Source organism: Oreochromis niloticus, unplaced genomic scaffold (assembly GCF_001858045.2).
Source record: "Oreochromis niloticus isolate F11D_XX unplaced genomic scaffold, O_niloticus_UMD_NMBU tig00000735_pilon, whole genome shotgun sequence".
Classification (NCBI taxonomy): domain Eukaryota; kingdom Metazoa; phylum Chordata; class Actinopteri; order Cichliformes; family Cichlidae; genus Oreochromis; species Oreochromis niloticus.
In genome coordinates, this window is record NW_020327229.1 from 43,530 (window position 1) to 115,618 (window position 72,089).

The 72,089-nt window shown below is 41.5% G+C and overlaps 2 protein-coding genes and 1 long non-coding RNA gene across 7 annotated transcripts in view; all 3 read left to right on the plus strand.

The window, feature by feature from the left end:
* The first annotated feature begins 10,021 nt into the window (after positions 1 to 10,021).
* On the plus strand, positions 10,022 to 10,563 carry LOC112844673 (uncharacterized). The gene is made up of 3 exons (XR_003217406.1): positions 10,022 to 10,036; positions 10,122 to 10,397; positions 10,472 to 10,563. It is a non-coding gene; the product is annotated as an uncharacterized LOC112844673 (long non-coding RNA).
* Positions 10,564 to 25,286: 14,723 nt separating this feature from the next.
* Positions 25,287 to 57,718, plus strand: LOC109194565 (uncharacterized). Of its 3 annotated transcripts, XM_025904311.1 has the most exons (11): positions 25,287 to 25,419; positions 45,875 to 46,237; positions 46,318 to 46,434; positions 49,480 to 49,812; positions 50,381 to 50,716; positions 50,964 to 51,338; positions 52,626 to 52,907; positions 53,152 to 53,496; positions 55,008 to 55,089; positions 57,133 to 57,225; positions 57,417 to 57,718. In XM_025904311.1, the coding sequence occupies exons 1-10, from the start codon at positions 25,392 to 25,394 to the stop codon at positions 57,179 to 57,181; spliced, it is 2,310 nt and encodes a 769-aa protein (XP_025760096.1). In that variant the 5' UTR covers positions 25,287 to 25,391; the 3' UTR covers positions 57,182 to 57,225; positions 57,417 to 57,718. The 3 variants fall into 3 exon arrangements, with proteins under 3 accessions (XP_025760096.1, XP_025760095.1, XP_019211585.1); XM_025904310.1 differs by having other exon boundaries at positions 25,288 to 25,419; positions 57,133 to 57,718; XM_019356040.1 differs by having other exon boundaries at positions 25,288 to 25,419; positions 50,381 to 50,502; positions 51,125 to 51,338; positions 57,133 to 57,718.
* A 10,121-nt stretch (positions 57,719 to 67,839) lies between these two features.
* Positions 67,840 to 72,089, plus strand: part of LOC102078778 (uncharacterized) — a 12,119-nt gene continuing 7,869 nt past the window's right edge. For 2 of the 3 annotated variants that reach the window (XM_013266926.3, XM_025904313.1), the window contains exons 1-4: positions 67,844 to 68,162; positions 70,849 to 70,890; positions 71,671 to 71,946; positions 72,021 to 72,089. The exon at positions 72,021 to 72,089 is cut by the window's right edge and continues 168 nt beyond it. In XM_013266926.3, coding sequence (XP_013122380.1) covers positions 68,126 to 68,162; positions 70,849 to 70,890; positions 71,671 to 71,946; positions 72,021 to 72,089 — 424 coding nt within the window. In that variant the 5' untranslated portion in view covers positions 67,844 to 68,125. Of the gene's footprint in view, positions 68,163 to 70,848; positions 70,891 to 71,670; positions 71,947 to 72,020 lie in introns of all 3 variants that reach the window. The other variant, XM_025904312.1, reaches the window with a different exon arrangement.

Consider the following 72,089-nt stretch of genomic DNA (forward strand, 5'->3'; position numbering starts at 1 on the left):
TCCCCACAACACTAAAGGTCACGGCACAAAACACTCACCTCATGAGGATCTCATTAGCATCCATCAACACTGACATATGCACACACAGTACACATTATGCCAACTTAAAAACAACCTACCTGCCAAGTTTGGTGCCACTAATTAACTGTGAGCAACTCCCATCCTAAAACCCAAAACTTTACCTATCTAGTCTTCAGTGGTGTACCGGGCTCGAGGCACCTTTAAACGCAAACTCAAGGGTAGGCAGCAGACCAGGGGTACAGTCTCCCACCAAACCCTGAAGCGTACCCCCACCCAGGATAACCACCAAACACAAAAAACTAAAACAACAAAGCAAAACAACAAACAAGTGCTTCGATAGAAGGGCAGCACAGCCACCCAGCTGAAACAATGGCATAGGAGGTTGGCTAAAATGGCTGGTAACACCAAGGCAAAAGCAAGTGAGCTCTCTGGGAAGCTTGCCTCAGGTAAGCTTTTATGCACACCTGACTAGGTGTGGCCAATTAGCACCAGCTGAACACACTGAGCAGATTAGAGGCTGCAGAGGGACGTAACACAAGGTGATAATATACACAAAGTGTTTGAGAGAGGGGTCTGGGTCGGAGGGGAAGGAGAAGAGTCCGAAAACACACTCCACTCTCTCAGCAATGATCTCCTTTTCCTCCAACGCTCAATCGCTCTCTCACTCACTCAAAGATACAGGGACAGGTCCAGGGAAGATCTACACACACAGAAAAATACAATTAGTACAAGGTTCACTCGAAGACTAACAAACTCAGACTTGGTGATCACAGAATAACTGATGCTGGTGGCTAAAAGTTCCAGCAACGGTTAGCGTAGGTCTGCCATCTTAAGAAGTTCTTCTGATTACTACAATCAGCGACAGGTGCAATGATGAGAGCAGGTGCGTGGGCCGGGAGGGAGCCAACAATGAGCTCTGCCACAGCAGGAGGAAGAGAGAGAGGGAGAACAAAAACAAAAACATGTTCCCTAACACGGAGTCAGCCGGTGAGGTACGGGGATGGTGACATCTCCAATGCTGCAATGTTATCTGCCCCAGAAACACCTTCAACAGTTGATGGTAGAGATGGTTTACACTTATTTAGAGCTTTCACCTCTTTCCAAAAGTCTGTCACATTGTTACACAGCGTTTTCCTAGCCAAAGAATCTGCTCTCAGCATTTGCTCATTTTGAGTTATGAAGCGAACAGCATATTTATATCTGGCATTCGCACATTTTTTCTGTTCAAATTCTGGGCCTTGTTTAGGTCTTCCAGCCATGGCCCAACATTTATAAGCTACACAAGCTTCATCAAAGTACATGGTTACATGTTCTTTCCAGGTCTGATGTTAGGTTTCTTAGGGTTATATTGTTTATCAAACAGTGTACCCCATTCATACAGAGCAGTCACTATATCATCATACATGGAGCAGAGTTCATGTTTATGCACAGCATTCTTACATTTGACATCCTTGCACAAAACAGCTTCTTTGGGCAAAGAAATGTTGTTCAGATGTATATCAGTATTACTATGATCAGCTAAGACGTCCCCTTCACTAAATGCTGACCAGTCTAATTATACACTGGTTGCAATATTAGCATAATTATTTCCAGTTGTTGCTGGCATTTATTCCACATCCACAGTAAAAAAGTCTTGAATAAATGCATTAATAAAAGTGAGCCTACTGAGGTATTCCTCCTCATTTTGACAAGATTCATAGGGAGTATAAATATTAAGAATAATAAAACTACTATTATTCTGTGTATATTGTATACCAATACATCCTGTCTAATTGGCTTTATCACAGGATCTATTTTTTTGTCCTAAAGAAACTGTTGGGAATTAGAACCAACAGACCCATACACCATCAAACTGTTTAACTCCTCTCTGGAGGGGAGAGGGAGGGGAAACAGGAGGACAAAGGAGGGCAGGGACAACTTATCTGTAGTGCATTTTTCACTGTCCATTTTTTTTCTATATCCAATAGAATAGGTGCAATAGACTCAAAATAGTTGAAATGTGCAATTCAATGGTTATTCCTATTTATCGCTACTATATACTTTGTATTTATATATGTGTATATATGGTATATTTCTATGTCTGCTTACATTCTTTTGCAATTTATGTCAGTGCTGTGCTACTGGAAACAGAAACTCCCAGAAGAACCTACCTGAGGGATTAATAAAGTTTTATACAATCTAATCTAATCTTGGAGAGCAGGGGCGTGCAGAGACGTTTAAAGGGGTGGGTGCTCAAAGTTAAAAAGGGGCACATTGAACCAGGCTGAATAACAACAACGCACATTCATCAAGAATCTAATATGGGCAACAAGGCAAAGCAAACGTAGCCGATGTTTTACCTGATGGGTACAATGTTGCTGTTGAGGGGTTTCTGCTGCTCCTGCTGCTGACAGTGCTGGAGGGCAGGGCTGTGTTGATCTGAGACTGTAGACATTAAAAAGTCCACAGGAGAGATGGTAGCTGATTAAACAAGTGTCATGAGATAATAACAAAATGCAAAGATTGTGCTTGGAACCATAAGGCAACAAAAAACTGTGAGAAATAATTTAGGCTCTGCCTGTGAATCACTCTTTGCTTCTCTTCTTCCTTCCATCCCATCATTTCATATATCATTCTCCACTTACTGTCTATCTGAGAACAAGGCACAACTTGCTATTGCAATAAACTATCATTTAATTATCCACACCTAACAACTCTTACACTTAATCTACAATACAATGATTACAGAAAAATGTTATAGCACTGCCTTTAGTAGCCTCACACAGCTCCTACTGTTTCCTCCTCATGTCCTTACCAGGCATGTCTGGACAATGTTATATCATGAGTAATATTTTTTTTAATCCATCTAAATAAAACACACACATGCACGCACACACAGTGACATTTTAGACCTTCTTCAGAATACTGTATATACTGTGGGCATCATGGTGCTGATCCAGAATCCTTACATTATTATTTATTACTAGAGCTACAATAATAAAGCAATGAGGAGGGGGAAGTAATAAATATGAAATAATGTGTTTATGATGATTCATTTGTTTCACTATCCACTCTGTGCAGGGAGAAAGCTTATTACATTTTAAACTGTAGAGATTCAATAATTTTACTGCTGTAAAATCCAAATTTTGTCTTTTTTAAAATATAAACCTAATGTAATCTGCTTTTTAATGTATGTTCTTTAAAATACAGCGTGTTTTTTTAATATATTTTTTAATATAATATAATGTTTGCTTCGGTGAACCAAAAATTACTATTCATCTGTGGTGATTTTAATATTGACTTGCTAAACCCAACAAGGTTAAAAGCCATTGATGACTTCACTGACACGATGTACAGCTTATCACTATATCCAACAATAACAAAGCCAAGCAGAATAACATCACATAGCGCCACTATTATTGACAACATTTTTACTAACGTCATGGATTTCCAAATTAATAGTGGCCTGCTTGTCTGTGATATAACTGACCACTTACCAGTTTTTACTTTGTGTGACTGTGATTTAAAAAAAATAGATACTAAGATTACAATAGCAAAGCGAACAATAAATGAAGAAGCAATTCATGCCTTCAATTTCGATTTAGCACAACAAGATTGGAGTTCGGTGTATGAAGAGTCAGATGTGGACAAGGCTCATGACAATTTCCTAAATGTTTTTACTATGTTGTACAATAAACATTGTCCTGTAAACGAACACAGGACAAAGAAAAAAAAGATAAAAAGTCCTTGGCTCACAAAAGGAATTATCAATGCTTGCAAAAAGAAAAACAATCTGTATAAACAGTTCATCAAAGTAAAAACAAAAGAAGTGGAACAAAGATATAAAGCATATAGAAATAAATTGACTGATATTATAAGAACGAGTAAACAACTTTATTATAGAAGAAGATTATATGAAAATAAAAACAATATTAAAGGAACTTGGGATGTGTTAAATAACTTAATCAAACAAGGATCTTCTGGAAAGTCATATCCTGAATATTTCATTGATGCAAATGGTGAAAATCACAACATGAATAACATTGTTGATGAGTTCAACAAATTTTTTATAAATGTTGGCCCTGAACTAGCAGCGGACATCCCGTGTCAAAAAAATGAAAATATCAGTAATATAAAATCAAATCCCTTTTCACTGTTTCTCTCTGCTACAAATGAGCAAGAAGTAATAAATATCACATTAAAATGTAAAAGTAAGTCTTCAATGGATTATCATGACATAAATATGTCTGTAGTTAAACAGGTTATTCTGAATATTGCTAGTCCCTTAACATATGTCTGTAATTTATCATTTCAGTCCGGTTGTTTTCCAAAAAAAATGAAAATTGCGAAAGTAATACCACTATACAAAAGTAATGACAAACACAGTTTTACCAATTATAGGCCTATTTCTCTACTGCCTCAATTCTCAAAAATTTTAGAAAAACTTTTCAATTCAAGATTAGAAAAATTCCTTGAAAAACATCAAATAATAAATGTTGGTCAGTATGGTTTCAGAACGCAAAGAACCACTTCAATGGCGATAATTGAGGCAGTAGAAGAAATTACTAATGCACTGGATAAAAACAAATATGCAGTTGGTATTTTTGTTGATCTCAAAAAGGCCTTTGACACAATCAATCACTCAATTTTATTGGATAAATTGGAAAGATATGGTATTCGAGGGAAAGCTGGTAACTGGTTAAAAAGTTACCTAACGGGTCGGGAACAATATGTTAGCATAGGGCATTACCATTCAGAGAAACTTGGTATTACATGTGGTGTTCCCCAAGGGTCAGTGTTGGGACCAAAACTTTTCAATGTGTACATAAATGATATTTTTGATGTTTCTCAAGTACTTAAACTCATACTGTTCGCAGATGACACCAACATATTTTTCAGCAGCGATGGTTATACTGATCTTGTAATGACCGTAAACAGGGAGCTAAAATTAATAAAAAAATGGATGGATATAAATAAATTATCATTAAATATAAGTAAAACTAAAGCAATGTTTTTTGGTAATTTAAAATATAATATAGAATTACCAATCATCATTGAAGGTGTACCAATTGATAATGTGAGTGAAAACAAATTTTTGGGAGTCATAATTGATAACAAAATTTCATGGAAACCCCACGTCAGACATATAAAAACCAAAATTTCCAGAAGCCTCGCAGTTTTGAACAAAGTGAAACCATACCTTGATAAAGATGCACTTCGTACTCTGTACTGTACTCTGGTTCTTCCATATTTCACATATTGTGTGGAAGTGTGGGGAAACACATATAAAAATACAACTAATCCATTAGTTACAGTACAGAAACGAGCACTGCGTATTATTCACAAGGCTGGTTATCTAGATCATACTCACAAACTCTTTCTTCAGGCAAAGTTACTTAAATTCCAGGATCTGGTTAATTACAATACAACCATAATCTTATACAAAGCTTTTAATAAACTTCTACCTGCAAATTTACAAACTATATTTGAAATTCGAGAAAGAGGTTATAATGTGAGAGGCTTCGGAAAATTCAAATTACCCAGAATTCGAACAACCCGTAAAGGCTTTTGTGTGTCTGTATGTGGTGTGAAAATCTGGAACAGTCTGAGTTTACAACTGAAACAATGCAAAAATATTCATAGATTTAAATTCCTCTACAAACAGTTGGTCTGGTCACAGTATACTCAATAATGGTGTTAGTGTGCTCTGTAATGTCTTTTCTCTTACCATTGCTGGTATATATTCAAAAAAAAAAAAAAAAAAAGTGTGCGTGTATGTATGTACATATATGTCCATGTGTGTGTAGATATATATGTACGTATGTATATGTATGATGCTTTGCAACGATGGGCGTAGCTGTGGGAAGCTTATTGTTTTTGTTGATGAGTGAGTATAGGGGTGGGATTTAATAAGTTTTCTTCATCCCACTCCTTTTCAGGTAATTTTTGTTTGTTTTTTTTTTTGTTTTGTGCACTTTATGTTCAACATATGTATTTTGTTGTGCCTGAAATGAACAAATAAATGAAATGAAATGAAATGAAATGAAATTATAATAATGCATAATTATGTGGACATGCATATTAGATCGTTTTTTAGTGAAATATAATCCCTCCAGAAAGGCAGGAAAAGCCCTGTAACTTACTTTAAAATTAAATATGTTCCCTAAAACGGTGACAGAGCTACAGACCCATGACAGCCTTACACAGGTAGCCAGCAGCTATGACCAGCACTACTTGTGCAGTTAATAAAAGGACAGGTAATGTTTGTCGCGCTGTTGCACACACAGCACGCTCGTGTGTTTCAGTTCGTCAGTTGCAACAAGACAACTTACCAGACAAAGGTGTACGTAATAAGCTAATACTCCTGTGTGCTGTAGACTACAGTGTACGCTGTACACCTACTTACTGGTTTTGTTGCTTCAGTCTGTCTCTGAGTTAATTTGTATTTCTCCTACAGCTCCGGACCGCAAAAAAATGCGCGTGCTCTTTGTGAGCTCGTTCCCAGCTCGTTCCCAGCTCATAACCAGCGCGTTCTGCCGTTAAGGGCGATCATTGCTTAAATGTGATCATGTGACTGATGCAAGCCAGATCCTTTTATTCAGCAAAACTGTGATTAATAGTTAAATATTATTGTTGAGGGGCACAGACAGGACTCTGCACACCCACACACATAAAAAAATAAAATTAAATAAATAAAAAAATGTAAAAGTTGCCTCAACAAAAGGGCACTTTGGGCACTCATCAGGAAAGGGGCGGGTGCTCAAGCCCCTCTAGCCCCCCCCTCTGCACGTGCCTGTTGGAGAGCATCTAAATTCTCCCTGCTGTCCTCCAGGGTGTTGGGAATGATTATGCAGATGTGTTTAGGTGCCTGTCAGTTTTTTGGTCTAATCTAAGTGTTAAAACATGTTCAATTCTGAGCTATCACTTTTTCCTCCAAGTCTCTGGTGTCTAACATCACCTCCAGCATTTCCGTTCTGTCTCTGCTCACACTCACCTCCCTCATAAGTAGTGGTGCAACGGATCACGGTTGATCCGAAATCCGAACCGATCCCTATGGGCTTAAAATGTGGTCATAAATATTTTGTACTTGTAAATCAGTTTTGTACTTGTAAGTCAGGATTTGTATGTGTAAAAAGAATTTGTGTGTGTGTAAAAAAGATTTGTATGTGTAAAAAGAATTTGTGCGTGCGTAAAAAAGATTTGTATGTGTAAAAAGAATTTGTGCGTGCGTAAAAAAGATTTGTATGTGTAAAAAGAATTTGTGCGTGTGTAAAAAAGATTTGTATGTGTAAAAAGAATTTGTGCGTGCGTAAAAAAGATTTGTATGTGTAAAAAAGATTTGTGTGTGGACTTAGCCAAAACCCCCTCTGCAAGTCACAAGTACGAATTTTGACCCTATTTTTCTTCCTGTCATCTGATTGGTCAATGTCATGTCAATCACAAATGTAACAATCCAATCAGAGAACAGATGGGTTTGGCTGTCGGAGGGGCACTTTTTTGAACTGCAGGTCCTTGAAGGGTAATACAGTTTGAAGCTGGAGGATCTCTATATAAATATCCGATAGCAGCTAGGTCCGCAGCTGTTGAAAAGATAAAGTTGTGGTATGTCAGTGGTTAGAAATACCATTATTACTTTAGGATTAGTTTAACACAAAGTCAGGGCTGACCCGGGACCATTGCTGTGAGTCACAGTGCGCAGCATAAAGGTCCTTTCACATCGGAAGCAGGATGTGCTGCTAATGCTAATTGCTAACTAAAAGCAAAGGATCCAGAATTTGTTGCTGCTGAGCTCTGTGGGTTTTTGCAGCAGCTCTACCTGTACTAGATGCACCTGCTCCTTGTCGTTTCTATCTCTGACTTTATGTCCTCTACAACAGTTTCTGGTTTTTTTGCTAGTTCTTCAAATGTTCAATAAAAACATGTATGCTAATTCATAACGAAGCAAGCTTTGTAATGAAGACTGTCATTTCCAAAACACTGCCCCCCCCCCCCCCCCCGCGGTCCGCAGCGCTGTATTAAACAGTAGACCTGTGACACAAAAATCACCAAACTCGGACGACCACAGACTGTTTTCCTTCGTGGTGATGAAGGAAAACGCTGGGTTGGCATGTAAAAGGGCATTTATTCCCTTCAAAGACCTGCAGTTCAAAAAAAGTGCCCCTCCGACAGCCAAACCCATCTGTTCTCTGATTGGATTGTTACATTTGTGATTGACATGACATTAACCAATCAGATGACAGGAAGAAAAACAGGGTCAAAATTCGTACTTGTGACTTGCAGAGGGGTTTTTGGCTAAGTCCACACACAAATCTTTTTTACACATACAAATCTTTTTTACGCACGCACAAATTCTTTTTACACATGCAAATCTTTTTTACGCACGCACAAATTCTTTTTACACATACAAATCTTTTTTACACATACAAATCTTTTTTACTCACGCACAAATTCTTTTTACACATACAAATCTTTTTTACGCACGCACAAATTCTTTTTACACATACAAATCTTTTTTACACATACAAATCTTTTTTACTCACGCACAAATCTTTTTTACACATACAAATCTTTTTTACACACACACAAATTCTTTTTACACATACAAATCCTGATTTACAAGTACAAAATATTTATGACCACATTTTGAGCCCATAGATCCCTCTCCACGGTTCGGTACGCACGTGATCCGAAGATTCGGAAAAGAAAAAAAAAGTATGCCTATGGTGCGCGTGGTGGGTCTGTCAAGCGGTAGTTATGGTCAGCGCTAGCGGTCCAAGTAGCGGAGCAGAGGAGTTTGCGGCACTTAAGCAGCCCTTTGCTGCCCAGTCCGACCGGGCTAAAGCTATTACTAAAGCTAATGGGGTGTTTAGCTGCAGACGGGAGGCCGTACTCCGTTGTGCAAAACAAGGGGTTTAAACTGTGATGAACGTGCTTGAGCCACGCTATGATATCTCGTTGCGCGTCCACTTCAGTGACAAGATCGTTCCAAGCATGTATGAGCAGGAGAAGTTTAAAGTTATGGCTGAACTGTCCCAGGCATCTTCTGTTGCTCTAACTACAAATGGGTGGAGCTCCAGGGCAACGGAAAGCCACGTGACCGTGACCCCTCGTTATATCACAGCGGAGTGGTGGATACAAAGCCCTGCACTGCCCTATAGATTACATTAGATTAGATGAAACTTTATTTATCCCTCGGATGGGTTCAAACTGAAATTCAGTTTCCAGTAGCACAGCACCGACAGAAGTTGCAGAATGTGAGCAGAAATATACCACATATACACATTTATAAATAGAGAGAATACAAAAGGGATAAATAGAATAAATAGGAATAAGAATACAAGGGAACGCCACATTTTAAGTATTGTAAGTCTATTACACCGTTGGATATTAACAAAAACTATTGCACAGTGAAAAGGCACTACAGCTACTTGTTCCCCCCTCCTCTGTCCCCGTTTCCCCTCCAGCGAGGAGTTAAACAGTTTGTTGGCGTGTGGGACAAAGGACTTTTTAAGTCTGCTGGTCCTTGACTTTGGGAGAAGCAACCTGTCACTGAACAGACTCCTCTGGTTGTTTATGCAGAGGATGCAGAGGCTGCCCAGCATGGTCCATAATGTCCATATTGCACCTTAATTTGTTTTTATATAAGTGCGTGGAATGAGTCTTCATTTGAATGTTTTTTAATAGGCAAAAAATACTTAAATAAATAAATGGCGAGTAGAATTTTTGTCTTTTTTTTTCTATTTTTGCTGATCCGAAAATTTATCCGATCCGTGACTTAAAAACCGTGATCCGATCCGAACCGTGAAATTTTTGATCCGTTGCACCCCTACTCATAAGTCTCCTCAGTGTGTGTTTGTGTGACTGTCACAAACGTCTACTTATCTGTTTGGTCATATTTACACAGAGAAAGAAGCTCCTCACCTGTGCAGGTATGCAAGGTGGTGGAGGGGCCACTAACCTTTGACCTTTAGTGACCTCTGTCCTCCTGTTGCAGGTGTGTGTGTGCTGCTGCTGTCTGCACCAACTGTTTCTGCAGGTGAGCTGATGATGTGAAAACAATCAGTGAGACTCCAACAAGAACACAAATACACTTACTCTGTGTGTGTGTGTGTGTCCTCCAGTGTCTCTTTCTGTCGGTCCAAACCTTCAGCAGGTCTTCAGAGGATCTTTAGTGGATCTGAGTTGTGTTGATGATGGACAGACAGCTGATGGATGGACAGTGAAGAGGACCAGAGGAGGACTCACTGAGGACTGTGGAGCAGCTCCAGGCTTTGGGGGGCTTCTTGGTTCCTACTGTGTTGTGGATCTTTCTGCTCCCAGTGAAACCTTCTGGTGTGAGGACTCCTCTAGACAGCAGAGTGACAACGTCTCCTTCAGTGTCCAATCAGACACTACAGGTGAGATGTTCCAGCTGTGTCTCTGTCTCTGTGTGACTCTGCTCTCATTAACTCTGTTTGTCTCTGATGGTCAGATAAAGGTGTCATCCTGGAGATCCCTGCACTTCCTGTGAGGACAGGAAGTGATGTCATTCTGCGCTGCAGACAGAGGAATGGTGCCACAGTCGAAGCTTATTTCTTCATCAAGGGAAGTTCTGTTGGTCATAAACCAGAGTACATCATCACTAACATCACGCAGGCTGATGAAGGTCTCTACTCATGTTCTACTAATCAGGGTGGAACGTCTCCTCAGAGCTCTCTGAGGGTCAGAGGTCAGAACACTGACATCACTTCCTGTTTAAAAGCTGATGTAACATTGTAACCTGATAATTAACTGACTAAACCATCTTCATCATCTCTCCTCCAGATCCTCTCAAAATCATCCATCCTCCCCCTCCTCACTGTCCTCCTCCAAGCACCTCCACAAACTTTGCTCCTCCTGTAAAAACTGCTCTTACGTGTTCTCCCTGTTCTCCTCCTCCTCCTCCTTCTCCTCCTCCTCCTTCCTCTCTCCTGGTCCCAGTTGTAGTAGGTCTGGTCTCTGGGCTTCTCCTGGTTCTAGTTCTGGGTTTGATTCTGTTCCTCTGCTGGAAACTTAAAGGTATGAAAGCTCTCACTCACCTGACATGAACAGGTGTAATCTGATTACCGTGCTGACCTTCTGATCCTAAATATAAATGAACTGACTGGGTCACCTCTGTCCAGATCAGTGGGTTTTACTCATCCAGACATGCAGTCATGGTGCGTTTGAATGTATACTCGAGTGATGCTGCTCAGTGATTCTTCAATTTCCTCTGTGACCTTTCAAAATAAAATGTATATTTGGGTCGCCCCTGACACATAAAGCTATATTATATGTCAGTTTATTCTTTTAGTGTGGAAGATTTCACAATGTAGTATAAAAAGAATAAATTGGTGACATTACATTTAATCACCTTTCAGTTCTTTAGGATATATCATGGAGCAAGGCAGAAGTGTTTTTGCTGATTCTTAGAATAAGTATATAATATTAAAAACGTTTCTTCACAGAGTCCATCATATCGAGCACAGAGTACTTTAGTCTGTAATAACATGTTAGTGTCAACAAGCTAAATGATTGTCTTGGAAAAGCAAAAAACTCTAACAAGCTAATCTTCTCATTAAGTAAAACTTATCATAAATGTTTAATAATGTTGTAAAGTAATTAGATTACATAATCATGTTTATGTGTTTCCTCCTCTCTTTTCAGGAAATAAAAACCCGTCTCCTCCTCCTGTGGATGTGACCTATGCTGATGTCACGATCAAACAGAGAGCCAACAGGAGAGGTAGGCTGTCATCATGTGTGCTGTCATCAAAATAAGACAAGTGTTTAAATCTATATTAAAAGGAGTAATACTGAAGGCTGAAAACTACTACCTCTATGAATGTCTGTAAATCTGTGTGTTTTCCAGACAAACATCCTGCTGATCCGCAAGCTGTCTACTCTGATGTGAGGACTCAAACTTCAGGTACAAATGAACATAAAACAGGTGGTGATGGTGATGGTGATTATTTTCTCTTACATGTTTGTTCTGTTGTTTTATTGTGATTATTATTATCATTATTACTTTTCTAATATTCTGTTATTGTGACTCTTAGTTTTCCACTTCGGCGTGTCTGTTACCACAGTTAGCTTTGTGTCATCGGTATGTTCATAAGGGATATATACAAACTGTGAGCATTAAACACAGGAACATGCAGGCAATCTAAGTTACCTTCTCAGATAACTTTATTCAATAGAATTGTACTTATATAAGACTAGCTTCACAGGGTTGTGTTCTGTTAGAAATGTTAGAAAAAGAAATCGATTTTAAGACATCAAGCTGTCTCAGAATCAGATGTTTCTGTAGATGGTTGGCTGTGTGGCAGGCATGGGTAGGACCCAAACACAGGACTCGGAGGCAGCAGAAATAAAGTACCACATTTATTGCTGGTATTGATTTACTAAACTCAAAGTCAGGTACAAAGAAACATTAAAATAAGCAAACAAAAGACAAACTAGAAACTAAGACTGTAACACCCAGAAACTCAAGACAACTAGTGATTGCCCGTTTGAAGCCGAAGTGCATGTGCAGAAAAAAAAATTCAACACACTGCTTCATAAACACTGTGCCGAGGTTTGGTTTGAACAGAGTCACGTGACCAATTACATCCAAATCTTCAGGCAGCATGTCACTGCTTCAGTGCCTGATTCAGTCTAAGGAGCTTGGAAAGAAAAGCATCTGAACTTTATGTTTCTTGAAGATGTTTCATCCAAAAAGCTTCTTCTGTTCTAAGAGTAACTAACTTTAGGTCCTTTGGGAGTGTCCCCAAGAAGGTCATGGACCCTCTGTTGATCCTCTACCTAATCACACGAGCCAAGACTGCAATCAGCTGGAGGAGTGAGAACCTTCACAGACATACCTGATTCAGTGGTTTATAAGGCATTGACTTTGTGTAAAAGAGAGCGAATCAGTGTGTAGCATGATCAGATACATGGAGCAGGAAGAGAGGATGCTCTAAAAACCAGTTCATCAAAAATTCTGCTCCCAGGTCTAAAATGTACTTAAGAAATACACAGTACATATAGTTATAATTATAGAATTTATAGTATATTATATATGAACGTACCTGTCCACTGGTTAATTACATAATCATGTGGAGGCAGGGACCTGCTCACAACATGTTATAAGATTATTGTATAATATTTAGGGCTGGGTGTCGTCACTGATTTCTAGAATCAGTTTGATTCTGATTCACAAGGTCCTGAATCGATTCAATCTATTTGATTTGAATCAGGGAAATTTTGCCTCAGTCAGAAATATTAAAATTCTGATCACTAATCAGTAAATATCCATATTTTTGTATCTATAAAAATTAAGCTGACACTGTGAGACTTCATCAGAGGTGTGAGCAACACAGCAGATGCCTTTGTGTCAAAGTAACTGAGGTTAAAACAGAAAAACATGAAGCAGATTTTCCTGGCCTGACTTTTTATAGCAGATAACCTTAAAAATATTCTGCAGTAGAAGAAAAATTGAAGAAAACCATGAATCAATATATAAACATTACCTGATGCTGCTGAAGTGAAGCAGAGCAAAGTTACAGAGGTTTGATTACATACACAGGTAAGCATTTTGCAAATTCGCATAATTTTAAAAAGTTTAAATTTCTTCAATATTAAACAGCAGAAATAAGACTTTCTTGTCAGGAGTCAGTTAAATTTAAAAAAAAACAGTGTCCGACAGTGCTGCCAGGGCTGCTGTGGCAGTTGTGTGGTGTAGTGAAAAAAAGACCCAAATGCTGGCAAAAGCTGTGCTGCAAGTGAGCTTTATTGACTGAGTGGCAAAGTGGCAAACAGGAAATGAGGACTGCATAAACTAAACTGTTAAAGTAAAACAGGAAATTCACAAACACAAACTCAGGGACATGAACAGAGCACTGGGGCAGGACACAGGTAGGTATACAAAACACTAAACACAAAACCCCTAAGAACAAGAAAACAAGAATTAACACAAAACATAAGATGATACCAATATAAAACACAAAACGCTGGGTCTAACGACCCATGACCATGACAGGCGCTGTACATAACAGTAGACTGGTGCGTAATAGGCAAGCGAATAATACAGATAACACAGATTTTTAGATGGGAAACTGTTCTTGAAGTACACTGAGAGAGAGAGAGCTGTGCATGAAGTGTGATTTTCATCGTGGTAGAAGCAAAAGTAAGAAGGAATTCATGACGATGTTTATATGAAGTGTAGTTTGGATATTCTTTGGCTGCTGGTTCAATCTGTTTTGGTTGAAAAGAGATGAAACCTGCAGTTTCACAATCTAGCGCAGAAAGGATGAAAAACAGCATAGACCCGCTGAAGCATCAGGATCTGTGAGCTGTCGGCTTTCAGCCCAGACAGCGTGTCCATGTATGTGCCATTGGGTGAGAAAGCTGACATCTCACTGATTCTGATGCATTGGCGGGTCTTTGCTCTGTGTTTACGTCGTTGTTCAGAGTCCATGTATCTGCTCTCATTTATTGTTTTAGCTGTTTGGTTGTTGTCGACATTTTGTGAGGTTAAACCTGAGATTATGACATTTTTGGTAAAATAAATTTATATTTATAAATCGATTCAGGATTGTAATAGAATAGAATAGAATAGAATTCAACTTTATTGTCATTGCACATGCACAGGGCAACGAAATGCAGTTTGCATCCATCCAGAAGTGCTTTAGTGATATAGATATATTACAATATATAAGCAATAATATAGATATGTAAGTATATTACAGAAATGGGTCTATTATGGTATGTTATAATGTACACGGTATGAAGTATGTTGTGAATATTCTATAACTATGGGTATGTACAGGCTGTAGTGAGTACAAGCTATGTACAGGATATGAACAGGATATAAATATGAAAAACTATACAGAATATGAAATAAATAACTTTACAGAAATCTGAGTTATACAGCTATACAGAAATGGGAACTATGCAAGTTGTAAACAGTTGTAGGAGTAAAAATTATTGTATGTACAGAATGATTATTACACAGAACTATACAGTAGTGTCATGAACTCGCTGTGTGGAGGCAGATGAGGACCCAAATGCAAAACTCACAGAGACTGAAGTGGAACTCAAAAATGCTGCTTTATTGCAGGACTGACAAAGTAACAAAACTAAACTGGGAGAACTAAACTGAGGACCGAGGGAACACAGGGAGGCACACAGGTTCGGGAGGAGACATTGACGAAGCGACACTGAACTGAGAGAGACATGCACATAAATACACAGAGGGTTAACGAGGGAAGTGGGGACACACGGGGAACACAGCTGACACAGATAATCGTAACAAGACATGGCAGGAGAGACACGACACTGACGGGAGACTGTCAGAGTAAAACAGGAAGTACAGAGGTGCAGACAGGAGAGCACGGGGAAAGCACAGGCATAGCGGGCTGGGGAGACATGGAATGAAACACAAGGAGGGGAAACGAGGGCTCACAGATACACAGAGGAGCACACGGGGGGTAACCAAAATAAGGGACATCTTAACAGGGCAACCTAGAAACCCAGGCATAAATAAAGAACAAAACACGAAAACTAAGAATGCTGGGCCAACATGGCCCAGGATCATGACAAGTAGTGCAGTTAAGATAAGTGAGGGTGTGGATAATTTCTACAGAGGCTATATAAAGTGCTAGTGGTTGTGAGTGGTGGTTCAGTCCATGTTATTATTGTGTGTTTGAGGGTACGGTTGTCCATTGTGGGTGTGTGTATGTTCAGTCCATGGCCGTTTATCAATGCCCAAGTACGCGAGTACGTACTCGCGTTCTCGGTGAGTACGTACCCGCCGAGAACGCGAGCACGGACTCGTGGGCCGTTTCTCAATTCTCAAGTACGCGAGCACGGACTCGTGATTTGTACAGTCGGAACACCAGCGTACGTGATGATGTCACAGGTCCGGAGTTTTTACTGCCGTCCCCTCTTAATGTAACTGTGAGTAACATGTTATGAAGCTTAACTTTAATCACAGCCAAACCGGTTTACTCAGGAACAAATAACACACTGAAATAAACCAAACATTAACATTTAGAAGTGATCTAAGTGACTTATATATCATTTTTAACCTCAGTAGTGAAACCTCTAATAATAAAAATAGTGTACATGTACATACGTGTACATACCTTAATAAAAACAAGCAGGTGAGATGTTAGAACGCTTTTATTTCTATTCTAGTGGACACTCAATACTATAGACAGCTGCTGGGGTTTCTTTAACCTGAGTAGTGAGAACTCCGCGAGCGGGGGGGTGAAAACGATGTGCCGGGAGTCCGCTGTTGAGCTTTGGACGAAATGCATTCTGGGATATATAGCTGTCCCAAGTCCACACCGATGCATGCTCGATAAAACGGGCGGATCGAGAACACATCCGGGACTTTTTCGCGTTCTCGGCTTGATGCGTACTTCGAATTGGAACAGTACTTGGTCTCCGACTGATGACGTATCACGAGTACACGAGAACGCAAGTACGCACAAGTACGCATATTGAGAAACGCCCCATGTGTTAACGTGGGTCAGATGTCAGGAGGCAGAGTTCAGGAGTCTGACAGCTGTGGGGAAGAAGCTGTTCCGGTACCTGGTGGTCTTAGTCCGGAGGCTCCTGTAGCGCCTCTCAGAGGGCAGGAGGGTGAAGAGTCCATGTGATGGGTGACTGGGGTCTCTGATGATTTTCCCAGCCCTTTTCAGACACCGCTTTAATATAATGAATCGATATCACGTTATCCAAGCTAGAATTGATTTTAATCAGAAAAAACCCATGCCTAATAATGTTATATATGTTATTTATTTCATTAATAAAAAACATTAAAAAGTCACAAGCAAAAGGACAACACACCAATACACATTTTTGAAACAAGGAAGGTTTTATTCATCTAAATTATTTATTATTAAAATAGACATGACTGGGGTTTTTTTAATGTTCAAAGCCCCGTATCAGCCCAATATCTGACAGAACTGTCACATGATATCAAACAGAAACTGTCAATTCAGTTCTGCAGAGTGGTCAATCATAAATAAGCAGTTACAGATAACGTGTAGATTTGGTTGCTGTTCATATGTTTGTCCACCAGGAGTCACCAAAGAGGACTGTGTTGAAAAGCTTCAACTTATTAACGCTTTTTAATACAAGCTTCAGCACTTCAGAAAACTTTATTTGGCCATCACTAACGATGGAGGATGACAGAGGACTTAATACACAAAGGGTAACGAGGGGATAGGAAACAGGAGGGGAAACCCTAACACCAATGAAGGCCACAAGCCGAAAGGCATTGGCCAATTAATAAAGTTGTTCCTCTTTACTTTTAAGTGTTGATGAAGTTCCTGAGTTGTTAGTTTTGTATCCTCTGTAGATACATATATATATATATATATATTCTTTTCACCAGCAAACACCTTGGAAAAACTATGTTTAAATAAGAAATGAAAACACAGATATTATATCAGCAAAATGAAATTACAACTCAAATACAAGCACCATACTCAAGTCTACCAGTAGGTGGTAACAACACAACATAGGAACCAGATTAAACACCTAATTTTAAACATTGCAATCACATAATAATTACATTTCAATGTGACAGCTAAAACCTGCTTCAAGAATATGGAATCAAACTTTATGAACAAATGATTAAATTTGTCCCGATTAAAAAATTCAACTATTTCAAAAAAGTAAACTGCAAATCTAAACATAATAATAATAATAATAATAATAATAATAATAATAATAATAATAAAAAACATGACCTTGAGGACTGAAAATACTCACAGAGCAGCTTGTCTGTGACCAAACTCCGTCTCGAGTCACTCCATCCATCTCTCTGTCTTCAGGTCCTGAGGACGTCGCTTATGGTCAGGTGGTCATCAAAAGCAAGAAAAAAGGTGGCAAGAGGAAAGGTAACCATAGTAACCACCATAACGACAAAGCATGGCACTCACCATAAGTCAATTCAATTTTATTTATATAGCGCGAAATCACAACAGTCACCTCAAGGTGCTTTATATTGTAAGGTCGACCCAACAATAATAGATACAGAGAAAAACCCAACAATCATATGACCCCCTACGAGCAAGCACTTTGGCGACAGTGGGAAGGAAAAACTCTCTTTTAAGAGGAAGAAACTTCCGGCAGAAGCAGGCTCAGGGAGGGGCGGGGCCATCTGCTGCGACCGGTTGGGGTGAAAGAAGGAAGACAGGATAAAGACATGCTGTGGAAGAGAGACAGAGATTAATAACAGATATGATTCAATGCAGAGAGGTCTATTAACACATAGTGAGTGAGAAAAGTGACTGGAAAGGAAAAACTCAATGCATCATGGGAATCCCCGGCAGCCTACGTCTATTGCAGCATAACTAAGGGAGGATTCAGGGTCACCTGGTCCAGCCCTAACTATATGCTTTAGCAAAAAGGAAAGTTTGAAGCCTAATCTTGAAAGTAGAGATAGTGTCTGTCTCCCGAATTCAAACTGGAAGCTGGTTCCACAGAAGAGGGGCCTGAAAACTGAAGGCTCTGCCTCCCATTCTACTTTTAAATACTCTAGGAACAACAAGTAAGCCTGCAGAGCGAGAGCAAAGTGCTCTAATAGGGTGATATGGTACTACAAGGTCATTAAGATAAGATGAGGTCTGCAGCATTTTGGATTAACTGAAGACTTTTCAGGGAGTTTTTAGGACATCCTGATAATAATGAATTACAGTAGTCCAGCCTGGAAGTAATAAATGCATTACTTCTAGCCTGTGTTTGTTTAGAACAGCAGCTGCTTTTACTTTGGCATACAAAATAATCTGCACTGACTCAGAGGTGTGTGTAATAGAAGCAGAGTATCCATGAATCCTGTGTGTGTTGTACACTGTAATTTCTGCAGAGGCCTGTAGGGGGAGCGAGGAGCACCACTGAGCTAACTTGGTAGATATAAACATGTGAAACACACATACAGGTGTGTGATACTCTAAACGCGTGCGCGCGCGCATGTGTGTGTGTGTGTTACAGAGCAGTCAGCTGATCCATGTGCTGTGTACTCATCAGTCAGAGCAGGTAACATTTACACACAGATGTATTAAAATAAAGGTCAGAGGTGAACAGCTGACATCAGTGATGTTTGTCTCTGAACAGGAAGCTGAGGACACACTCGGTCTGATGGACGACCTTCATCCTTCACTCTGCTCCTCTTTCAGAGCCTGCTGAGGCTTCATCAGTTATTCCTGAATCTTAATTAGTCAGTATTGATCATGGAGAAGCAGATTTGTACTTTGAGTATTAATTTTGCTGTTTTCATTCTTCTACAAACATGTGAATGACTTTAAAGGATCCATATACATGTAATAAAGAAAGGACCTGTGTTTAATAAAAGTTTGTTTGAAAGAATCCCAGATGTGTCTGAATCTGTGTTTGTTACATCTAACAGCCTGTGTCAGGCAGTCCCTGTGAGGTCCTGATGAGCTGAGTCCTGTAGTCCTGGGTGATTTGATAATGGAGCAGGCTGGTTGGTTCTTTGTTTCCTAAACACATCCGAGTTAGTAAATGGACAGTCAGTGACTTCCTGACCCACTCACAATCAGCAGCTGATGCTTTTCCCAGTGTAACTATAGTATGTTTAATGGACTGCAGTCAGGTCTAGACCCCGATGAGGACTACGAGCATGCAGATGAGCTTCTCTGAGACAGTTTCTGACAGTTTGTGCAGAAATTCTTTGGTTATGCAAACTGATTGTTGCTGCAGCAGTCCACGTGGCTGGTCTCAGGCAATCCTGGAGGTGAACGTGCTGGATGTGAAGGTCCTGGGCTGGTGTGGTTACACATGGTCTGCGGTTGTGAGGCCGGTTGGATGTACTGCGAAAATTCTCTGAAACGGCTTTGGAGAAGTATGGTAGAGAAATGAACATTCATTTCACAGGCAACAGCTAGTCTCATAACAGATTAAATGCCAGGTTGAGGCTGTCATTTTTAGCATCTACGTTGATGTTAAAATCACCCACAATAATTATTTTATCTGAGCTGAGCACTAAATCAGATAAAAAAAAGTCTGAGAAATCAGACAGAAACTCTGTGTAAGGCCCAGGTGGACGATAGATGATAACAAATAACAATTTAAGGAGAACATACGGCTAAACATGTCACTCCTGGCCCGATCGGGGTGGCTGTAGCTCAGGCAGTAGAGCAGGTCACCTACTGATCAGAAGGTTGGTGGTTTGATTCCGAGATTGCCCTAGTCTGCATGCCAACTATCCTTGGGCAAGGTACTAACCCCAAATTGCTCTCCGGAGTATGAATGTGTGTGTGAACATTAGTTAGAAAGCACTATGAAAATTTGCTGGTGTGAATATGTGCACAAGTTGTGTAAAGCGCTTTGAGTGCTCAGAAGAGTAGAAAAGCGCTTTATAAGAACCAGTTCATTTACCTTTGGTGAGGGGACCAGAGAAAGCTGCAAAGTTACACACCGATTCAATATTGATTTTAGTGACCTCCGATTGGCGTAACCGGGTGTCATTACTGCCGACGTGAATTATGATTTTACTGTATTTACGTTTACCCTTAGCCAGCAGTTTTAAATTTCCTTCAATGTCGCCTGCTCTGGCCCGTGGAAGACAATTGACTATGGTTGCCGGTGTCTCTAGCTTCACATGTCTGAGAACAGAATCACCAATTACGAGAGTTTGACCCCCGGCGGGTGTGTTGCCGAGTGGGGAAAAACGGTTAGACACATGAACAGGTTGGTGGTGTACCTGGGGCTTCTGTTTAAGACTATGCTTCCTCCTCACCGTCACCCAGCCGCCCTCTTTCCCCAGCTGCTTGGGGTCTGCCCGGGAACAGCTAGCGGGGCCTACGCTATCTTCGGCTGCACCAGCTACAGGGGCCTGGCTAGCTACGGGTGAATGAAGGGTGCGAAGCCGAGTCTCCAATTCAGTAATCCTGGACTCCAGAGCTGCAAATATGCTACATTTGTTACAGGTATCATTACTGCTAAAGGAGTAAGGAGTAACTAAACATCTGACACAATGAGCAAGAAAGTGCAGGAGGGACAGGTGAAGTAGCCATGGTGCTAACGAGTCGGCTACGAGCTAAGCTACCCTAGCGAAACAGTAAAGACACAGTACACAAATACAGTTAGTGACTACTTTGGCTATAAATTAGATAGTGAGTACACAGAGAGTGTGCTTGAGCTGCCACTATGTGTGCATTAAATCTGCTCTCTGTGATTCTTTCTTTCAGAGCCCATTGAAGCCCTCATTTTCTTCTTCACCACCAGTTTCTTTGTGTGTATTATTGTAGGGTCCACCTTACAATATAAAGCCCTTTGAGGTGACTGTTGTTGCGATTTGGAGCTGTATAAATAAAAGCGAAGTGAACTTGAACCCAGGTAGCACTGTCCTGCATCTGATCACTGCTGGGATTCTGTTCTGCCATCATTGTTCATCAGACTGTAACAGCCCAAAACATCTGAAACAGCTCTGTAGGATTCAGAATCTGGGTGTGACAATGATGTGTGACCCAGTGTTTGAGTTTTATGTATTTTTGTATCCATTTTTGATCTAATTAATTTCTAGGTGGCTATTTAGTCTTTTATTTCGTAGTTGTTTTTGTCATCTCCCCCTGTACTCAGTCTCCCTGATTTGTGCGTCTACCTGTCATGTTTCATGTCTGTGTGGTTATGTTAAGTTCATGTCATGATTTATCTTCATGTCTGTGTTTCCTGTTTTATTTTGAAAGAGTCTGGTGTTCTTTGTTCACTGCATTTAGTTTTACACTCCCCTGTGCTGTAATTATGTTTCATTCTAGTCAGCTGTGTCCTCATGTGTCTCCACTTCCCCTGATCACCTCATGTGTGTATTTAGTCCTCAGTCTTGCTTCCCAGCCATAGTAAGTCGTTGTTTAGTCATAGTCTAAATCTCAGTAGAGTCATAGTTTCCCAATCTACATTCAGGTTTTCCCTCAGTTACTTTGTTGTTTTTTTCCGGCCCTAAATACAGGCTCGCTTTTTGTTAAGTCCAGTTTTGTGTCCTCACCTCTGTCTGCTCTTGGGTCCTCTACTCACTCCACAAGGTCTGCCCCGGCATTCCGTGACAGACTCCCTGCCTGCCCTCACATAAGCTCTGCTTCCCCTCTCGTCATGGTTCTCATGGATCTGTGCATCCTCCGCTGTTTGCACCTTCTGACATTTCAATGAAGATTTTGTCCTTATTGTCAGTGAACTGTCCTGCACCTGTCTCCTTTGTTTCACCTGTCCTTAGTTTGGTTTGTAGCTACACTGTAGGAAAAGATAAGTACAAAAAATTGATTATTTCTATAATTTTGGAAAATCTCATTATTCAGGTTAAATGACATATAATGTGCTTTATTATAAAAATGAATTCTGTACTTCAGACTACGGGTGAAATCTGTGAAGTAGCCAGCTTTATTTTTTTACAATTATTATAGATAATTGAAGGCTGTAAAAGCCCTCACTGCATGCTTTGTACGCTTTTCTCAGACAGGTATGAACATTTTCACACTTCTCTCTTGTTTATAAACAAAGTTCAAACCTTGGTAGAAAAATAAGTCCATTATAGAATGAAACCAACCTTTAGAGTCACACTGCGAGGGATCAAAGATTTATGTACATTCTGTACTGGGCAGGAGACACGGCACAAGATTGATTAACAATGGTCTACATACCAATCAGGATGCAGAACACAATGCATTATGTTGAGGTTTATTTCTTGACCTCACCTGTTTGATATCCCTGCTGGAGAGGAAGAGTCAGATGAAGCTGGAGTATTTTTCATCTAAGCTTTATTACCAATGTACACTGGGAGATCCCACTACATGCAGTGACAGCAAGCACCAGGTGGATCTTGGTGCTTGCATACACCTATATAGAGCACGAGGGGTTAATCTTACTGAGCCAGGTCTTACTCCTCATTCCTCAGGCAGACCCCCACTGTCAATAAATTCCTCACTCTACACAATTACACACCGAAGTTTAGCTAAACTACCTGCTTTGGCATGTCAGAGGTCAGGTTCAGCAACTTAATCTCATTTTTGAGAGCTTTAAAGCCACATGAAATGCTTTGAGAATAAAAGTTCACAATTGTCCTTTAAACAGGGGTTGATCAAGTCATCCTAACAAGACACAGACTTACGAATCATTTCCTGTTCTTCTGATCTGCAGCCAAACCCTATTATCTAAGCACATTTTATTATAATTGTTCTTTGTTTATTATATTATAATTATAATAATATTATAATTGTGGCGCCGGTGCCCTACCCTCAATTTTATTGCATATAGACACTAAGGGTTTTCGGGAGGAGCCGTGCTGCTCTCTGAGAGGAAGCAGGAACCATTCTCTCCTGTGTTTTAAATGCACTTTAGAACAGCACACAGCAACACTACATATGAGCGGGCGGAGGGAGGTTTGGGGTCTTCACTCACCCCAGTTCTGTTAGCCGTCAGGGCTGGGGGGCTGGGAGGAGGTGCTGGCCGTCAGATTGGGGTCTGGGATGCGGGGCCTCCCTGCTGCTGCAGATAAGGAGGCGGTCCGCTTGCCTCCACACCAGAGAGAAGGGTTACACCTCCTGGGTCTAGGTGCGGCTTGCCCCTCTGGGGGCCGGGGTACCTGGACCTGGGATATAGAGTATGTTTGGGGAGTGTGATTGTCTGTGCAGTGTCTATTTGTGTCTGTCTACACGTTGGGTGAGTGCCGAATATTTGGTTGTGTATATGGGGGTGGGAATGCACGTTTGAGTCTGCGTGTGCCTGTTCGTCTGTGTCTATATGTCAGGTTGGGCCTTAGACTCGACCTCTCTGGGAACATCTCAGGCCCTCCAAAGTACGGAGGCCTATCTTCCCTCACCACACTCTCTGCCAGTGGCTGATGCCCTCAGCCATTGGTGCGTTGGTGGTCCTTGTCGACTGGGGCTGGGCGCTCATGTATGTACCGACTCACTCCTGATGGCCGATTGGCGGGGCCTGGCGCCTGTGGCACGGCTGGGCCCCTTCCGGGGGATGGGGTGCCCTCTGGCCTCTGGGCCTGAAGCTCGGTCGTCTCTGGCGCAGCTGGCTGCCGGCAGAGCCCGCGGGCACGCTACTACAACCCCCTCTGGCCTCTGCTCCGTGGCTGCTGGGTGACCTCTTGTTTGGGGCTCTACTCAGCTCTTCCTAGGAGGGTGGCACGGTTCCCCCCCTTTTGGTGGTCCTCCTTGAGTCCTCGTACTCTTGGGCCTCTGGATGTCTGGGGCCTGGATCTCCTCCATACCTGCTTCATGCCCTGGGGGACGGGGCTATGGCTCCCCACACTCCCTAGCAGATCGTTACATGGAGAAACCTTTGGAATACAAGCGTGCTTATCCACACAGGTGTGCACACGGGTGTTCACAGACACAAACTACACCTTTCCTGGCTGCTACCTCAAAGCACATTGTGCGTAGTCTATCTTGCGTGCTGCACAATAACATTTAATATTTAGTATCTACTGTTATCTACTGCTAGCTAGTTTATTGTGATGGTGTTGTATTTGTTATGTTGCTGTTTTTTTTGTTTGTTTGTTTTCTCTTCTGTTTTTTTTTCTCCATACAGGTGATCCAGGTGTTTTGTTTGTTTTCTCTTTCTTTCTTCTCCCCTTTCTCACCACCTCTTCTCCCCTCTATTTTTCTTTCTCTCCCTCCCTTTCTTTCTTTCTTTTTCCCTGTCCTATCCCCCAGTCATGTCTGTCCCGACTGTAACAACCAAAAATAAAATAAATACATAATTATAATAAAGGTCAATCAAATGGACCAATATGGCAATGCCATGAAGATCCACTTGGTAAACTAAATCCGCTTGGCATCTCTCTTGGCCTTAAGACAACAATTCTGATGGCTAAAGATCCAAACGGGACAGGGGGGAAAAAAAGAAAGAAGAAAAACTGCCACAAAAAATTCTGCGATACAGCGAGGCGGCGATAGGTGAACTACGTTATAGTGAGGGACCACTGTACCGAGTGAGTAGTTCATAGTTCACACTGTTGTGTTGTATGTGTTTAAGGTGAAATGATTAGATGTTAGAAACATGAACCGTGGTATAAGGTCACAGTCAGCAGCTGTATTAGTGACACAGAGTCCAGTGTGTGGGCTCAGTTCAAAGGCAGACAGGAGGAGGCGTGCTTCACTCCTTTCTCTTTGTAATAAAGAGCTTTATTCTTTATTCTTTAACCTTCGTACAGTCTGTGAGTGTTACAGCTTCTCACCTGCACATATTCTTCACTTTCCTTTTACCTTGTATTCAACAGCGTAAAGAGCTTTTATTATGAAGGTTCTCAGGGAGGAGGAGACTTCCGGTAGAATCGAAAGTCAGTTTTTCTTTGTGCGCCATCTTGTTCAGAGTAACGAGTCTGTGTCTGGGAGCGGTCGGTGAGGATCAGCTGTAAAGTGACTGTTCCCGAGGATGAAGATGATCGTGCTCCTCTTACTCAGTAAGAAACACAAACACACACACACACACACAGAGGTGTGGCTGGATACCGAGTGTGTCGCGGGTCTGTTTTTTTTAACCGCTCATGCTCACGTTCATCGAGCTCGTTCATGTGATGAAGCTCGTCCCCGCGGCCTCCATGCAGGGCGGATCCCGCACTTTCAGCTGGTTTTATCAGATCATATGTGTGTTTAATGCAGGGGTCGGTAACCTTTCTGATGAGTGCATCTAAAATGTCCTCAGAAGGCAATGCGCCATATGATTACATTGCAAATCCATCAGCAGATCAACTGAAGCAGCTACGTAAAAAAGTCTGTGTGTGTGTGGGGGGGGTTGCGGCCACGTCCAGCGGGTGTGTGGGCGTGACACAGTCGCTCCACCTCAAGTCACTACTGTGTTGTCTTCGTAGCGCTTGTTAAAAATAACACAGCATCCACTTATGCCTTGCGAGCTACTGCTCCAAACATTTTATTGACACCATCCCTATCACACCACAGACCAGTCTTCTTTTATGTGCTTCCCCGGAGGCATTCATGAGCTTTCTTAAATACAGCGCCCCCTGCTGGTAAACCTTATCATTACATGAACACCTACATATCAACACTGAACTAGAAAGCGAAAATTTCAGAAGAAATTTTAAGTGTGCCTATGCCGCTGCTAATCAGAGTAGTTTGGCATTCATACGGCTACAGACAGCAAAACTCAGAAGAGCAGCCATTCTCCATCATGAATTATGGTAAAAACAAACACCGCTCGCGCCTCACAGATGACAGCTTACAGTTTTGGGTAAAGATGAGGTGACTTTGTACATCCCCGATTTTCAGACGCTGTGCACACAGGTTCATGAGCAGAAGTCCCATAGTATCACGGCAGACCCTGACAATGTTTGCATGAACACGCTTTGAAGCATTACATTATGGACCACTTTTCACACATGGTTGGTGTACCCACCCAGCCAGCTGTAGCTTTTCAACTCACAGCCCGACACACACCCAAAAAACAGCCGAGAGAGCACAGACTACGCCCGAGAGGCGTGATTGCAGGTGCCGCTCAGGTGGGTCCACCTCCCCTGCAGCGGCACTGCAGACCACGCCCTGCCACACACATCACACACGTAAAATAAATATTTATGCACTTTCGCATTCACTTTTTGTTTTTTGTTATTTTTACACAGTGTTCTGAATGATTAACAATGGTCTACAGCCAATCTTGTGTATTATTATACAAACTTTGGTTGTAAGATTCAGATAACTATTTAATAAAAGCTAAATATTTTATATGAGAGTAAGAAATCAAAGTATAACTTTGTGTCCACCTTTTCCTGTTAATGCCCTACCTGGCCCCCTGGCAAAAGCTTTGCTAGATCCGCCCCTGCACAGTTACCAGCTGTCAGCTACACAGAAACAGGAGCTTGGTGTTTATTTGTCTCTCAGAAACAGTTCATAACTTCCCTTCAACTCATTCATGTCACCTAAAAGGTAAACCTGTTTCTCCATCACCAGTTCAGCTCTGATGATTCAGTAAGGACATCTCCTGGTTTGGAACAGCCGCTTCTACAGCTGTGGCTCCAGCAAACATCAGCTGATACTAGAAATTAAAATCAAATGAATTCTAACAACAGCTGATCAAGCTTAAACGTGCTGCTGTTGTTTAGCGCAATAAACAAGAGCGAAAAGCCGATCGTTGATCAGTTTCACGATTGAAGTTGCAACAGGCGAGAGAATCACACGGGAGGCTTCGTAAGGACAGAATAAATCGTAATATTTTCTCTGAATGTGGGACAATTCCCTTTGTACGGCAACTCTATGAACTAACCCTTGTGAATAAAATAAAGTTCAACGTCAGTAACTTAGCGCGCACACAGGTCAGCACAACGAAAATAAACTACACCTAAACTCGGTTTATATCTGACCCAAATAGAGTGCAATTCATAACTTCTTACCTGAAATTCAGTTCACCTCACGCTCCTGCCTTAGGTTTCCCTGATCCACGATCTACCACCGGTCGATCGGCGGTCGCCTCGCCGCCTCTTATGTCTCGTTCCCCGCATGTTCTTTCTGACACACACCAGTGGATAGCTGCTCTCGGTTGTAGCTCCACGTTAGCCAAGACCAAACAACTCAGTTATTTTTTCCACATCGACCAGCATCATCGGCCCATATAAACGAAAAATAAGTCCACTTAAGACACAGACTGTTGGCGAGTGATCGGGTGATGGTCAGCAGTCTCACTGAAAGCAAGCCCGGGTGCTCGAAGGGTCGCTAGCGGCGCTAGCTAGCTAGCCGGCTAGCAGCAACATCGTCAGAACACTGTCGCTAATATGGGATGTTTTGACAAAACGAGCAGATATGTGAAGTTTACACACCTACATTCTCGCCTGAAAATATCTTAAAAGTTTATTTTGTGACCTAGAAACACTAATAAAAGACATTTAAAACGAAGACGTGTCCGCCATTGTTTAACTCGGCAGAGGTGTGCTATGAAAAGCATTGCGGTTACCGTAACTATTCAATGGTTCGCGCAACCTTAAAACTTCCAATGGTTCCTGAAAGCAGTGAGGCTGTGCGCGCCATTGAAATTGTCGTCATTACGGTATCCAAATAAGGGTAGACAGGATGTACCACTCCCGGCATACCACTAGAGAGAGCCAACACACCACAAATGAAGTTTGAAATTTGTTTCAGTGGGACCAAAAGATGGAGCCAACACACCACAAATGAAGTCTGTTTCTATGGCGCCAAAAGAAGAATCTTTCTAAATTTGCACTAAAATATTAATATTTACAAAACTATAAAAGTCATGAACATCAAAAGTCGTACCATACTAGTCCAGCTCCAGCCGCACAAAATGATCTAACATATGTAACCCTATTGTCAAAACTGTTCGGCAGAGGAGCGCGGGAAAATTTTCACTAAAATATTAATATTTAAAAAACTATAATAGTCATAAACACCAAAAGTCATAGCACACCATTCCAGATCCAGCCGCACAAAATGAGGTAACATATATGAAGTTTGTCTCAAAACTGCGGGGCGAGTTTCACTGCAAAATTTCAGGCGGAAACTGGAGAATAATAATAACTAGAAAAATTTGCATTTCCTGCGAAAATGCTGTGTGGATGCCTTAACGCTGAAGCTGTCTGCTGAAAAGCTGAAAAAGCTGAAAAGTTGCAAAAAGTTATATGGTGGTGAAAAAAAAATGTCACCCTGAGCAGGATTCGAACCTGGCCCTCCTGGTCTCAAGGCAGCTGCTCATCTCACTGAGCTAAACTCTCTCAAAAAAGAGGAGGAGAGACTGACAATTCTGCTAAAATGAGCAGAAGCTGCTCATTTTTTGTGCTGAGAAGAGGCGAAAAGGCTGAAAATTTTGCAGAAAAGAGGTGAATCAGCAGAATTTCTGCAGAAAAGAGGTAAAGAAGCAATAAGATGCGCTGAAAAGAGATGAATCAGCAGAATTTCTGCTCAAAAGAGTTTTTTTTCTGAAAACAGCTGAGATTTGTGCTGATAAGAGGTGAAAAGGCTGAACATTTTGCAGAAAAGAGGTGAATCAGCAGAATTTCTGCAGAAAAGAGGTAAAGAAGCAATAAGTTGCGCTGAAAAGAGATGAATCAGCAGAGTTTCTGCTGAAAAGAGTTTTGTTTTTCTGAAAACAGCCAAAAAAGCTGGAATTTGTGCTGAAAAGGAGTGAAAAAAATGAAAATTTTGCTGAAAAGGGGTGAAGAAGCTAAAGTACACCAAATCAAAGTATTTGTGCCAAAACATAGTGTTTCTGCCATATTGTGGTACTACTACATTACAACATGAATACGGATTAAAGATGAAAGAAACTGGCAACAAATTCCTCCACTACAAACCAGTCTGATACCACTTCTTTGCAGTGTTCATGTTTACTAAGGCACTACCCAAAAGGCGCCACAAGAGGGCACTCCAACACAAGAGATGAGGTGAATGAGCAGAATTTCTGCTGAAAAGAGGCAGAAGGTTCTGTATGTAGAAAAAGAAACACTGTTGAACCATGTGTGAAATAAATAAAGAAATGAAATGAAAGAACAACCTGGTTCTGCTCAAATTCACCAATCAGAGGTACTGCCTCAGTCTGCTTCATACTTGTTTCTGCCATGGAGCGTTAACAAGAATCTGAGGTCCATATTAGAAAAGCTGCTAAAATCATAAAACTTTGCAGAATTGTAATAAATTAGCAATCTAAATTACAGGTCTGTGATAGTGTATAAATTTGTAGTGAAAAAAAAAAAAACGTGGACCAAGGTGGGATTGAACCCACGACCTTTGAGCTGCAGAGCCGTGTCATTACTGATTGCGCCACCTGGAAAGGGGGCAGCGGTCTGAAAGACAGATACTTGGGCAGTCAGAAAATAGATCACGGTGAGAGGCGAAAAACGCCGTTTTTTGGAGTTACAAAACGTCGTGTAACTCAAAAACTAGGAGGGCTAGCAGCATAATTCTTGTACTGGGTGAATCAGCGGACTTTGGTGTATTTTGACTGCGATTTTCATAGCTCGTTCTACCTCCGTCGCGGAGATATGACGAGAGAAGAAACGGCTTCATTTCCAGAGTTTGAAGACTGAGAGGAGGACAGATTTCCACCCCTCAAACAAACGTAATTCATTGCTCAACGGTAAGATAATTGTAAAAACTGCTTCCACTGTGAGTGTCAGCAGTGTCTGAAGATATATTGGCACAAGCTTCATGTCCTAACTTTGCTTTGTTAAAGAGATATGGCGATTTGAAAATGCCTCCCGTTACAGAATTTCAGCTCTGAATTTCAAAACCTCCCCATAGACTTTGAATGGGGAGTTGTCAGACCTTGTGTCACTCCGAGGCAAATTGCGAAAAAACGGTAAATCTTACAATAAAGATAGTGACATTTTCTGAAAGCCAGCAAAAATACCTACGTTTTGATGTATAATTTGTGGGGGTTGAGTCGAAATTGAGTGAGTAGCAAGAAGTTGTTTAGACATGAAGAGAAAATTCAGAACGGACCAGCACTCACTCTGACTTAATTGCATAGCAACCATAGCAACGCATGTATTTTCTGAAAAATCACAAAGCTGCAACTGAAAACTTAAAGAGAGATAAGATTAAAACGGTAGAAGATCTGAAAAAGCTGAATCAGACAGGAATAGCCCAATAATTTGAGAACATTTTAAAGTTTGAATGGAGTTTCTAGGTGAAAGTATGACAAAGTAGTTAAGTTTCAAAAACAAGCAAGTTTTAGCAGAATTTCTGAAGATTTCCATTCATTTCAATGGGACAAATTAAAGGAAAAAAGTGTAATATTTTAAAAAGTATAAGAGTAATAAACACCAAAAGTCATAGCCATCATTAGCAGAAAGAGCAGAACAGTTTAGAGTTTGAACTGAGAAAATCGGCTGAAAACTGAGGGAGTAGATCCACGGCGAAAAACGTACGGAAGCAACTAGAATAATAAAGAATAAAGAGAAACAGGAACTCAATATTGTGGAAGCCCTTTAGGGCATCCACACAACTAGAAAAATTTGCATTTCCTGCGAAAATGCTGTGTGGATACCTTAATGCTGAAGCTGTCTCCTCAAAAACTGAAAAAGATGAAAAGTTGCAAAAAGTTGTATGGTGGTGAAAAAAAAAAACATTGCCCTGAACAGGATTTGAACCTGGCCCTCCAGGTCTCAAGGCAGCCACTCATCTCACTGAGCTAAACTCACTCTGACAAAGAAGAGGTGGAGAGACGGACAATTCTGCTGAAATGAGCAGAAGCTGCTGAGAATTGTGCTGATAAGAGGAGAAAAGGCTGAAAATTTTGCAGAAAAGAGGTGAATCAGCAGAATTTCTGCTGAAAAGAGGTAAAGAAGCAGAAAGTTGCGCTGAAAAGACATGAATCAGCAGAATTTTTTGCTCAAAAGTGTTTTTTCTGAAAACAGCTGAGATTTGTGCTAATAAGAGATGAAAAGGCTGAAAATTTTGCAGAAGAGGTGAATAAGCAGAATTTGGCCTTAAAAGAGGTGAAAATTCTGCTGAAAAGAGTTCAATCAGCAGAATTTCTGCTGAAAAGAGGTTTTTGCTGAAAACAGCAGAAAAAGCTGGGATTTGTGCTGAAAAGTGGTGAAAAAACTGAAAATTTTGCTGAAAAGGGGTGAAAAAGCTGAAATTGAGTTAAAAAAGTTTAACTGTTAACTGAAAGAAATGTTGCCATAAGCGGGATTTGAACCCTGGCCTCCCAGTCTGAGAACGGATGCTCATCTCACTGAGCTAAAACACAGGTCATCCCGGCAAGGAAAATTAGTGAGGCCACTGATAATATGGCAGAAATGGGCAAAAAATATTGCAAAAAAAAATTCAATATCTCAAAAAGTATAGAAGTTATGAGCACCAAAAGTCATAGCAAACATTAGGAGAAAGAGCAGAATTTTTTAAAGTTTGAACTGAGAAAATCAGCTGAAAACTGAGGGAGTAGTTAAGCGGCAAAAAACGTACGGAAACCCCAAGAATAATAAAGAATAAAGAGAAACAGGAAAACAATAGTGTGGATGCCTTTGAGGGCATCCACACAATAAAGAAGTAGAAAAATTTGCATTTCCTGCGAAAATGCTGTGTGGATGCCTTAACGCTGAAGCTGTCTGCTGAAAAGCTGAAAAAGATGAAAAGTTGCAAAAAGTTGTATGGTGGTGAAAAAAACATTGCCCTGAGCAGGATTCAAACCTGGCCCTCCTGGTCTCAAGGCGGCTACTCAAGGTGTAACTCAAAAACTAGGAGGGCTAGCAGCATAATTCTTGTACTGGGTGAATCAGCGGACTTTGGTGTATTTTGACTGCGATTTTCATAACTCTTTGTACCTCCGTCGCGGAGATATGACGAGAGAAGGAACGGCTTCATTTTCAGAGTGTGAAAACTGAGAGGAGGACAGATTTCCACCCCTCCAACAAACGTAATTTATGGCTCAACGGTAAGATGAATGTAAAAACTGCTTCCACTGTGAGTGTCAGGAGTGTCTGAAGATATATTGGCACAAGCCTCATGTCCTACCTTTGCTTTGTTAAAGAGATATGACGATTTGAAAATGCCTCTCATTACAGAATTTCAGCTCTGAATTTCAAAACCTCCCCATAGACTTTGAATGGAGCGTTTTGAGACCTTGTGTCACTTCGAGGCAAATTGCGAAAAAACGGTAAATCTCACAATAAAGATAGTGACATTGTCTGAAAGCCAGCAAAAATACCTACGTTTTGATGTATAATTTGTGGGGGTTGAGTGGAAATTGAGCGAGTAGCAAGAAGTTGTTTAGACATGAAGAGAAAATTCAGAACGGACCAGCCCTCACTCTGAGTTAATTGCATAGCAACCATAGCAACGCATGTATTTTCTGAAAAATCACAAGTTTGCAACTGAAAACTTAAAGAGGGATAAGATTAAAATGGTAGAAGATATGAAAAAGCTGAATCACTCAGGAATAGCCCAGTAATTTGAGAACGTTTTAAAGTTTGAATGGAGTTTCTAGGTGAAAGTATGAGGATGTAGTTAAGTTTCAAAAACAAGCAAGTTTTTGCAGAATTGTGGAAGTTTTCCATTCATTTCAATGGGACAAATTAAAGGAAAAAAGTGTAATATTTTAAAAAGTATAATAGTAATAAACACCAAAAGTCATAGCCATCATTAGCAGAAAGAGCAGAACAGTTTAGAGTTTGAACGGAGAAAATCGGCTGAAAACTGAGGGAGTAGTTAAACGGCGAAATACGGAGCAACTAGAAGAATAAAGTATAAAGAGAAAGAATAAAGAGAAACAGGAACTCAATAGTGTGGAAGCCCTTTGAGGGCATCCACACAATAATAAATCCGACGAATAGTAATAAGTGTGCCTCTTGGCATAGGCACACTTAATTATATACAACATAGGTCTTATAAACTAACATATACACATAATTGTTTTACATAAATATTAATCATATTATTTCAATTGTTTTTTTTTTTCAACACCATCAGAATATAAGATAAAAACAAATCCAGTTTTAGCTTTACAGATTAAGCCTAACTGGTCTTTTGACCTTACGCTCGGACCTCCTCAATACAGTTTCTGAAACCACTTCACTTCTCTCCACATACCCATGTCCATCCAGTGGTTTCAAATCAGACACTGTCTCTGCATGTGACACATCAACATTTTCATCTTCCTCACCACATTGTTCCTCCTGAAATGTCTCTTTAGTCTTCAGCAAGTTGCGACGGTTCCTTCTGAACACATGACCTTCTTCAGTTCTTACGTCATATGATCTCGGACCTGCTTCCTGAAGAACAATGGCTTTCCTGCTCCATGCATTCTGAGGACGATCATCTGTCTCAACTGTAATAGTAGGAAGACCATAAACATAACAGTGAAAAATATCAAGTCCATATGCCAGCCCAAGACATTCTTTCTCAATCTGAGCATATCGGGTTTCAGACTTAGACATGGATCTAGAAGCATAAGCAACTGGTTTCCAGCTCCCCTCTTCAGCTTGAAGTAAAACAGCTCCAAGCCCATCTTTTGAGGCATCTGTTGAGATTTTCAGACTCTTAGTTGGATCATAATATGCAAGCACTGGGCACGTTGTCAGTGTGGTTTTTAAATCGTTCCATTCTTGTTCATCCCTCGCTGTCCATTTAAATTCTATGGAATCACTAAGTAACTCCCTTAGTGCTGATGTTCTCACTGACAAGTTAGGTATGAATTCTCCCAACAAAGTTTATCATTCCCATCACTCTGAGCACACCTCTCTTGTCTGTTGGGCGTGGCATTGTTGCGATGGCTTTTATTTTTCTTTCATCTGGCTCAATACCTCCAGCAGAGAATTTATCTCCTAAAAATGTTATTTCCTTTACACCAAAATGACACTTGTCACGATTTAGCTTTAATCCATTCTCCCTCACCCGTTGCAGCACCTTCACCAGTCTTTCATTATGTTCTTGTAGGGTGGAGCCCCAAATAACCACATCATCAACATAACAGCGAACACCTTGTAATCCCTCTAACATGTTGTCCATGGCACGATGAAAAATCTCAGATGCTGAGATTATGCCAAATGGCATTCTGAGGAATCTGTACCTGCCAAACGGTGTATTGAAAGTACAGTATTTTGAACTTTTCTCATCTAGCTTTATTTGCCAAAAACTCTGTGCTGCATCTAGCTTTGAGAAGTATTTGGCACCTGCCATTTCACTTGCAGTCTCTTCACGCTTTGGTATCTGGTAGTGCTCACGTTTTATGGCTTTATTTAAATCGCCAGGGTCCATGCATATTCTCAAATCATTGTTTTTATTCCTTTTATCCACACACACCATTGAGTTTACCCACTCAGTTGGTTCTTCCACCTTTGTAATGACCTGCAACTGCGACATCCTGTCAAGTTCTTTCTTTAAACGGCCCTTCAGTGGAGCTGGGAGCTGGGACTCTACGTGGTGAATGGATCACTGGCCTTGCGTTCTCTTTCAGCTGGATACTGTAAGTGCATGGTAGACATCCCAAACCTTTGAAGACATCCTCATAATGCTGTACAATGGAGTCAACTGCTCCTCACTGACCACTTGCTGCTTCTCCACAGTTGATGTGGTACACTCTTTCTACTAGGTTTAATCTTTTGGATGACACACCACCCAGCAGTGATTCACGACCTTCTGGAACAACATTAAACAATACATCATAATCTTTATGTTTTATTGTCACTTTAAGTCTGCATTGACCACTACTTTCAATATTCCTCCCATTGCAGTCTTTTAGAGGTACTCTTTATTAATTTGGGCTTTGGTTTCATAGCATTGATCTCTGTCATGCTGATTAGGTTTGCCTGTGCACCTGTATCAATCCTTAGTGCCACCAAAGTTCCTTGTATTGGGAGTGAAACAATCCACGTGTCTTCATAATCTGAGCGTCTCTCACTGTCTTCTGCTTCGTTATGCTCACTTTTTACATCCCCAAGTGACCACAAAGAAAGTCTCGCTTAAGTCAGTCTCTTCAACTAAATGCACCGATCTGGGTTTGGTTTTAGACAGACATTGTTTGGCAAAATGATTTTTTCCATTGCATTTTAAACATCTTTTGCTATAAGCAGGACACTATCTAGGTTCATGTCTGCTACCACATCGCTTACAGGAGTACACTGTATCGTCTTTGCTGGACTTTTGTGACATATTCTTCCTCATTTTCTTTTTAACCACAGCCATTATTTTTGAACCATCATGTACTGCAGCGACGCTTGTCTCATTAAATGTCCTTGCATGCTGCAGGGCTAACTCACTTGCATGACACACTCTTTCTGCTTCATCCAGAGTTAGCTTGGAATTTCTGAGCAGCCGTTCTCTAGTCCGTTTATCATGGATCCCACACAATTAGATCATGAACCATAGAATCTTTCAGCTCTCCAAAATCACATGACTGTGCCTTTAGCTTCAAATCAGTCACAAAGCAATCAAAAGTCTCTTCTGGTTTCTGCATCCGAGATCAGAAAACATACCTTTCATATACTGTGTTCTTCTGTGGTGAACAGTGTGCATCAAACTTTTCAACCACTTTGTCGTACTTATTCCTGTCACCAACGTCCTCAAACTCAAATGTGTTGAAGACTTCATTGGCTTGAGGACCAGCTACCATGAGCAGCAACACAATTTTCCTGGCATCGGGTTTAGAGTCCAGTCCCATGGCAGCCATATGTGTTTATTGGCTGTACTAGAGAAACTGCGGTGAGTTTCTCAAAATGCACTCAATGAGCCCATTTTGAGAAACTCACGCCTTGTCCCATCGTTTCAATCCCAGCGGGCAGCCTTGTGGGAGTTTGAACAGCCGGTTCCGCTTCCTTAATTCTTCAATAAGTCAGGGCCAAGCCAGCTCCGATCAGCAAGAACCCTGTTATCATGGTTCCGAATAGGTAGATATCTTCAGCACTCAGGCTCACCCGAGCTCAGACTTCTCGTTGAAGGGGTGTCAATTGCATTCAGGGATCAGTTGATCAAATCCATAATTCCTCTTTTAGGTTTTAGAGAACAGACTGTGAGAGAGTGTTCCAGGGAAAAGTAATACAAAAAAAACAAGAAAAAACAAGGACACAAGAGGCTAAGCAGGGAAGCTGAGGGAGAGGAAGAGGAGGAGAGGAGAAAGGTGCCACTGCCTTCGTCAAGAGCCAAAGATGAGGAGTGTGAAACATGTGTAGTACAGACAGCAGGCGACAGTGAGGGTGGATGTTCACAGGCAGGACTCGAACCTGTAGCCTGCAGGATAGTGATGGGTTGGTCGCAAACGAAATGGCTCTTAGAGCCCGATCTTTGAGCTGAACGACGCGAGCTGTGGGTTGTTTTTTTTCCCTTCTCTCACCCTCTCTCTCGCACTTTTTTTTTCCGCTTCACTCCGCACGTGAGCCTTGTGCTTTGCGCTGGGAAGAGGGGGGAGGGGCGGTAGTTACACTCAGTAGCACAGGAAAAGAGCGGGAGGGAGAGAGAGAGAAAGAGTGCCAGGGACAACAACGTCACATTAGAAAGGTATAGTAATCATCCACAACTATTTTCAGTTCCAGATGATAAAGGATTCAGAAAGTTTATTCATGCAGGTCCATATGACAGAGAATATGCATCTTCTTTTTGTTTTCATATTTTATTTATATTTAACTGTGTTGTGGTTTGCAGTGTTTTGTGTTGTTTCACTTTAAATTTATTTAAGAGGAAAAAGCTGAAAATTTAAAGTTAAAAGTTCAAATTCAAATAGCTGTTTTTTGTATTATATGATTTATTTATTACATGTTATGTGGAGTGAATAAAAAAAAGTATATTTACGGTGGCCCCTAGAGACAAAGCAGCACGTACAAACTTCAAAACACGTACAAACTCAGAAGCACGTACAAAAGACAACAGAAGTGCTCCAGGATGCTAGGCGCAGTGTTGAGCTTTGTTACCTAGTGGCTACACAAGCCAGCAAGTACCAACGACCGGTGTGTGGTAGTAAGAGGTAAATGAACTTTTTTAAATTATTTGAATATATATGAGTGCTTGTGTATAAATACACAAACAATACACATATGCTTTCAATTGTGTAATTTAAGTGATCTAGGCAGCTCTGCTTTGGAAGTTAAGTTAACGCTAGAAATGTGTTTTAGAGTTTGTACGTGCTTTGTCTCATATATATCTTTATATATATAAACATATATAAATAAAACCACTTTTTTTTCCATTAGTAATTCCTTTTGTGCATAATTTTATATTATTGTTAATAATAAATTAATTAATTAAAGCAACAAAACAACCTGAAGAGCCGGTTTGGAGCCGAAAGAGCTGGATCTCTAAAAAGAGCCGGAAATCCCACCACTACTGCAGGGCTCTGTGAGTCTCCTACTCGACACTAGGGCTGGGTATCGTCACTGATTTCTAGAATCGATTCAAATCCGATTCACAAGGTCCCAAATCGATTCGATCCATGATTCGATTTAATTCAATTCGATTCAATTCGATTTAAATCTGGGAAATTTTGACAGTCAGAAATATTATAATTCAGATCAGTACATTTACATATTTTTGTATCAATAAAAAGGAAGCTGACACACGCAAGACTATCAAAGGCGTGAGCGTCACAGCAGATGCCTTTATGTCAAAGTAGCTGAAGATAAAACAGAAAAACATGAAGGTGGTTTTCCTGGCCTGGGATTTTATACAAATATTCTGCAGTAAATCAAAAACGAAAGAAAACCATTAATGAACATATGAACGTTACCTCTGACGTTACAGCGGTTTTATTAGAGACGGCTAAGCGTTTTGCATTTTGCATAATTTTAAAAAGTTCAAATTGGTTCAGTATTGAACAGCAGAGATAAGGTTTTCTTTTCGGAAGAATGTAAAAGGGGGGGGAAAAAACAGCGGCCGACAGCGTTGTAAACAACGGTAGACTTGTGCGTAACAAGCAAGCGAATAATGCAGAAAACTGATTTTTAGACGGGAAACTGTTCTTGAAGTACAGAGAGAGAGAGAGAGAGAGCGAGAGCTGTGCATGAAGTGTGATTTTATCCTGGTGGAAGCAAAACAGTAAAAGTCAAAGTTGTTGTTGTTTATGTGAAGCATAGTTTGGATCTTCTTTTGCTGCTGGTTCGGTCAATATTCTTTAGAAAAAGATCAAACTAACAGCTTTAGAATCAGCGCAAAAAGGGCGTGAACACAAAGCGCGGACCCGCCGACAGATCAGAATCAGCGAGCTGTCGGCTTTCGTGCCGTCGGGTGAGAAAGGCGACATCTCACTGATTCTGATCCGTCGGCAGGTCCGCGCTTTGTGTTTAAGTTAAATGGAACACCAGAGCAGGCTAAGGTTCTAGTCATCAAAGAGATGACGGAACTAGAAAAATATAACTGATAAATCAGAATGCAAAGTAGTGCTAAATATGATGGGACCGTCCAAGTGCACAAACAAGGCAGATGTCTGACAATTTTCAACTAACAACTCGTATAGATATTGAAAATAAGACATTGATGTATGACAGCAACATAGATCCTGATTAGGGCTGTTCGATATAACGATATATATCGGATGACGATAGAAAAACGTCTATCGTTTCATTTTACGCTATCGTTTGTTTCGTGGTGTCGCAAAATAAACTGTTTACCGCAATATTGTTTCATTATTTTGATGGTCACTGTAGTGGCTATATTAATTTCCTAAAGTTCTCTCTTTCTCTTATATTTAATATAACCACACTACAGACGGACAAGCGCTTGTTTTTATGCGTTGTCGTTAGCAACAACGACGGTAAAACCACCTCGTATCTGCTTGTTTATTTTCCACATAAACCTTTCACAATAAAGCTCAAGATCCTGTTGAGATTTTTCAAAATAAACTGAATCACGTGAAAGATGCAGAGTATTTACGGATGAGAAGCAAAAAAGAGCCGTCAGGTGCTAAAAAATAAACCTTAGACTCAAACGTTAGAACAGGCCTTTCCCCGCAGCACGCTGTGTAATAAATACTCACAAAGAAAACGGCGGCCGTTACAACCTAAGTCTAAAAATGTATCGTTTCATGCGTCGGTTAAAACACTCTCCAGGTACGCGACGCCCAGCTGGAAACACTTCACGCAAGTCGAGCTGCCCGACATTCACAGAATTTACAGAAAATGTTACATTTTTGTGATTTATATCGTTATCGGACGATAGATGTCTTAATATCGGGATATGAGATTTTGGTCATATCGCACAGCCCTAATCCTGATTGTAATTTCTTTAACAATAAGACAAATGAATGCAATTATTATACAAATGAGCAACTTAAAAAGGAAATCAAGGTAGAACAGGGTATAACAATGGTTCACTTTAATAGTCGAAGCTTATATGCAAACTTTCAATCCATCAAAGACTACATAAAACAGTGTGAACAGTAGGGCTGCACGATTTTGCATAAAATGAGAATCGCGATTTTTTTTGCTTAGAATTGAGATCACGATTCTCTCACGATTTTCTTTTCCAATATAAATATTTATTGCACTTATTAACTGCACATCAACTTCGTAACAGTTGAAACTGAACATAAAAACAATAAATAAACATAAAAACAATAAATGCCTCACATTTTGTGGTTGCCGCAAAATGTTGTACTGCTTAAAATTCCGTCTCCACCGTTGCTCGACACTGCGTGTATAGAGCAGGTAGTGAAACAATAGAAAAATAGTTGCGTTTGTCTAGGGTGTTGATCATTTTCCTAAATCCCGCGTTTTGCACAGTGTTGATATATCTTTGGTCAGGTGATAAGTAATAGCCTGCGTAATTTCTTTGTGCCTGCGGGAGTTCGACGTGTATCCGGTTGTTCAGTGATGACGTGACGAATCCTACTTCCGGGCCTAAAGTAGTCTGCGTTTAATATGGCTTTTGTGTTGTTAACATGTTTAATGTTTTGTATTTTCTTCTATTTAATCTCAAAAAGCTCATAAAACAGTCAGTGATCACTGTTGACCTCCCTTGGCTTTTATTACCGCTAATCATTTATTTAAGCTCAGTTTTCAAAACCTTATGATGTAACTACAGCACAGCCCATGCAGCAGTATACGAATGACTACCCTCGTATTGTGGATGGATTATCTCATTTGTTCTCCTGGCTGAAGTTTAGTCCTTTTACAGCATCCTGTCATGCGATTACATTTGTTCCTGACCGCCGAGAACACTCACGTTAACTTTTATCGAGTGGAAAAAAAGTTAGCTTGTTTATATTATGCTAACATAGCTGTGTCGCTAGCGGTCACGTAGCACATCATTATATACCAGCTAGCCAAACTTCAGTAACCCTACAAACGTCACTGCTGTTTAGTTTTCTGTCTTCATTTATGTTGGAAGTGATAGCAGAGCTGTACGTTTGAATTTGTTTCCAAAACCCCGCGGTCAGGACATGCTATATTGTATTTCGATAGAAGCTAGTGAGCTAACTTCCTGCTAACTTCTAACGCCGTTAAATGTCATAAATTCCATTTTCATGGATGCCTGGATGTTAAACTCAATTGTTACACCTGGTAGAGCAGGACACTGATCATTTTATTAAAGATGAAAGACTTTAGACAGTTTTTCAACTCTCAGGAATGCCACAGTGATCGTTTGATATATGGACCTGCAGCGGAGTTTAGGCCCAGACATGGCCAGTGACGTCAGACTGAACAACCGGATAGGAAAGCGCTGTATAAGGTTCCCGTTATTGATGTTTGGGTGGTTGACCGGGACGGATTTTCTCCTGTCACTTTCTCGTCATCCCCGACGTGTTCTCCGTTGTTTTTTCCCTTCCAATTTGAGCATCACGGCACAGCTTCTGTATCACGTGGTATAAGGCTCCGCCCTTGTCATTTGTTGAGCAGGAAGAGTGAGCGCTTGTTTTCATGCAGATTACGTCCCGGATCAAAATGCGTTACAATCGTCGTCGTCTTTTTTTTTTTTTTTTTTTTTTTTTTTAATCGTTGTCATTTGGAAATGAGATCGCACATAAGTATGAATCGAGATCGCGATTTTCTAACGATTAATCGTGCAGCCCTAGTGAACAGCCATTCAATGTGATAGCCATATCAGAGACCTGGATAACTCCTGGAAAAGAAGAAGACCTTAAAATAAATGGATATGAATTCCTTCATGTAGACAGAATCAACAAGAAAGGAGGTGGGGTGGCACTTTACATTGATAAAAACCTAAAGTACGAAAGAATGGGAAGAATGACGACTGTTGTTGATGGTGTGATGGAATGTTTGTCAGTGGAAATAAGCATGGAAAAAAGGGAAAAACCTAATTGTCAGCTGTATATATAGAACACCAGGATCTAAGATTGAGATATTTAAGGATAATATGGAGGACTTATTTACAAATATAAATCAGAAAAGAATGTTTATTTGTGGGGACTTTAATATTGACTTATTGAATCCAAATCATAATAAGAGTACAGAAGAATTTATTGATTCCATGTACAGCATGGGTTTATTTCCACAACAATAACAAGACCATAACAAGACCGACCAGAATAACATCTCATTGTGCAACTCTATTAGATAATATATTTACAAATATAATAGAAGGAAATATAAAAAGTGGGTTGTTAATCAATGATATAAGTGACCACTTACCAGTCTTTGCATCTTATAATTGCCATTATAAAGTCAACAGCGATGGACACAAGATTATTTACAAATATAATAGAAGGAAATATAAAAAGTGGGTTATTAATCAATGATATAACTGACCATTTACCAGTCTTTGCATCTTATAATTGCCATTATAAAGTGAACAACGATGGACACAAGATTATTTAGAAAAGAATAAGAACAGAGAAGACATTAAACTGTCTTAGAAATGACCTTTTAAAGCAAGATTGGAATATTGTATATGAACAAACAGAAGTTAATAAAGCTTACGAAGGATTTTTAAGAACATTTAACACATTACTTGATAAAAACTGCCCAGTAATTGAAATCAATAGGAAACACAACTATGCAGGAAGACCATGGATGACCAAAGGACTACAAAATGCCAGCAAAAAAAAGAATACCCTATATTGAGAATTCATAAAAAAGAGAACAATAGAAACTGAAAGGAAGTATAAAACTTACAAAAATAAATTAACTAATATAATGAGATCCTGTAAAAGAGAATATTTCATTAAAAGGTTAGAACACAATAAAGATAACACAAGAGATATATGGAATGTATTAAACAGTATAATCAAAAATGAATCAAGGAATAATGATTACCCTGGGTACTTTATAGAAGGGACAAGAAGTATTAATAACATGGAAGAGATAGTAAATGGCTTTAATGAATTCTTCGTAAACATAGGGCCAAAACTGGCAGAAGAAATAAAGGATGATGGAATAGAAAGGGACACTGGTGAAAATATTGAATGGAATAGAAGCTCAATGTTTTTAAGAGCAGTGGAAGAGAAAGAGATTTATGACATAGTTAGAGGACTTAAGAACAAAACCAGTACAGACTGGAATGATATTGATATGGTAACAGTAAAGACAGTTATTGATGGGATTGTAAAACCATTGAAATACATATTCAACTTGTCGTTTCAAAAAGGGTTTTTTCCACAAAAAATGAAAGTTGCTAAAGTTATTCCCATTTACAAAACCGGTGAAAGGCATCATTTTACAAACTACAGACCAGTGTCAATACTCTCCCAGTTCTCTAAGATACTGGAAAAACTTTTCATAAAAAGATTTGACAGTTTTGTGGAAAAATATGAATTACTGACAGATCAACAGCTTTAGCACTGATAGATTTAATGGAAAAGATAACAGACTGTGTGGATAATAAGAGGTATGCACTCGGCATTTTCTTAGATGTAAAGAAGGCGTTTGATACTGTTAATCATGAAATTCTATTAAAAAAACTGGAAAAGTACAGGTTTAGGGGAGTGGTTTTGGAATGGTTAAAAAGCTATGTAGGGAATAATAATAATAATAATAATAATAATAATAATAATAATAATGCATTGGATTTATATAGCGCTTTTCAAGGCACCCAAAGCGCTTGGGCAACAATATGTACAAATAAATGAATATAAATCTAATCTGATGGATATAGCTTGTGGAGTACCTCAAGGTTCAGTATTGGGTCCAAAAATGTTTATTATGTACTTAAATGATATCTGCAGAGTATCGGAGATTTTAAAGTTTGTAATATTTGCAGATGACACAAATATACTGTGTTCAGGTGTGGAATTGCCACAGGTTATCACACAGGAATTAACGATATTAAAGAAGTGGTTTGATATAAATAAATTATCATTGAATCTAGATAAAACCAAATTTATGTTGTTTGGAAACCAAAAGAAAAACATCAAAATAGAAATATGTGTTGACAATGTATATTTAGAAAGAGTAAATGAAATAAAATTTCTTGGGGTGATCATTGACCACAAGCTCTGTTGGAAGCCACACATTACTTATGTTCGGGGGAAACTGGCACGGGGCATTGCCGTCCTGGGGAAAGCAAAGCATATGTTGGATCAGAAAGCACTGCACATTTTATACTGTGCTTTACTACTGCCATATATGAGCTACTGTGTAGAGGTCTGGGGAAACGCATACAAAAGTAACACACAAACAATAACTATAATACAGAAAAGGGCCATTAGATTAATAAATAATGTGGGGTACAGGGACCATACAAATGCACTCTTTGTCAAAATGCAAGCTATTAAATTCCAAGACTTGGTGGAGTTTAAAACAGCGCAAATAATGTATAAAGTAAGAAATAAATTGCTTCCAAAAGAAATCTGTAAATTGTTCATAGAAAGAGAAGGTGGGTATAACTTAAGAGGGAAATGGAATTTAAAAATACAAAGTTCTAGAACAACTTTAGGAACTATGTCAATCTCAATTGCAGGAGTTAAATTATGGAACAGTCTAACTGAAGAAATAAAAGAAAGTAAAAACATAAACCAGTTCAAAGTAAAATATAAAAACCAAATTTTAAATAAGTATAAGAATGAAGAAAACTGGGTTAACCCAGGACGGTAATGTTGCTGGTAATGGTGTTGTGGTTCTTGGTTGGTTTTTTTGGTTTGTTTGTTTTTCCATAACTTATGAATCTGCAAATATACACATTCTGTATTTTTCATATAAAAGAAACTATACTGTGGTGGGGCTTGCTAATTTCTTTTTTTGATTTATGTATGTTTTTTGTTTTGCTGTACTTTTGTTTCATATGTTGTTTGTTTAATTTAAGACTAAAAGAAAATTAAATGAATGAGAGGTCAAACTTGACTTGGGGGTAGGGACAAATAAATAATTACTTCTGGCTACTCCTTTTCAAACAAATAATGGAATGATATTTGGAAATGATTGTGAAGGCACATGTTTGAAATAAAAATGAACTGAACTGAACTGTTTACGTCTTTGTGCAGAATCCGTCTACCTGCTCTCATTTACTGTCTTAGCTGTTTGGTGGTTGTTGAAAGTTTGCGAGATTTCACCAGAGATTCTGGCATTTCGGGCAAAATAAATTTATATTAACAAATCGATTCAGGATTTTAATGAATCGATTTTACGTTATCCAAGCCAGAATCGATTTTAATCGATAAATCGATTATAAAAACCCACCCCTACTCGACACCCTGACCCTGGCTGTACACTATTGTACTGTATAACAGTGTACACGATTATACTGAGCAGTGTGTGTGTGTGTGTTAATCTGACAGGTCTAAGCTCAGACTGCAGCTACAGGAACTTCCCACTGAGCCTTTTTAGATGTAACTTAAAACAGGGGGAGGAGCCACAGACGCAAACAGGAAGTAGAAACAGTAAACCAGCCCTCCTCCTGACACACAGCCAGGGTGCTGTAAGCTCAGTGCTGTAACTACAACTTAAACACTCATGCAGCTGATACCTCCACCCACACAGAGAAACAAGCACTCCCACCCAAAGAGGCAGAGACAGAAACATGTACTACATATTGGTACTACGTGTAAATATTGGTGCTGCTGCAGCTGAGGAGCATAAAATCATTCAGTTAGTAACAGAGTTTTATCTTTTGTCTGATGTGACAGCCTGATTTACTTTCAGCTGATGTTATTAACAGCATATACGTTACATTCATATAATTAACACACGACTGCAGACAGATGAGCTTCATCCACCTGACCTGAGCCCATCTTTCACTGCTCACCTGCTGGTGGACCTGAGTGACCCTCACAGGAAGCTTCTCTCAGCTGCTTCCTCTGATGTTCTGAGTACAGAGCAGGTTTCTGTGTGAGGGGAGGACACAGGGTCTGCTGTGTGTGCAGAAGCCTTTACTGTACACATGTGTTTGTGTTGGTGATTTGAGCTGGACAGGTTCACTGTTACAGACCTGAGCTAATGGTTCATGTTAGCACTGCACTGTTTCTTTGCTGAAGTGTGTGTGTGTGTGTGTGTGTGTGTGAGTGTGAGAGAGAGAGAGAGAGAAAGGTCATGTGACTGTGAAGCACAGGTCTCACCTGTTTCATGTTTCTGTCTTCAGTTTCCCAGCATGCCTCGGGGGTGGAGGTGTATAAGGGGGCGGAGTCTGTCCTGCTGCCCTGTCAGGTATCAGTTGGTGTTTCCAGTAGCGACACAGCAGCAGTGTGGGACCGTGTTGGGCTCAGTAACCCAACAGTTCACCTGCGTATGCAGAAAGGTGACGATCTTGATGAGCGTGACGATCTTAGTGGTCAGAATGATCTTTACCAACATCGAACATCAATGAGAGTCGACGCTCTGCAGACTGGAGTCCTCAGCCTCACTCTGAGGAAGCCCACATTCTCTGACAGTGGAAACTACACCTGCATCTACCGTAAATATGGACAAGATCAGAGCAAAACTGCAGTACAGCTGAAAGTCTCAGGTAAGTGAACAGAGGTCAGATTCATGTGAGTTCATACAAACATGTTAATGATGTTCATGTCTCCTGTGTTTGTGTTACAGAACAACCTCCTCCTCCTCCAGTCTGGCCCAAAGTCCTCGCAGCTGTGCTGGTTCCTCTGATCATCCTGGCTGCTGCCTTTGCTCTGTTTGTATATAAAAGGATGAAGGACAGAGAAGGTGTGTGTGTGTTTTATAATGTGTGTGTGCGTTTCCACAGAGCAGATCAGGAAGTGGAAGCAGCAGCCATCACCTTCATCTGTAACTCTGTAACACAGTCACGCATTCAATCATGCAGTTATTGTGATCATCTTATCAATAACAATAATGAATCCTGTCTCGATGCTCAGTCATTCAGGCAAGTATCTCCCAAACACTGCTGGACTCTGTGGCCTCCTTTCATCTTTCTCACAGCTCAAAATCTGCTGATGAACTTTCCATCAGCTCATCTTTCCTCTGTGTATTAGAACACTTTGGTAGCAGAGCCTTGAACTCACACTGATGGAGCACATTAGAGGCATCACCCACATCCTGAAGGTTTAACACAGAGCTGCTCTTGTAGATCTGAACTGACAGGATTTGTCTGATAGTGACTGAGGTCACATGACTAGTGTGAGCATCAGAGCACTTTTCCAGCTGGTCTGAGCAGCTGTTACTGACTCTCCAATACCGGCTTACAAACCAGCTTCTTTCAGCACTTACTGCTGTACTCTGCGGAAACACTCCAGTAGCAACAAATATCATTTTTCACTTAGTAGCAGCTCATTGGAGCCTTAAATGGGGATCAAGATGGTGCCGGTGTCCATGGCTGCTTGTCTGTGGCTGTCAGTTTTGTTTGTTTTTATATTGTTCATGTCATGTGACACTCAGGAAATCTGCTCTCTACTGGTGTACGATCGGCAATCAAGTTCTGATCAAAACACAGTTTTTAACGGAGGTCAGAATTCATGGTGCCCGCTGCTGACACTGCCGTGTTGTCATGCTACCCTGCCTCATCCCTGTGATTAGACAGGATGACGCGCCGCTCCTTTGTGACCCCTGTTCTCCTCGGCTCAGTGTGTGCGCCAGGTGAACCTTGATAAACTGAGGCTGCTGTGTGGGGCTCCCTGTGCCGCTGGGGCTCATACCTCATCCCCAGCTCCTGTCAGGATTGGCCTGGAAAACGACAGATCGCTGGTGAACAAATCTTTTATATTGAAGGAGTTATTCACCTCCTGGAAACTGGACTTCATGTGTGTCACTGAAACTTGGCTTAACACTGGTGAGTCCAGTACTTTTACCAGTGGGTTGTTCCTATTTTAACACACCAAGGACATCAGGGAGAGGAGGAGGTACGGCGGCTGTTTTTAAAAAGGATTTTTAAATGTAAACAGCTTTTTTTACAGCCCTCGTCTTCCAGCTTTGAGCTCATGTGTTTTGAAGTCAGTGGCTCGAACTCTGTGCTCTTTGCTGTTATTTATCGTCCCCCTAAATACAATAAGAACTTCATAAATGACTTTTCAGAATTTCTAGCTGGGATTATGCCCAACTATGTTCATGTTCTTATTGTGGGAGATTTTAATATCCATGTCTGCTGTCCTGATAAACCTCTGGTGAAAGAGTTTTTAAGCCTTATTGACTCTTTTAATCTGGTCCAGTCTGTACCTGGTCCCACACATGAACACGGACACACACACTGGTCTTGTCACACAGTCTACCTGTGTCTAACGTGGAAGTGACTGACACTGCCTTCTCTGACCGTATGGCTGTATTATTTGATGCTGTGTTTTCACGCACTACAGTTCAAACCAGCGCTCCTGTTCGCCGCTGTCGGATTTGATTTCAATCTTCTTGCCAAACTATCCTGGACTCTGTGGCGCCATTAAAAACCAGGCAGCCCAAGGCTAAAACCGAGCCTTGGTTTAGTGACACGATGCAGCTGTGAGGAGGGAGTGTCGCAGAGCTGAATGCAGATGGAAGAGGTGCAAACTTCAGGTGACTCTTCTAATCTTAAAGGCTGGCGTCTCTATCAGGATACAAAATGCTGCTTTTACATATTCCAGCTTTTAGCTGGAATCTGTTAGAGTTCATTTTAAAATGCTGTTGGTTTTTAAATTGCCCCACCCTGACCCTAACCACCCCCAGGTCTCTCAGGTCAGCTGATTAGCTGCTCCTGGAGGTACTCAGGTCCAAGAGGAGCAAATCTCCCAAGTGTGGGACTAATAAAGGTTGTCTTATCTTCAGCTCAGAGGGGGCGGGGCCTTCTCTATTGCTGCTCTTAATCTCTGGAACAATCTGGCCCAGCACATTAGAGATGGTGCATCATTGTCCACTTTTAAAACACATCTTCTCATTTTACTGCTTTAATTTGATCTAATGTGCTGATTTTGTTGTTTACATTTAATTTTACCTCTTTTTTTATTTATGTATTGTTTTCTTCTTTCTTTTTGGGCACGGTGGTTAGCACTGTTGCCTCACAGCAAGAAGGTCCTGAGTTCAACTCCACCATCAGGGTCTTTCTGTGTGGAGTTTGCATGTTCTCCCTGTGTTTGTGTGGGTTCTACCCGGGTACTCCGGCTTCCTCCCACATCCATGCAGTTTGTGGAGATAGGTTCATTGAAAAAATCTAAATTGCCCATAGTTGTGAATCTGTGAGTGAATGTGAGTGCGAATGGCTGCCTGTCTTTGTCTGTTAACCCTGAGACAGACTGGCGACCTGTCCAGGGTGTACCCAGCCTCTCGCTCTATGACAGCTGGGTTAGGCTCCAGCAGCCCCCGTGACCCTGAAAAGGATAAGTGGAAGTTTTCTGTTTGTCATGTCAAGTGTCAGAACTTTGTTTGCAGCTGGGAGTCTGAAAGTGATTTATGAATAAATTGATTACTTACAGTGTTACTGGCTTTAACTAATATCTGCTAAAATCTCTGCAGACCATCAGAAGCAGAAGAATTAGTTTAAGTTTAAGTCTTTATGTCTCTAAAGAAGAGCTGACAGATTACAACATACTGCAGCACTAATTCATGCACAACTTTCACAGATTAAATAAAAGCTTGTTATAATTCAAAGTTAGTCCTGCCTGTATGTTTGACATAGGAAAGCAGCTGTTTGTGCAGCCTGACACATCAACACACAACAGTTCAGCTCCAAGTCAGAGAAACACTGAAAACAGGAGCTGCTGGTTACACAGCAGAGGACATGATGGACCATCAACCTCACTGATGTCTGTAAACCTCATGTTCTCCTCTCAGCTCAGCAGGCAGAGGTGGTGGAGGTGCCACAGGGGGAGAAGTCTGTCCTGCTGCGCTTTAAGACCACAGCTGACCTTCCTCAGGACGTCACAGTGAAGTGGGGAGACTCCAATAACATGATGGTCCACGTGTATGAGAGTGGAAATCATCAGCCAGATAAACAGGACCAGGATTACAGAGGTCGCACAGAGATGGATGAAGATCCTCTGAGAACTAAAGACCTCAGTCTGACCCTGAAAGACCTCCACTTCACTGACAGTGGAGTCTACACCTGCACCGTCTACAAGGATAGACACATGCTGCTACAGAAATCAGTGACTCTCAGTGTCTTTGGTGAGTGAAACAGCTGTTTGTCCACAGTGTGAATCCTCCATGAATCCAATCAGACAAACAGATTCTTGGGTGCTGTGTTCTTTAATTATTTTTAAGATAACCTTACTAATGTCTGGATATGACAGTATTTGTATGATCATCTTTTTGCTACTACACATAGTTGTAACCCCCATTAGTGGTTTCATTCTCAAATGCTGTTTTCGGGGCTCATTTTCAGAATATTTCCAAAAAAAGCTTTTTTTTTTCAGTTCAACAATAATAGATGCAACAAACCTTTGATAGGAGTACATACAAAGACATGATTTGTTAGCATTTGTAGCATATAATTTAACACAGTTTGTACTGAATTTGCAGTGCTGAATTTCTGGGGGGGGGGGTTCCTGCAGTGCACACAGTGGGGTTATTTAGTCTCATATACCACATCCATTTTATACCACATGATTCATGTGTTAATTATGTATGAAATACCTGTGTCCTCTTACACAATGCTGAACAACAGAGCAGTATCCACTAAGTCACGTAACATTTTTTTATCTGTCTGTCTGTGTTCTTCTCTGTTTTGTCTCAGTTCCTTCGCCAGAGGTGGTGAATGTGACAAATGAGGAGAAGTCTGTCCTGCTGCCCTTTAAAACCACAGCTGACCTTCCTCAGGACGTCACAGTGGAGTGGACAGACTCCAACAACATGAAGGTCCACGTGTATAAGAGTGAATACAATCAGTCACAAAACCAAGACCAGGGTTACAAAGATCGCACAGAGATGAAGAAAGATCCACTGAGAACTAAAGACCTCAGTCTGACCCTGAAAGACCTCCACCTCACTGACAGTGGAGTCTACACCTGCACCGTCTACAACAAGCATGGACACATGCTGCTACAGAAATCAGTGACTCTCAGAGTCAGAGGTGAGTGTAACAGCTGTTTGTCCACACTGTGAATCCCAGCTGTGTAAACTGCGAGTGTCCAGCTGTTTGCAGCTGTGTGAGAATAAAAGCAGCACAGCTGTTTGTGCAGCCTCACACATCAACACACAAGCAGTTCAGCTCCAAATCCGAGAAACACTGAAAACAGGATGAAGAGCTGCTGGTTACACAGCAGAGGACATGATGGAGGATCAACCTCACTGATGTCTGTCTGTCTGTCTCTTTACAGAGAGTCTGCCAGACATTAAGCAGGTGCCAAAAGGACCGGGGCCTTTGGAGCTGCCCTTTAAGACCAAAGATGACCTTCCTGAGGACGTCACAGTGAAGTGGAGATACAACAACTACTACAACTACTACAATGACTGGTTCGGTGATTCCAAACCCATGATGGTCCACGTGTATGAGAGTGGAAACAATCAGCCAGGTAAACAGGACCAGGATTACAGAGGTCGCACAGAGATGGATGAAGATCCACTGAGAAATAAAGACCTCAGTCTGACCCTGAAAGACCTCCACCTCACTGACAGTGGAGTCTACACCTGCACCGTCTACAACAAGGATGGACACATGCTGATACAGAAATCAGTGACTCTCAATGTCTTTGGTGAGTGAAACAGCTGTTTGTGTGAATCCAGCATGAATCAGTGTAATCAAAGAGCTGCTGATGGATCTGTGATAACCTGATACGATAAAATGTGCTGAAAATGAATTTTAATAACTGAAAGTGTAATGAGGTATTTTGTATTTTCTATCTAATATAAGCTATAATATAAGGTATGTTCTTCACTGAGATCTCTATCATTATCATCATCATCATCATCATCATCACTCTGAGTTGTTAATAAGAGCCTCCTGACATTCACTGATCAGTACAGATGAATATATTTGCTGGCACAGCTACTCTTCAGGGTTCTGCTGATTGGTCGACTACTTTAACGAGACTTTTTGGTAAATAAGGAACAGAGTGCTTCATCTTCTATATATATTTGATCATAAACTAACATTGTTTAGAAACAATAATTCATACTTTGATTCTTTAAATGTGTTATGGTAAATAAAAGCTGACAGCTAGAGCAGCAGTGTGTTTGGATAAATACAGATTTGCTGATGATGGAAAAGCACAAACAGAGTAAAGATGTTTGAAGGGTTTAATGTGAAGACTGTGATCCAGGTCTGAAGGAGATCCACGTCAGCGTCCTGTCAAACCTGTCGCTCACTCAGGACTGAAAGTCTTTTTTTGTTCTGACATCACTTCCTGTGCTGCAAGTCCCGCCTCCAAACCTCTGATCAGATGTGAAATCTTCTGAGCAGCAGTTGGTTTCTCTGAGGTTAAAAACACACATATAACAGTGACAGTTAGCAGCAGCCCACAGTGAAGCTTCAGTGACTCCAGGCTGCCAGCATAGCTGACACACTGACAGTCTGACTGTGATGAGGCTTCACTCAGTGTTTAACATCCATCATGTTCCCGTCTGTAACTAGTGGCAACGACCACTCACAGCTGCTTAGTTTCACCAGGACTGAAAGCAGCACCGATAACATCAGAGTTTATAAATACTTTAAATATTACTCCAGTACCATCCATATGATCAGACTTTAAACAAAGGATCATCTCTGTGTTCTCTGTTTGATGGAAACAGTCAGCTGTGACTGTGTTCAGCTGTGACTGTGTCCAGCTGTGTGAGAATAAAAGCTGCACAGCTGTTTGTGCAGAGGACATGATCACTCACTCACATCTGTCTGATCTCTTTTGAGAGAGTCTGCCTCACATGGTGGACGTGCCACAGGGGGAGGAGTCTGTGCTGCTGTCTTTAAGACCAAAGCTGAGCTTGGTCAAGTTTGTCACAGTGGAGTGGACTCTCAACGGTGTCTGTCTTTTTTCTCTTTTCAGACCCCCCTGTGAGAAGTTATGGGACAGTGTATGGAAAGAAGTCTTATTTGCTAGAATTTAAAAAAACAAATAAACTTGATCAGATTTCCAAAGTGGAGTGGGAACGTATATACCCCAAATACAAGTTCATAAAGGAAATAACACGCCATCAGGGAAATGAGAAAGACCTCAGTCTGAACCTGAAAGACCTCCGCCTCACTGACAGTGGAATCTACACCTGCACCGCCTACAAAGAAAATGGAGACATCCTGCTACAGCAATCAGTGACATTCAGTGTCAGAGGTGAGTGTATCAGCTGTTTGTCCACACTGTGAATCCCAGCTGTGTAAACTGTGAGTGTCCAGCTGTTTGTAGCTGTGTGAGAATAAAAGCTGCACAGCTGTTTGTGCAGCCTCACACATCAACACACAACAGTTCAGCTCCAAATCAGAGAAACACTGAAAACAGGAGCTGCTGGTTACACAGCAGAGGACATGATGGAGGATCAACCTCACTCATGTCTGTCTGTCTCATGTTCTCCTCTCAGACTTCCAACTGGAGAAGGTGGAGGTGACAGAGGGGGTGGAGTCTGTCCTGCTGCCCTTTAAAACCACAGCTGACCTTCATTATGTTGTCGGAGTGTACTGGACTGTCTCTGAACCCACACAGATGATGGTCAACTACTTTGATGTGACTAAAAACAACCAGCCAGGTTTACAGCACAAGGATTACAAAGGTCGCACAGAGATGAATGAAGATCTACTGAGAACTGGAGACCTCAGTCTGACCCTGAAAAAGCCCCTCCCCACTGACAGTCGTAGCTACACCTGCACCGTCTCCAACAAGGACGGACGCATCCTGCTACAGAAAGTCGTGATTCTCAGAGTCAGAGGTGAGTGTAACAGTGCAGTTAATGTTGAAGAAATGATGTAAAAAGATTGATAAGAAGTTTACACTATGTAAGGAGTTTTCCTGTAATGCAACTCAGATTGGAATAAATGACACTCAGACAGGTTTTACAAATTAATGTGCACGGGAGAGAACTGGACAGGCGCCGTTCCTTCGCTTGACCTCAGTTGCTCTCGTCCGCCCTCCCGTAACACTGCTCTTTTATTGTGGTTACATGAATATGCATAGTTTCATTAACGTATAACGTATACCTTGTGTGTGTGTGTGTGTGTGTGTGTGTGTGTGTGGAGTGAGATATGACCCCGTGAAGACTCCCCAAAGCTGGTGCCAGGAGTCTAGCGGTCCATCTAAACAAAAGGCTCTTAGACTAAAACAGATACAGAGTAGGTGTCCTCCTATACCATAAATCAGTAAGAGAAGGTACAACCTCTCTCATGACCTTAGGATGTGTGTGTGAAAGTCAGAGAGCTCTGGAATGCACACAAAGCTTGCACAACATAACTTCTCTAGTAAAAAAGAGCAAACACATCTAGAAAACCTTAAACAAAATGTACTTCTAAACATAAACATAATAAAAATCTTTCAACACACTATAAGAAAGAAAGTGGTGTTGCAGTGTCACATAAAGATCTGAACACACCTTTAGCTGCACCGTCCCCTCTTGTTCCTGGAGTGAAACTACTCTCAGAAATATTTAAGGTAACTAGTTTCATAAACAGCAGATCTTCACATGATGCAACCACAGACAGCTCACTGTGTTCATCTGGATGTTATTAATGGAAGTGTTAGGCTGACTTCTTCAGCCTTCCGAGACTGGAGAATCCTGGATGATTGAACGTGCTTCAAGGTTAAATCCACATTCATTCATTGAATTAAAGAGAAAATAATCATAAATATATTGCTTGATAACATCACTGTGTGTAACTGGTATGACTTTAATTTATGATTGACAGAAAAGTGACAATGTTTTACTCCTTAGATGTAGAGTTTGTATTTTATTTTGCAAAGATATTAAAACAGCGTGTTGTTTACTCACCAGGATCTTTTACAAGCAAAATATAGAAGCTAAGTGAGTTAGTTTTATCTACATGATGGATATGAATAAAACTAAATAACACTGAGATAACTAAGATAACTAACTATAAATGTATCCGTGCAGAGTACATCCAAATAACATCTGTGATACTTGTCCTTCAATGTAGTGTTAAACTTACAGCTGAGCGGCTCATGGAGAGCTGTGATTGGCCTGTACAGACAGGTGACCAGGTGCTGATTTAGGGAATGCTTGGTTTGCATTTTAAATATCACTCAGTCTCGTTTAAGTCTGCATAGATAAATCTATGCAGAGTTCATGTATGTCATCGTTTTCATCTCTATTAAAGGTTGTTCCAGTGTTCCCACTACTCACAGCTGAGAGGAAAGAGTCACATGATCACCTGGTTTGTGTGTCTGATGTAGAAACACTGAGACTCACTCCTGTTTTCTGCTCTGCAGCAACCTTAAGGGGAACCATAGAAGACATGCTTCCATGGAAGAGGAGGAGGACGGCACCAAAACCTGAGGTCAAAGAGGAGAGGTATGTTTGCAGGGTCACACAGGTGTGGGTTTACCTGTCACCATGGTAACTGCAGCTGGTCCAGTTTCAATGAGCAGCACTTTAAATATGGAATGAACTTTATATCATAAGAACAAAAAAGCAAAGAAGAGAAAAAATGTAATCTGAGCAGATAATTTCATTTCACAGGTACAGTTGAATTCCTCGTGCATAAATCCAACCACCCGCGCAGAGCTCAGCAGCCACACGCACGAGAAGCTGCGAGTGTTTCTCCTTTGATCGTGCTGCAGCATTTTTACGCTCGTGCATCTGCTGGTGACATTTTGATGGTGCAGATCACTACAGCTGTTACCTGACTTTTGACAGTGTGGAGGCGGATCAACCTGATTCTTTTCATCTGGACGTTTTCAGTGGAAGAAACATTTCAATATCATCCAAGTGACTCCTTCAGTCTCAGCTGACTGCAGGTTTCCAACCTTATAAACAGCAGATTTGTACAATGACTCAAACTAGCAGCAGTGAGGGAACAATGAACAATTCAGTGGTGCCACTGAAAACACAGATGAACACAATGAACCTTTAGGATGCTTATTTAAAAGCACCTTTCAAGGACACTGTACAGCAAATAAAACAGGCATAAAAACAGGCAGTTTTAAACAGGTGGGTTTTGAGGTTGGACTTAAAAAGAGGGAATGAGGTGATGTTTCTGAGGTCTGGAGGATAACGAATTCCAAAGTTGGGGGGCAGAGCGGCTAAAAGCCCCCATAGAAACAAGACGAGAGGAAGGAAGAGAAAAAGAAAGAAGATGATGATCGAGGGCGCTGGAATGGGATGGTGATCTGAACCAAGTCACAGATGGTAGGGGGAGACGATGAATAGCCTTAAACGTATAGAGGAGTATTTTTAAATTAATGCGAGATTTGATTTGATTTGCTTCAGAACAGGGTGATGTGGTGGGTAGAGGGTGCTTTGCTTCTCATCCATAAACTCTCTCCATCCTCTGTCATGTGACTCTTGCGTAGGTGGTAGAAGAGGTTTGCCGTGTTTGAGTGGGGACCGGTTTGTGGCATAATTTGCAGAGTACAGTTTTCTGGCCCGTGTCAGACGTTTCTTGCTACACAGCGAGCTCGTTTAGGAATAATGTCCTGGATTTGTTTTGGTCTTTCTGTTTGTCATCATTTCAATTTATTTTGCAAAATCTCAACAGGATCTTCAGCTTTATTGTGAAAGGTTTATGTAGAAACTGAACAAGTGGACGGCAGAGCCACACGCTGGGTTTACCGTCGTTGTTGCTAACGACAACGCCTAAAAACAGAGGCTTGTCCGTCTGTCCACACTGTGGTTACATTAAATATAAGAGAAAGAAAGAACTGTAAGAAATGGATATAGCCACTACAGTGACCATCAAACCATGAAAATATAAACCGTAAACAGTTTACATTGTGACACCATGAAACAAACAATAGTGTATAATATGCGAATGTGTGAACAATAGGCGTTTTCATATTGTCATGAGATATATAGCCTTATATCGAACTGCCCTATCCACTGAAGGGTCCTGACACCAACAAACTGACCAATCACATCAGGACACTGGCCTCCTTCAGTCAAAGTGATCTGCACAGGCTAAAATGACCTTTGCTAGCAGGTTAACTGTACAAGCGTAGCATGGCTGCAGCACGAGCAGAGGAGAAACCTCTTTGGGTTTTGGCCTCTCTGTGCACCTGGCTGCTGCACTGACTTTATGCACGAGGAATTTAATTATTTGCTTGAATTATGTTTTTTTTTCTTGCATGGGACTCGTGATATAAAGATTATTCCATATTTAACACTGATAATTGGAACAAGGAGCTCAGAGCTCAGTGAGGACATGACCTGTGTGTGCAGGTATGAATGTATGAACTTGGTTTAATTCTTGGCTCTGATCCTCATCCTAGTTCCAGCTGATCGATCACAGATCAGAGAACCGATCAGTCTGTTTGTAGGATATTGATCAGCTGGGATAGACTCCAGCATCAAACCCATGGACCCATGTGAGTTTCTGACTGTCTCCTGTGTCCTCAGGAACACGAACCAAGAAGGCGTTTCTCTGATGGAGGTTCATTCAGCTTGATAGGTCACAGAGGAGGAGGAGGAGCTGGTGATGAAGAGCAGCCTGTGTGTATATACAGTATTTGTTGTGTATTCAGCCCTGAGGAAGATGAAGGTGCAGCTTTGCTTTAGCCTTCCTCTGCTAACAGCTAACAGCTAACTAACCTCAGCCAGATGTTCTGCAGCTGTTTCTCTTCTCATTAGAAGTTTATAATGATGATAATGTGCATGTTTCTGCTGTTCTGATGGATCCACAGAGCGTCCTGACTCTGTGTCACATGTGAGCTTCATGTGGGTCAAAGGTCAAAGTTGTTGACTGTCAGGAAGCTTCAGAGAAGATCAGACAAACAGATGAAACACCCTCTCTGAACTCAGAGCTGCAATCAGAGCAGGAAGGAGCTGTGATGGAGGCCCTGAGGCCACACCCACACTTCCTGTCAGTGCCTGTGATTGACAGCTGCCTCCATCAGTATCATATATATCCATATAATCACCCTGAGGTCACTGATGTTGTGATGTTGGTTCTGTATGAACCACATTAAATGTTTTTACACATTAACATGACGTCTCGTGTCTCTCTGTCACATATACAGTATTTAATCATGTCAGTTCATTCAGTGCACAAACATGTCAGTAATCAAACAAACACTGTGCTGTTGTGTTGCAGCTGCACAAACACACTCATGTTGGTGCTTTGTGTTCACTGCTGTTGGGTCAAAGCTGTGTGTGGATCAGGCTGTCCTGGTCTGATGGATCTGCCTGTTCAAACAGTGAATGACCTGGTGTGGAGGGTCCTTCATCATGTTCTGATGGAGCTGTGGGGTTCTTCCAGTGTGGGCAGAGGGCAGCCATCGTGGTGTTTTCCTGTAAGCCGATGTGCAGCAGTGAGTCCGTATGCTCTCTATAGAGCACCGATAAACACCAGCAGCTCAGACATTTCATTATTCCAGGGGAGGGTGGTGTCAGGAGTTGATGAAGCTGGAAATATGGGGTTTAATTATGGTGGAGGACTCTGGGCAGAGTGGGACAGACACTGGCTGAAGACTCCTTCCACCCGGCCTGGGACACCATCAGGACCAGCAGCCTTCCTCAGGTCGACGGATCGCAGTGACCTCATGCTCGTGTGTGAGGGCGGGGCTTGTGAGTTGAGTAGGTTGTGGTGCAGCACAGTGACTGATAGATAAATACCATCTCAGTGAATCCAGCAGACATGAGGTCATAGAGTCTCCATCACTGATTAAACACCTCAGCTGTGAAAACTATGATCAGGTTTGCATTTGTGGTTGGAGGTAATAAAACATCCAAAGCAGTGGGGCGGTGGCTTACTGGGCTTAAGCCCTGGTTGTTTTTTCAGAAGCCCGGGGTCTTTTGGAGTGTACTTTTTTCATAGTTAGATGCCTGGCTGACAACTGTATAAATCAAAAAACCACACAGTTATCGAAGCACATAGTGCACACTGTGGGAATTTACGACTGTGCGGAGTTATTAACACATTCAAAGCATTGCTATAAATAAACTGTCCAATAAGAGCAGCTCCCTGTTACAGACGGTCTGTGCGGTTTAATGGCCTTTCAAAATAAACATGTAACATCTCTGGTAGAATGAGCTTGACTCTGAACAGTGGACTGGTTCGTGAGCTCAAAGGACCAAACGTTTGCTGTTATAAGCTAACTGTAGATTCATGGCCTAGCCAAACAAAAGAAAAAACTGTATGAGGTCACGTGGTTTTTATTACTAGCGTGAGGATACTTAGAGTGCCCAGAGTGCTTTGTTCAGGGTGTGGACGCTAAGTTCACAGTTCATATTTATGGTATTTTCTGTGTCATTGTTGTACACCGTTAATCTCAGGATTACAGGTGTGTTCGTTTGGTGTGGGTTCAGTCTTTATAACATTCAGGTACAGCACAGTACACATTTTATTTTCAGTGTGGACATGTGCTTTAAGTTCAGAGGCCCTGTATAATAATACGATTGTGTCTTACATAAAGGCACAGAGACTCGTGCAGGGACATCATGCAAACCTCCCACAGAGATCCTGAACGGTCTGTCAGTGTGAGGCTGAGTGGTTGTCTGTACCTCTGTGACTGCACTCGTTACTTACCCACCATGCACCACTCCTCTCAGTCAGTCTGTAACCCATCTCCATCCCTAGGCAGCCTGTGATCAGCTGACCTCTCTTTGGCACAGCTGGATTCATCCAGATGTGAGCAGATGTCTTGTGATCTTCTAGGCTGAACTGCTGTAATTCATTACATGATGACCTCTGACAGCGCCACCTGTTACTGTGACCTCACAGCTTCCTGGTTCTGACCCATGTGACTGAGTGGACCAATCAGTGACCGTCAGTGTGTGAACGCTCAGAGGACGAATTAACGCTGAAGCATTCACTCAGATATAAGTTCATAACCTCACACTGATGTTTTCATGTTGACTCCCTGACCCCACTCACAGTCTGCTCCCACTGTGGAAACAGGAAGTAGAAGAACCCCCAGAGCTGAAACCAAGGAGGAGGAGGAGTACCGATGCATAAAAATACTGCAGGGCTGAGGAAGTTCTTAAAGATGTTATACAGAGTCAAACATCAGCTCTGAGAGCAAAGATCAGCTTCATGGGTGGAGACACTCTGAGGTCTCTGAGCGTCTCTTTGCGTGTTCATGGGTGGAGATCACACATCTGCTTTCTGACAATTTGACTTTGTTATAGGAACAGTCACCTCCAGGAAACCAGCTGGATCCATGTAAATACGGTCAAATAAGAGACCACAGCCCTGACTGCACACTGGTTCATGATGCGTTTGGGGACTGTAGGTTGTTTGGATTGTAATGAGATGTACACAGCAGTCTGTCTCTAATGTTTAATGAAATGTTCTGAAGATGATAATAATTTGTGATTTTCTTTTAAATGAATCTTTAATTACGTTGTGAGAACTCTGAATCTCATGAAGATTTTCACATCAATGTGCTTTTCACAAAGACTATTAGCAGTAACAATGAAAATGACGTGCAGCCCTGAACTACTCATGTGTTTATGTAGCTGTCCCCAAGCCACGGCCTGGTACCGGTCCAGAGAGCAGAGAGGAGTCAAGTCAAGTCAAAGTTTATGTCTATAGCACATTTAAAAGTCTAGTGTACATTAAAGTGCTTCACAATAAAACCGCAATGTGGGCAGAACAAGAAACAAATAGTACAGTTACAATTAGAATTACATTACATGGTGTAGTGCAGGCTAAATGAAAGTCAAACTAATTTGCTTCGAAAACTAAGTTTAACAGTTGTGTTTTTAAGCACAATTTGAACGATTAAATTGATTCCGATGTACGGATGTCAACTGGGAGATTATTCCAGAGTCTAGGAGCGGCAATCGCAAAAGCACGGTCACGGTTTTTAAACGAGACCTTGGTTGCATTAGGAGCAGTTGGCTGGAGGATCTTAGTGCTCTCTTTGGGTTGTACAGATCAAGGAGATCAGTTAGGTAGCTAGGGGCCACGTTAGTTAGAATTTTAAAAGTGAGGAGCTTTGGAAATTTGGCATAATTGATAAAAGCTGGTTTTTACCAAAAGAACTTTCCAGGAGCCCTCCGAGATTTCTGGCAGAATGAGAGAGGTGGCAGGCGAAAGACCCCAGTGTATCAGTTAGCTGGCCCAGGGGAATGTGGCTATCGAAAACAATAATTTCTGTTATGCTTTCATTTAAAATTAGAGAATTCTGGGATAGCCAATCTTTAATGTCCCGCAGACAGTTGAACAAAGGCAAGAATGGAGACGGGGCACCCAAATTTAGAGGACGGTAGATTTGGATATCATTTGCGTGGTAGTGTTAGGAGATGATATGTTTTTTAAAGATGAGTCCCAAGGGCAGCAAGTACAGGGAGAACAGCTTGGGGCTCAATACGGACCCCTGAGGCGCACCACGAATAGCAGGGGCAGAAGAGGAAGAGTATTTCCCCATGGTGACAGAGAAGGATCTGTCTGATAGGTACGATTTAAACCATGAAAGAACTTTAAGACCCAACTACATGCTGTAGCCTTGTTAGGAAAATATTATGGTCAACGGTATTGAAAGCAGAGAAACTCTCAATAAAGCTGTCTCGGTACTATTACAAGGTTTGAATCCAGATTGAAATTTGTCACTGACACCATGTGTCTCTAAGAAGGACTGTGGCTGCTGGAGAAATATTTTTTCTAAAAGTTCAGACATGAAAGGAAGCTTAGAAATCTGCCTGTAATTTAAAAGAGCGTTGAGGTCTGAGTTGCTTTTCTTGATAACAGGTTGCACGACTGCATGTTTGAAGGCAGTCAGAACAGAGACTGATGACAATGAAGAGTTCATTAAGAGTGAGATACAGGGTCCAATAGTAGTCAGAGCATCCTTAATAAGGGAAGGAAGAATGTCATGCAGCGTATTAGAGCTGGAGAAGGTTGTTACTCTCAGTGTTGTCGGCACATTTCAGGGTTTTTAACAGGGAGCCAGTGTAGACTGGCTACAACAGGGATGATGTGATCATGCCTTCTGGTGCCAGTTAAGAGGCGTTTTTGTCTTGGTTGTATCATTTTATTTTGTTGTATTTATCCGCCACACATTAAAGTCTGGTCCGTGAAAATATTGTCTGACATTAAACCGGTCTGTGGGGCAACAAAGGTTGGGGACCGCTGGTGTAGATGCATTCGTACAGCCAGAGCCTGCAGTCACCACAGAGTCAGAACACTGACCATAAGGAAGTGTGGAGCTGATAGATGAGGGTCCATGTCCTTCATTCAGAACAAGAAGAGTGTGTTTATGAAGACAACAGAGGCAGCTTCACCAGGGTCACATTTCATACAGCATCTCTAATCACAGCAGGCTTTAACAAACACTCCTTTGGGACAGTCCAGGCCCAGCTACGTGTTTTGTAAGCTGCTGTGCTCTTCACAAATAAAGCCTGAAGCAGCTCAGACTGTTAGAACCAGCACTGAGCCCTGTTACATTTATACGGTGTTAGAGCAATGGCTGCAACCTACAGCCTTTAAACTAGCGATTAAAATGCTGACACTAAACTCGTCAGTCCAGATGTTACCACATTACTTTGTGATACTGAGAGTTAAAACAACTGAGACAGGCTGATTAAAGCCCCAATCCTTTTATCACGGCCTCTGCTCTGACTGGAGATCACACTGATTTCAGTTCATTTAATATGTAAGTGCACACAGTCGTTCTCTACTGGGCATAGATGATGACCAAGGACCAGGCTCACCTCAACCCAGCCTCTAACACAGTCTGTGCTATGAATATGTTGCAGTGAGTACAATGTAAGCATTCACTCAATTTACAGTACCTACACCCAGTTACATTTTTGGTAAAGATACATAGAATGAAATTTAATTATTAATGAAATAACCATCCTTCCATTCTCAGTGCTTCCATATTTGTCACGGCTGCCGAGGCGAGCCGTGTGGTGTTAGAGGAAAGGAGGACCCAAGATGCAGACGATGACTGGTGATTCGAGTGACGTTTAATTACAGGGTGGAGTAAAAAACAGGTAAACAGGCTGTGAGGGATGACAGGGAACTAAATAAACCTAAACTAGGAAAAACTAAATAACAAACCAGGGATCAAATGAAATGGGGAGAGAGGCAGAGAGACGCAGAGAGACGCAGATGAGGAACAGGACACCGTGGAACACAGACGAACCGGCAACAGGCAGGAAAACACACCTGGGAGAAATCAAAGCTGACGGGGGAAATGTAAACTGAACACACTCACATGAGACAGAGACCTTCAAAATAAAACAGGAAACTCACAGACACAGAACCAGACAAGACACTGAACTAAACAGACAGATTCACAAACAGACAGTGTGACACCATAGACAGACAGAACAGAGAAGTGGGACCAGGGCAGGCACAGAACAGAAACCTAACAAATGGCAAATCATAACAGAATACATACACAGAATAAACAAAAGCATAAGGAAACACAAAACACTGAGTCGGCAGACTCAGGACCATGACAATATTAATAAATTACACATGAAAACAGAACCTGGAATTGTTCAGTTTAGTACTTTTGTCTGTTTGCACTGTGCTTATAAAGGCCGTGAATGCTGTGACACATACAGCAGTAAATATATACAGTACATGATGTGGAAATCATTTTCACAGAGATCAGAAAGTCATTAAATCACTGCTGACAGTTCGGTTGATGTTCAGTTGATGACAGCACCTGGTGTTGGATAGCTCCTGGAATGGCTAACTGATCCCAGGACCAGAGGGGACCGGCTCCATCCAACTACAGAAGAGCCCACTGAGCAGTAACAACAAGATCCGGGCTACCAACACCTACACCCTGTCTGTGATCAGGTACACTGCTGGGATAATAAGCTGGCCAAAGGAGGAGGTAGAAGCCACTGATGTCAAGACCAGGAATCCATGGAGGGTTTCACCCCAAGACCAACACCCTGACCTGTATGCTAAGGAGAAGGAAGGAGGCCGGGAACTGGTGAGTGTCAGCACCACAGTCCAGGATGAGACAACAAACATCCACAAATACATCTGTAAGATGGCCCCAACCAAGCGCGTGCTCAGTGAATACCTCAGGCAGCAGAAACTCAAGAAAGAGGAGGACGGCGAGGCACCATCATGGAAGGATAGACCCCTGCACGGTATGTACCACCGGCAGATAGAGGAAGTGGCTGATAACCAGAAATCCTACCAGTGGCTGGACAAAGCTGGACTGAAAGACAGCACAGAGGCACTAATCATGGCAGCACAAGAACAAGCTCTGAGTACAAGATCCATAGAGGCTGGGGTCTATCACACCAGGACTGTATTTATATCCAGGCTGACATGGAACAGCCAGTAGCTCAGGGTTCAAACATTCAGGGAAGTGTGTGACCTTCCATACTGAGAGAAGATGATACTAAACTGTTGTTTGTTAAAGCCTCACAGAGAGATCTGAGATTACGGCTCAGTGGGTACATGAGCCTTTATACATGAAGTGTTTCAGGTTCATTTAAATCAGTGTTTCTGTTTCCAGGATAGGAAACATGATCCAGCTGTGTTTCACGGAGGGACCAAGTTTTTCTTTCCTCTTTAGAAAGCTGCTCTCTGTCCCAGGAGCTGTTGTCACAGTACAGAAACAGGAAGTCGCATGCTCTCTGCTCTGTGATTGGCTGCTTCTTATCTCAGCGTCCTGCAGAGGGTGGAGGTCTGCTGAAGTGTGACTTTCACTTCCTCTTTATTGGTGTTGTTCTTACAGCTCTCAGGCGATGCTGCAGCGCCCCCTGGTGACACAAACTCCTCCCTCTGTCTCAGAGGTCAGAGGTCAGCCTGCTGCTGAGGGTCTGCCTGTGACTTCCTGTCACAGACCCGGGTCTCAGAGTGGATGCTGGTTTCTGATTGGATGTTGCAGAAACCTTCCTCCAGCCAAGATAGAAAAATCAATATTCTAATGTTCATGTTAAAGCAGTGAGTCTGTGGATTCATCACTCTCTGTGGATCAGAGGCTCCAATGATCTTCTCAGCTGTTCTCACCACCTGCTGTGTCTGGACTGTCTGAGGTGTCTCCATCAGACAGTCCAGGATCAGTGTGGAGGTGTTCAGGCCCTGCAGGAGCGACTGTGTTGAATCCTGAACTGAAGTCTATCAGCATCAGCAGAACCCAGTGTGAGCAGGCACTTTGTGAGAGTGGGAATGGAAAGCTGAACTGATCAGTGATTGGATCAAACAGTCTCTGAGTAAGAACTGACTCAGTGATGCTTTAATAAAACAGTGAAACATTACAGAGCAGATACTTCAGTGACACAGAGAATCAGAGTCACAGAAACAGGATTGAAATGATCCGGGAGTGTGAACTATGGCTGATGAGAGAATGATTTATTTATTATGGTTTATTCTGTGCTGATCAGGTTAGCCTGAGAGTGCTAACAGCAGCCACAGCCTTAGAGTGTGAGCATCAATAAGCTGTGATGGAAACAGGAACAAACAGAACAAAGACAAACATCACACCTCCAAGACAAACATCACAAACACTGAGCTGATCTTATCTTCACTTCTGTTTATAATGTGGAAACAGCTCACTCACAGCTGAGGTGTCAAACTGTCCTTCACAACACGTTTCTTATCTTTAGTGTCAATAAATTCATTGTTTTCACATTTTTATCTCTTCAACTCTGAGAAGTGACCACAGAGAAAAACAGGAACAAGACGTCTTACTGTCTTAAACTGAAAGGACAAAAATAACCTGCAGCTGTCACCTCATTTAAACTGTCTTTGAACTGAAATCCAGCAATGTGGGGAGTGATGGACCTGCATCCAGGGCAGGTGCCAGAAACTGCAGGAACCCAGTTGCAAATAAAATAAAAACACTATTGAGCTGACAATGTGGAAGTGTCTGCCTGTTGGTCAAGTATCACAGGCTAATTGGTCAAATCCATAATTCCTCTTTTTGGATTTAGAGAACAGACTGTGAGACTCTTCCAGGGTAAAAGGACAGAAGTAGATGAGACTAGACAAGGACATGAGAGCAAAGCAGGAAAGATAAGGCAGAGAGATGTAACTAAAGTTATATAATCAAGAACACGATTGCACAAAGGCATCATGGTCTAGTGACTCTGTGTTTATGTTTGTGATTGTTTAATATTCATCGCCTTAGTTAAGTTCTGGTCATTGGTTATGATTTGTAGTGTTTAGATGTTTCTGTTACCTCTTGTCATCCTTGTCTCTACGTTCTTGTATTTCCTGTTTTACTTTGACAGTCTGTGTCCCGAGTCCTTGTATTCTGTTGTTCTTCCTGCCTCGTCATGTCTGATTAGTCCCACCTGTTCCTCTCATTGTGCTGCTTGTGTATATCTAGTGTGAGTTTCTCTCTGCTCCATTGTCACTGATCATCATTCTCTGTGTTTCATCTGCATGTCTCCTGTTCATTGTCCCCTGAGTATCTCCCCCTGCATTTCTTTTCCCAGGTTTCAGGTTTTTCTTGTTTAGTTTGTCCTGTTTATATTTTGTTTGTTTCCTTCCTGCCTTGTTTTATATTCACATTCAGCCAAATAAAGGCTCACTTTTGGTTAAACATTCACCTCAGGCCTGTGTGTCTGCATTTGGGTCCGCGCTCTCTCCCCATGGTCTGCCAGCTCAGACGGTGATCGAAGGCATCTGCAGAGGAGAATGACAGATGCACAGAGGGACACAGCATGAATGCTGATTGGCCAGGAGAAGGTGACCGGGCTAGATAGCTTGACAGCTTGGATTTATTTGGCAGCACTTGTGTTTGAATCCTGCTCTGAATCAGTCTTATTAGGTAATGTTCAAATATGAACATAATATGAAAGGCAGCAACAAGTTTAATATTCAGAAACCTAAAGTATGTATCAGCAGCAGAATGGAGCTAAAAATAAATGTTTGTTTCAGTTCTATGAAGCTTTGAGTATTTTGGATTAGTAGCACTGCTGTGTTTGTTGCATCATATTGCTGTAATTGTTTATATGCTTTATATATTCTGAGGTAAGTTGATCTATAGTGTTACATCATATTCTATAAGGATGTTATGTGTTTAAGATACTTGTCTTTGAGATGGAATAGACACAAAATCATAGGAAATATAAATAAATATTCCTTGAATCTTTGCTGAAGCTCAAGTGCTTCTCTTAACTCTTATATCCTGACAGGTTGTGCTGTATTCTATGATGTAGGATGCTAACAGTGGGTATAAATGACTACATCTGTGTGATGATGGTCTGGCGGGTATATTTGTGGCTTGATATTCAGATATCAGCCTCTGCCTTTGACTCAGAGGTGATAAACTGTAAGGGATAAATGTTTACTCGTTATCTTGAGTTTCTTCTTTAAACACTGAGTCCAACCATGAACCTGATCACTGATCTACACACGGTCAGGTTTCCACTGCGAGTCAAAGCTGATGTTTGCAGTGGAAAACGTCTCTAAGAACATTTGTCAGCCTTGTTGTGGAAGATTTAAAATAACCTGCAGACACCTCGGTGAGCATGATTTGAAGTGGGTTTAATGAACACACTGCAATGTGGAGAGAAACACTCCAAACACCAGGGTGATCTCTGGCCGCCGCCCTCACAGATACCCACTCTCACACAAAACACATTTCACAGCACGTCATACGTCCCTACACCTTCGGTCCAGCTCATCCTTGACCTCCTCCCATACTAAGGAAAGCTACAGCCACCAGTCACCTCCCTTGAACAGGATGTCTCTACAACAGGTCCACTGTGAAGGTGCAATAAACATGAGGCCCACTAGCATTAACATTCATGCTGGTGACAGCAGTGATCTGCTACCACACCCTCATCAGCTTCCTCTCTATCAGCCCTGCAGTATTTTTAGCCTCTGCATCACTTCTTCTTCTTCTTCCTGTGGTTTCCTGCTGATCTGAGGACAGCTGTCCTTATTTTAACTGTGAGTTTGGGCTCTGTGGGCTCTGCTGTAAAGGCTCGGTCGAGTTACAACAGCCATGTGGCTCCATCTAGCTGTTTATCATAAGAAAGTAAGAATAATGTGTTTATGTCGCAGATAAAAATCACAATAAAACCAGAAATATAAATAAACTATGGAACAATGAAATAAAAACATAAAAAACAAATTAATTGAACTACAGCACGCTCCATGTGCTTCTGCATCCACTTCCACCCACTTTTAAAAACAGTATGATGGGGTGACGAGGACGTCAAACTATAACTGAGCAAACACTAGCACGCAGTAACATTACACATCTCCCAACAGGAAGACATATTTCAAAGGTTTTGATCTGTGTATTGATGTTTATGGTGAACAGGTGTGCTGCTTTGAAAACCACATGCAGTGTGTGTCTGTCTTTATCTTGATTCCAACACTGTAAAGAGCTTTTATTGTGAAGGACCCAGGGAGGAGAAAGTCTTTTTATTGGTGCACAGAGTAACGGATCTGTTTCTGAGAGCGGTCGGTGATTTCAGCTGTCAGTGAGGATCAACGGGACTGCTACAGAGGATGAAGAGGATGATGAAGATCGTGCTCCTCTTAATCGGTAAGAAACACACTCACACAAACACACACACAGAGATGGGTGTGGCTTCATACAGAGTAAGTAGCGGGTGAGTAGAACCGTCCTCTGCTGTTAAAACCGCTCACGTTCATCATTCTGTCATCGAGCTCGTTCATGTGATGAAGCTCGTTCATGTGAAGCTCGTCCCCGTGGCCTCCATGCAGGGCGGGTCCTGCACTTTCAGTGTATACTGTTACAGTGTACAGTGTGTATAAGGACACTCTGTCTAAAATGTACATAATAAATACACTATACATAGAGTTAGACCTCACAGCACAAGCATACTGCCAACCTATTACATGAGTGTGTTGTACATACACATGTATAGTGTGTGTTTTTTAATTAGTAAAAACATCAAGAAGTCCCCAGCAAAAGGAGAACACACCATGGCCCACGTTTAAACAAGGAACGTTTGTTCTTCTAAAAGATTTATTATTAAAATAGATGTAACATCCCCCCACCCCACCCCCCAAAACAATCTCACACTGCAGCTAGAGAAAGTTCACACTGAGCCTTTTTATATTTATCCCAAAAAAAGGAGGGGGCAGAGCCTCATACACAAACAGGAAGTAGAAACAATAGCCAGCTCTCCTCCTGACACACAGCCAGGGGTGCGGTCAGCTCAGTGCTATAACTCCAGCTTTAACACTGACGGAGCTGAGACCTCCACCCATATCGCACACACATGTTATGACACCACGCTGGAGTTTACTGAGCTCCTGAGAGTCATTCCTCCACACATGTGTGTATGACCAGCTGCTGCTGTATACACCTGTGAGCATGGAGGTGATGGTGCACCTGAGCTCTGTGATAGTGACTGAATACTTGTGTGTATTTATGCAGCACCTTTCATTACAAGCAAACTCAGCAGCTACAGAGTCTGTTGATCAGCTGCTCTGATGAAGGACTCCTGCTGCCCATCACTGCTGCTGTTGTGTTATCGATGTTTGTGTTTAAACCTGGAGGTGTGTGAGCTACATGTGGCCTTATATAGACGACTGTGTGGACAAAGTGGGCTCAAGTTGTTCTGTTGGTCACACACTCTGTGCTGTACTCACATGGTTATGCATTTTGGCCTAAGAAATGAATCACATAGGGGCAGGACTACAGGGCTGTGCTGCTTCCCTTGATGTTGTAATTTACAGTAACACTTGAAGACCATGCAGAGTGAATTAGAGCTGAAGCTCTGACACGGGCTTGCTTCACTGTGAGAAGTGCAAAAAATGCAAATCTGGGCAAGGACAGAGCGACTCAACTTCTATCCCCCCCCCCCCCCCCCCCCCACACACACACACACACACACACACACGCACCCGCCCTCTCACATCATCTATAAGTGACTGAGACAGGACAGACAGACACTCTAAACCAGGCACAATGTACATTTCAAATTTCAAATTCCTTTAACTTTAAATATGTTTATATTGTCTATTCTGTAAAATAGTCAGATGTCTATTCTTATTAATGTACAGAATTCACCTGCTTGCTGCTAGTACTGCACATTCACCCAATGTATATACTATATATATATATAATTTTATTCCTCTACCCCCCCCCCCCCCCCCCCTTTTGCACATGTCGAGGAGCGTGTCAGGATACATTTCACTGTGTGTTATACTTGTATAACTATGCATGCAACAAATAAAGAACCTTGAACCTTGAACCTTGAAATGCCAGTCAGTCCATGATGACCTATCAGGGTGAGGTTGGGAATATCAGCCCTGTGTGGGCCAAATGTGCTCTTGATCATTTCCCCTCCATCTCTAAAACAGACCTAATGCAGTTCTTGGGCATGCTAGGTTTCTATCTGCACCTCTCACAGATCTGCTCAGCTCTAAGATTAACTTCGAGGCGACCTGAGGAAACGACTTCTTCTGCTCCTCATATTGGTGAACCATTCCAGCTGTAGGTGGATGCTGGGGCTGTTTCTTTGTAGACTGGTGATGATGGAGCTGTTCATTCAATCATTTTGATGTTTTGTTTCCTTGGGACATTAACTCTTATCATTTATACTGCTCATTGGTTAAGAAAGAAGGGCCGGCTTTAATATGGGCTGTGCAGCATTTTGAGGTTTACAGTCATCAAAGACTGAAGTGTAACAAAGCAGAAAACACAAAGTGATCCGTGGCCTGGAGATCAATGACAGTCTGTTTATTTTCTATATGAAGTCTGGTCACATTCTCAGTAAGAGAGCTGACCAAGTCCCTCAGTAGGTGTTCTAATCAGGGCTTTACAGTCATGGTGTAAAATCTCCACCACAGCCTCACACTGAAGCTGAACAGTCGCTTATAGATTGTGTTTGCCAGCTGACGATGTTGTACTGGGAGAGTCTACTGGGCGATTTCTTTTGGAGGATGGCGTCTAGTTCTTGTACGGGGCTTTCTTCATAACTATCTCACTGAAGCAGCAGTTGTTGGAGAGTATTCAAATTCTCCCTGCTGTCCTCCGAGTTGTTGGATGATTAAGCACATGTAGTTATCTCTGCTCACACTCAGCTCCCTCCTAACTGTTCTAACTGTCATGTTATTTTGTAGTGACTGCAGTTCCCTCAATGAGACTGTCACAGATGACTGTTTGCTCACACAGAGACACGAGGTGGTGGAGGAGCCACTAACCTTTGACCTCTAGTGACCTCTGACCTCTAGTGACCTCTGTCCTCCTGTTACAGGTGTGTGTGTGCTGCTGCTGTTTGCACCGACTGTTTCTGCAGGTGAGTTGATGAAGTGCAAACAATCAGTGAGACTCCAACAAGAACAGAAACACATTTACTCTGTGTGTGTCTGTGTGTGTGTGTGTGTGTGTGTGTCTGAAATTATTATCATAATCATTTTCAGTTTTGGGTAATCCTACCTTTTTTATAACCTCTGGCAGTTCAACACTTACCTTTGTTCCATTTCAAGTGACTCATTGGACTTGAACTTGAATAACAATAAATAACTGGAAAAATTGGGGCTTCTTTATATTCTAACTGTACATTTCTCTACAATTAGACCTGATAAACCATTTCCTCAAACATTTGTAAATTAAAACTCTTGAAATGAATCTGTGATTAGCACAGACCATTGTGTGTGCACACTCTCTGCTGGTCCCACTCTTCATCACCAGTGTGACAGAGTCCTGAACACAGCCTCAGTTTGCATGTTAGTCCTCCAAGTTTCATCTGAGCTTTAAAGAAAACACACTCAGCTTTTCCTTTTGTTGGCCGTTCCTCTGAAAGCCAAAGTGTGTGATCACAGCTGAAATAAGGGAGAATTTCCCACTTTAAAGTGCTTCAATTAGTGATGCTGTTGATCCACAAATCAAATCATCTCTAAGATCTGAATGTTGATGACAAACACAAATATCTGCTTATTATGAGGCTAAAAGCTTGATGTAGACAACAGTTTATAATATGTCAGCAGCATATAACAGCCCTGCACACCAGCACTGTGCTTCTATTAGACTTTAATCAACATATAGTTATGATTTATCATCTCTGTGTGTCCTCCAGTGTCTCTGTCTGTCAGTCCAAACCTTCAGCAGGTCTTCAGTGGATCTTCAGTGTATCTGAGTTGTGTTGATGATGGACAGACAGCTGATGGATGGACAGTGAAGAGGACCAGAGGAGGACTCACTGAGGTCTGTGGAGCAGCTGCAGGCTTTGGGAGGCTTCTTGGTTCCTACTGTGTTGTTAATGTTTCTGCTCCCAGTGAAACCTTCTGGTGTGAGGACTCCTCTGGACAGCAGAGTGACAGAGTCTCCTTCAGTGTCCAATCAGACACTACAGGTGAGATGTTCCAGCTGTGTCTCTGTCTCTGTGTGACTCTGCTCTCATTAACTCTGTTTGTCTCTGATGGTCAGATAAAGATGTCATCCTGGAGATCCCTGCACTTCCTGTGAGGACAGGAAGTGATGTCATTCTGCGCTGCA

Excerpts from the sequence above, each read along its gene's own strand:
- LOC109194565 (XM_025904311.1), top strand. The coding sequence starts at position 25,392 with ATGAAGATGATCGTGCTCCTCTTACTCA. Across the intron at positions 25,420-45,874 it reads GATCGTGCTCCTCTTACTCA|TTTCCCAGCATGCCTCGGGG; the intron begins GTAAGAAACACA and ends TTCTGTCTTCAG. Across the intron at positions 46,435-49,479 it reads AAGGATGAAGGACAGAGAAG|CTCAGCAGGCAGAGGTGGTG; the intron begins GTGTGTGTGTGT and ends TTCTCCTCTCAG.